This window comes from Zea mays, chromosome 9, assembly GCF_902167145.1.
Source record: "Zea mays cultivar B73 chromosome 9, Zm-B73-REFERENCE-NAM-5.0, whole genome shotgun sequence".
NCBI lineage: Eukaryota > Viridiplantae > Streptophyta > Magnoliopsida > Poales > Poaceae > Zea > Zea mays.
The window spans coordinates 109468325-109540413 of NC_050104.1; the positions used below are offsets into that span (position 1 = coordinate 109468325).

The 72089-nt window shown below is 46.6% G+C and overlaps 1 protein-coding gene across 1 annotated transcript; it reads right to left on the bottom strand.

Moving 5' to 3' along the window:
- Positions 1–32368: 32368 nt before the first annotated feature.
- On the bottom strand, positions 32369–33851 carry LOC103640162 (uncharacterized). The gene is made up of 5 exons (XM_035962839.1): positions 33753–33851; positions 33220–33282; positions 33087–33131; positions 32747–33001; positions 32369–32662 (listed from the first exon to the last, which is right to left on the bottom strand). Exons 1-5 carry the CDS (start codon positions 33849–33851, stop codon positions 32594–32596), a joined length of 531 nt encoding a protein of 176 aa, XP_035818732.1. The 3' UTR covers positions 32369–32593.
- Between the last annotated feature and the right edge of the window lie 38238 nt (positions 33852–72089).

Consider the following 72089-nt stretch of genomic DNA (forward strand, 5'->3'; position numbering starts at 1 on the left):
CTAGCTGCCTTGGGGCTATAAAAGGGACCCCTAGGCGCATGGAGGAGAACACCAAGCTTTCAAGAAACATTCTAAGACTCCTAGACTCCGACTCCACGCATTTGATTCTATGTGTTAGTGATTTGAGCTCCATTTGAGTTGCAAACTCCGTGTCTTGTGTTTCGAGCTCAAGTCGTGACTTGTGTGCGTGGTTGTGCTGCAGATTTGAGTCTTGCATGTGTTGCTCTCCCCAACCTTACTCTGTGCTTTCTTTGTGATCTCTATTGTAAGGGCGAGAGACTCCAAACTGTGGAGATTCCTCGCACACGGGAAAAGACTCTAAAGGAAAAGACCGTGGTATTCAAGTTGATCATCAGATCACTTGAAAGGGGTTGAGTGCAACACTTGTCCATTGGGATGCCACAACATGGAAGTAGGCAAGTGTTACTTGGCCGAACCACGAGATAAAAATCATGTGTCTCTTGTGTTGCTTTCTCTATGATTGTTGTGTTCACAAGAACTCGCTTCAAAGCTACTTAGTCGCACTAACTCTCTAATAAACTAAGTCTTGTGGCTATTTAGTGTTTGATTTTATAGGATCACCTATTCACCCCCCCCTTAGGTGCTCTCAATTGGTATCAGAGCCGTACTCTTTATCTAAGGGACTAACCGCCCGAAGAGATGGATCCTAAGGGTAAGGGGATGGTGATCAACGATAAGGAGAAGGAGTCCCTCTTCAACGAGCCAAGAGACGACAAGCCCACTAACTCAGGCTCGAGTCACAAGAAGAGGGACGGGAAGAAGAAGAGACACATCAAGAAGATCATCTACTATGACATTGATGCATCATCTTCTTCACCAAGGGACGACAACGACGACGATGACTCTTTGTCAAAGAAAAAGACGTTAATCAAAATTATTCTTTTGATTACTCTCGCATTCCCTATAATTCAAATGCGCATCTACTTTCAATTCCCCTTGGAAAACCTCCACACTTTTATGGAGAGGACTATTCATTTTGGAGTCATAAAATGCGTAGTCATTTATTCTCTCTCCATCCTAGCATATGGGAAATTGTAGAAAATGGGATGCATTTTGATAGCACTGATAATCTTGTGATCATTAATGAACAAATTCATAATAATGCCCAAGCCACTACTGTCTTGCTAGCTTCACTTTGCAGGGATGAATATAATAAAGTGAGTGGCTTAGACAACGCTAAGCAAATCTGGGACACCCTCAAGATATCTCATGAGGGAAACGACACCACTATGATCACAAAAGATGGAACTAGTTGAAGGCGAGCTGGGGAGGTTCGCGATGATCAGGGGAGAGGAGCCAACTCAGACCTACAACAGGCTCAAGACTCTAGTCAACAAGATCCGAAGCTATGGAACCACAAGATGGACGGATCATGATGTTGGCCGACTCATGCTAAGGTCATTCATTGTAATTGACCCCCCATCTTGTCAATCTTATTCGTGAAAACCCCAGGTACACAAAGATGACACCCGAGGAGATCCTTGGAAAATTAGTGAGCAGGCGCATGATGGTGAAGGAGGCGCGATACGTGGACGATGCGCTAAATGGTCCACTACCCATCTATGAGCCGCAGCCCGTTGCTCTCAAAGCAACGAGCAGCAGGGAGACACTACCGAGCAAAGTAGCACAAGTGGAGGCTATCGGGCTCAACGAGGACGAAATGACGCTCATCATCAACGCTTCAAAACCGCCTTGAAAGGACGCAAGGAATACCCCAACAAGAATAAAACAAGGGGAAAGCGCTCCTGCTTCAAATGCGGTAAGACTGGTCATTTCATAGCACAATGCCCCGATAATGATAATGACCAGGGACAAGAAAAGCACGGGAAGAGGGAGAAGAAAAAGAACTACAAGAAGGCAAAGGGCGAGGCACACCTTGGAAAGGAATGGGATTCTAACTGCTCCTCATCTGACTCTAACGATGAAGGATTGGCTGCCTCGGCCTTCAACAAGTCTTCGCTCTTCCCCAACGAACGCCACACTTGCCTCATGGCCAAGGAGAAGAAGGTATGTATTCGAGATTCCCCTAAGTACTCTTCTTCTAGTGATGAGGAATCCTCCGATGATGAAGTAGATTACTCTAGTTTATTTAAAGGTTTAGATAGAGCCAAAGTAGAGAAAATTAATGAATTAATTGATGCTCTAAATGAAAAAGATATACTGCTAGAAAAGCAAGAGGACATTTTGTATGAGGAACATGACAAATTTGTTAGTGTACAAAAATCCCTTGCTTTAGAAACTAAGAGAAATGAAATGATATCTTCTGAGTTATTTGCTTGCCATGAATCTATCTCTAGTTTAAAGAATTTAAATGATGAATTAAAAGCTAAGCTAGAGGAAGTTAGTAAAACAAGTTCATGTGTAGAGCATGTTAGTATTTGTAATAGATGTAAGGACTTTGATGTTGATGCCTGTGATGAACATCTTATTTCTATTACTAAATTAAACGATGAGGTGGCAAGTCTTAATGCTGAACTTAAGACTTGCAAAATTGATTTTGATAAATTAAAATTTGCTAGGGATGCCTACACTATTGGTAGACACCCCTCAATTAAGGATGGACTTGGTTTTCGAAAGGAAACCAAGAACTTAACAAGCCAAAGGATTCCCGTTCTCAACAAGGAGAAAGGGAAGGCCCCTATGGCGAGTAGTCCTCAAAGGAACCATGCCTTTATTTATGATAGGAAAATTGCTAGTCGTTCTCATTATAATAAGAGTTATGTTCATACTGCTTATAATGATTCACATGCTATGTTTGCCTCTAGCTCTACTTTTGTTCATGGTAGAAGTAGGCCTAGGAGAAATCATGTTGTGCCTCATGTGCCTAGGAAAATGTGCAATGAACCCACTACTGTTTTTCATGCTTGCAACACTTCTTTTGTACTTTCATGTAAGAATGAAAAAGTAGTTGCTAGGAAGTTGGGATCCAAATGCAAGAGAGACAAGACTTGTATTTGGGTTCCAAAAACGATTGTGACTAACCTTGCAGGACCCAACAAGAGTTGGGTACCTAAAACCCAAGCTTAAAATTGCCTTGCAGGTTTATGCATCCGGGGGCTCTAGCTGGATAATCGACAGTGGATGCACAAACCACATGATGGGGGAGAAGAAGATGTTCACCTCCTACGTCAAGAACAAGGATTCCCAGGATACGATCATCTTTGGAGATGGGAACCAAGGTCAAAGGCTTGGGCAAGATTGCCATCACTAACAAGCACTCAATATCGAATGTATTTCTAGTAGAGTCGCTTGGGTACAATCTTCTGTCTGTAAGTCAATTGTGTCTCATGGGTTACAATGTCTATTTACAAACGCTGATGTATCTATCTTTAGAAGGAGTGATGGTTCATTAGCTTTTAAGGGTGTATTAGACGGCAAACTCTACTTAGTCAATTTTTCGAAAGAGGAGATCAATCTAGATGCATGCTTAATAGCAAAGACTAATATGGGCTGGCTTTGGCATCACCGTCTAGCACATGTTGGGATGAAGAACCTTCATAAGCTTCTAAAGGGAGATCATGTGTTAGGACTAACCGATGTCTGTTTTGAGAAAGATAGACCCTATGCAGCATGTCAAGCAGGGAAACAGGTGGGAAGCACACATCATAGCAAGAGTGTGATGACAACATCAAGACCACTGGAGCTCCTTCACATGGATCTCTTCGGACCCATTGCCTATCTAAGCATCGGGGGAAGCAAGTATGGTCTTGTAATTGTTAATGATTTTTCCCGCTTCACTTGGGTGTTCTTTTTACAGGATAAGTCAGAAACCCAAGGGACCCTAAAACGCTTCTTAAGGAGAGCTCAAAATGAGTTTGAGCTTAAAGTGAAAAAGATATGGAGCGACAATGGGTCCGAGTTCAAAAATCTACAAGTTGAAGAGTTTCTTGAGGAGGAAGGCATCAAGCACGAGTTCTCCGCTCCCTACACACCACAACAAAATGGTGTGGTAGAGAGGAAGAACATGACGCTAATCGACATGGCGAGAACGATGCTTGGAGAGTTCAAGACGCCCGAGCGGTTTTGGTCAGAAGCTGTGAACACAGCCTGCCATGCCATAAACCGGCTCTATCTACACCGTCTCCTCAAGAAGACCTCCTACGAACTCCTTACCAGTAACAAACCCAATGTCTCTTACTTTCGTGTATTTGGGAGCAAATGCTACATTCTGGTGAAGAAAGGTAGACATTCCAAATTTGCTCCCAAGGCAGTAGAAGAGTTTTTACTAGGTTATGACTCAAATACAAAGGCGTATAGGGTCTTCAACAAATCATCAGGATTAGTTGAAGTCTCTAGCGACGTTGTATTTGATGAGACTAATGGCTCTCCAAGAGAGCAAGTTGATCTTGAGGACATAGATTAGGATGAAGTTCCGACGGTCGCAATGCGCACGATGGCGATAGGTGATGTGCGACCACAGGAACAACAAGAGCAAGATCAACCATCTTCCTCGACATTGGTGCATCCCCCAACTCAGGATGATGGACAGGTACCTCAAGAAGAAGGGCATGATCAAGGGGGAGCACAGGAAGATCAAGTGATGGAGGAAGAAGCACCACGGGCCCCTCCAACTCAAGTCTGAGCGTCGATCCAAAGACATCACCCCGTCGATCAAATTCTGGGTGACATCAGCAAGGGAGTAACTACTCGCTCACGCTTAGCTAATTTTTGTGAGCATTACTCGTTTGTCTCTTCTATTGAGCCTTTCAGGGTAGAAGAGGCCTTGCAGGATCCGGACTAGGTGTTGGCCATGCAGGAAGAGCTCAACAACTTCAAAAGGAATGAAGTCTGGAGCCTAGTGCCATGTCCAAAGCAAAATGTTGTGGGAACCAAGTGGGTGTTCCGCAACAAGCAAGATGAGCATGGGGTGGTGACAAGAAACAAGGCTCGACTTGTGGCAAAAGGTTATGCCCAAGTCGTAGGTTTGGATTTCAATGAGACTTTTGCTCCTGTGGCTCGGCTAGAGTCAATTTGAATTTTGCTAGCCTATGCCGCTCACCACTCTTTTAGGCTGTTTCAAATGGACGTGAAGAGCGCTTTCCTCAATGGGCCAATCAAGGAGGAGGTATACGTGGAACAACCCCCTGGCTTTGAGGATGACAAGTATCCTGACCACGTGTATAAGCTCTCTAAGGCGCTCTATGGACTTAAGCAAGCCCCAAGAGCATGGTATGAATGCCTTAGGCCTTGTTCGGTTATTCCCAATACACATGGATTGGATGGGATTGGAAAAAATTCTTAAGAAATTTGACTTGTTTGGGATTCAAACCCATCCAATCCCACTCAATCCACATGGATTGAGAGCTAACCGAACAAGCCCTTAGAGATTTCTTAATTGCTAATGCTTTCAAGGTTGGGAAAGCTGATCTAACTCTTTTTACCAAGACTTGTGATGGTGATCTCTTTGTGTGCCAAATTTATGTCGATGACATAATATTTGGTTCTACTAACCAAAAGTCTTGTGAGGAGTTTAGCAGGGTGATGATGCAAAATTCGAAATGTCGATGATGGGCGAGTTGACATAATTCCTTGGATTCCAAGTGAAGCAACTCAAGGACGACACTTTCATCTCCCAAATGAAGTACACTCAAGATCTTCTCAAGAGGTTTGGGATGAAGGACGCCAAGCCCGCGAAGACACAGATGGGAACTAACGGGCATGTTGACCTCAACAAAGGAGGTAAGTCCATTGATCAAAAGGCATACCGGTCAATGATAGGTTCATTACTTTATCTTTGTGCTAGTAGACCGGACATTATGCTTAGTGTATGCATGTGTGCTAGATATCAATCCGACCTCAAGGAATGTCACCTTGTGGCCGTTAAGCGAATTCTTCGATATTTAGTTGCTATGTCGTGCTTCGGGATCTGGTATCCAAAGGGGTCTACCTTTGACTTAATTGGATACACAGACTCCGATTATGCTGGGTGCAAGGTTGATAGGAAGAGTACATCAGGGACATGCCAACTTCTAGGAAGGTCCCTGGTGTCCTGGAGTTCCAAGAAACAGACATCTGTTGCCGTATCTACCGTTGAGGCCGAGTATGTTGCCGTAGGACAGTGTTGCGTGCAACTACTTTGGATGTTGCAAACCCTCCAGGACTTTGGCTACAATCTGAGCAAAGTCCCACTCCTATGTGACAATGAGAGTGCAATCCGCTTGGCGGATAATCCTGTTGAACACAACCGCACTAAGCACATAGACATCCAGCATCACTTCCTGAGGGACCACCAGCAAAAGGGAGATATCGATATTTATCATATTAGCACCGAGAACCAGCTAGCCGATATCTTCACCAAGTCGTTGGATGAGAAACTTTTTGCAGGTTGCGAAGTTAGCTAAATGTCTTAGATTCGCGTAACTTGGATTGATCTATAACATACATGTGTTCTATGCCTTTGATCATGTTACTTTGAGCATTTACATTATTTGTTGTATATTTATGGTGCTCAAGTTGTAAAAATCCTCCCCGGACCTCACAAGTCCATATGCAAATGGTGCACATATTTAGGGGGAGATGTGCTACAACTTGACCCTTTGAGACTAACATGTTTGTTTAAGTACACCTGATGTAGTCTCAACGGTACATTGAAAGGGAAACTGAACTTGGACGACACAAAGACTTCCACTACACTCCGGTATTAGTGTATTCAATTCCAAGCTCATACTTATGCTCTCACTGCCTTTTTGCTCTTAATTGACATTTTTGGTGAGGCAATGGGGTTAAAGGTGAGAGCACCTAGAGGGGGGGGGGTGAATAGGTGATCCTGTGAAAACTTAAACTTATAGCCACAAAAACTTGTTAAGTGTTAGCGCAATAATTGCCAAGTGGCTAGAGAGAAGTCACAACAAAACACAATACCACAAGAGATCAAACACAGAGATGACACAGTGGTTTATCCCGTGGTTCGGCCAAGACCAACGCTTGCCTACTCCACGTTGTGGCGTCCCAACGGACGAGGGTTGCAATCAACCCCTCTCAAGTGGTCCAAAGACCAACTTGAATACCACGGTGTTTTGCTTTGCCTTTCAATATCCCGTTTGCAAGGAATCTCCACAATTTGGAGCCTCTCGCCCTTACACTTAAGATTCACAAAGAAATGCGGAGTAAGGGAGAACTAGCAACACACACAAGACTAAAAAATCAGAGCAACAGCACGCACACAAGTCGCAACAAGAGCTCGCAACACAACTCAATGAGTTCACAACTCAACAAGAGCTCTAGATGCTATCACAATGAACCAAATGCGTGGAATCGATGTCTTGGTGCTTAGGGATGTTGCAGGAATGCTTGGTGTACTCCTTCATGCGCCTAGGGGTCCCTTTTATAGCCCCAAGGCAGCTAGGAGCCGTTGAGAACAAATCCAGAAGGCCATCCTTGCCTTCTGTCGTCGGGCGCACCGGACAGTCCGGTGCACACCGGACAGTGTCCGGTGCCCGATTCCTTTCCTTAAATGGCGAAGCCGACCGTTGCAGATCTGGGAGCCGTTGGCGCACCGGACAAGTCCGGTGCACACCGGACAGTCCGGTGCCCCCTTCCGACCGTTGGCTTGGCCACGTGTCGCGCGCAGAATCCGCGGCCGACCGTTGGCCCGGCCGACCGTTGGCTCACCGGACAGTCTGGTGCACACCGGACAGTCCGGTGAATTTTAGCCGTACGCCGTCAGCAAATTCCCGAGAGCGGCCTCTTCGGCCGAGGCAGCCTGGCGCACCGGACACTGTCCGGTGCACCACCGAACACTGTCCGGTGCACCACCGGACACTCCGGTGCTCCAGACCGAAGCAGCCTTCTGGCTGTACACAGCCAACTTTTTTCTTTTCTTTTTCTTCCTGTTTCCAATACTTAGACAAGTATATTAGTACACAAAACCAATGTACTAAGACTTAGAAACATACCTTTGCTCTTGATTTGCACTTTATTCATCCATGGCATAAATTCACATTTAAGCACTTGAGTTGGCACTCAATCACCAAAATACTTAGAAATGGCCCAAGGGCACATTTCCCTTTCAATCTCCCCCTTTTTGGTGATTTATGCCAACACAACATAAAGGAACTAGAACAAGTGCAAAATCACTTCAAATAAAACTTAAATTGATTTTGATTCAATTTTTGGCATATATGGATCATCCTTTGCCACCACTTGGTTTGTTTTTGCAAATCAACCACAAAATCCTATCTCTAAGTCAAATCCACTTGTAGAGACATAAAGAGAGGTTTTCCAAAGAAAATTGATTCATGATTCCGAAAAAACTCCCCCTTTTTTTCATAATCAACACTTCTCCCCACAAGAGGCCAACTTTTGACAAAAGAGACAATGCAAGAGTTTTGACAAACCAAAAGTTCTATCCTACTATTTTGAAAGTTTCTCAAGTGGTAGCTGATCCATTTATTGCTTTGGCCTTTATTTTCTCCCCCTTTGGCATCAAGCACCAAAACAGGATCAAACTTGGCCCTTTAACCCCATTGCCTCACCAAAATCTTCAATTAAGAGCAAATAGGCAATAAGAGTATAGAGATGAACTTGGAATAAGTTACCCTCTCATCGGAGTGCAGTGGAAGTCTTGCATGGTCCAAGTTCACCTTTTCCCTTTCAATCCTCCTTCGAGACTGAATCATCAACTCAAGCACATGGTTAGTCTCAAAGGGTCAAGTTGTAACACATCTCCCCCTAAACATGTGCATCACTTTGCAACGGACTTGTGAGGTCCAGGGAGTGTTTGTACAACTTGAGCACCATAATAAGCAACAAAATGCAGAAAGGAACATGATCAAAGGCATAAACACATGTATGCTACAATTCAATCCAAGTTCCGTGAATCTAAGACATTTAGCTCACTACGCAACCTACAAAAGGTCTTCTCATCTAGAGGCTTGGTAAAGATATCGGCTAGCTGGTTCTCGGTGCTAACATGAAACACTTCGATATCTCCCTTTTGCTGGTGGTCTCTCAAAAAGTGATGCCGGATGTCTATGTGCTTTGTGCGGCTGTGTTCAACAGGATTTTCCGCCATGCGGATAGCACTCTCATTATCACATAGGAGTGGGACTTTGCTCAAATTGTAGCCAAAGTCCCGGAGGGTTTGCCTCATCCAAAGTAGTTGCGCGCAACACTGTCCTGCGGCAACATACTCGGCCTCAGCGGTGGATAGGGCAACGGAGGTTTGTTTCTTAGAGTTCCACGACACCAGGGACCTTCCTAAGAATTGGCACGTCCCTGATGTACTCTTCCTATCGACCTTACATCCAGCATAGTCGGAATCTGAGTATCCAACTAAGTCAAAGGTAGACCCCTTTGGATACCAGAGCCCGAAGCAAGGCGTAGCAACCAAATATCTAAGAATTCGCTTCACCGCCACTAAGTGACACTCCTTAGGATCGGATTGAAATCTAGCACACATGCATACACTAAGCATAATATCCGGTCTACTAGCACATAAATAAAGTAAAGACCCTATCATTGACCGGTATGCTTTTTGATCAACGGACTTACCTCCTTTGTTGAGGTCGGTGTGTCCGTCAGTTCCCATGGGAGTCTTTGCGGGCTTGGCGTCCTTCATCCCAAACCGCTTTAGCAGATCTTGCGTGTACTTCGTTTGGGAGATGAAGGTGCCGTCCTTGAGTTGCTTCACTTGGAACCCAAGGAAGTAGTTCAACTCGCCCATCATCGACATCTCGAATTTCTGCGTCATAACCCTGCTAAACTCTTCACAAGACTTTTGGTTAGTAGAACCAAATATTATGTCATCGACATAAATTTGGCACACAAACAAATCACCATCACATGTCTTAGTGAAAAGAGTTGGATCGGCTTTCCCAACCTTGAAAGCATTAGCAAGTAAAAAGTCTCTAAGGCATTCATACCATGCTCTTGGGGCTTGCTTAAGTCCATAGAGCGCCTTAGAGAGCTTACACACGTGGTCGGGGTATCGTTCATCCTCGAAGCCAGGGGGTTGCTCCACGTACACCTCCTCCTTGATTGGCCCGTTAAGGAAAGCGCTCTTCACATCCATTTGGAACAACCTGAAAGAATGGTGAGCGGCATATGCTAGCAGAATACGAATTGATTCTAGCCTAGCCACAGGAGCAAATGTCTCCTCAAAGTCCAAACCTGCGACTTGGGCATAACCTTTTGCCACAAGTCGAGCCTTGTTCCTCGTCACCACCCCGTGCTCGTCCTGTTTGTTGCGGAACACCCACTTGGTTCCCACAACATTTTGCTTGGGACGAGGCACTAGTGTCCAAACTTCATTGCGCTTGAAGTTGTTGAGTTCCTCCTGCATGGCCAGTACCCAGTCCGGATCTAGCAAGGCCTCCTCTACCCTGAAAGGCTCAATAGAAGAGACAAAGGAGTAATGCTCACAAAAATTAACTAATCGAGATCGAGTAGTTACTCCCTTGCTAATATCACCCAGAATTTGGTCGACGGGATGATCCCTTTGAATCATCGCTCGAACTTGGGTTGGAGGTGCCGGTTGTGTTTCTTCCTCCATTACTTGATCATCTTGTGCTCCCCCTTGATCACACGCCTCCTTTTGATGAACCTGTTCATCGTCTTGAGTTGGGGGATGCACCGTTGTTGAGGAAGGAGATTGATCACGTTCATCTTATTCCAGTGGCCGCACTTCTCCAATCGCCATGGTTCGTATAGCGGCCGTCGGAACATCTTCTTCATCTACATCATCACAATCAACAACTTGCTCTCTTGGAGAGCCATTAGTCTCATCAAATACAACGTCGCTAGAGACTTCAACCAAACCCGATGATTTGTTGAAGACTCTATACGCCTTTGTATTTGAGTCATAACCTAACAAAAACCCTTTTACGGCTTTGGGAGCAAATTTAGAATTTCTACCCTTCTTCACTAGAATGTAGCACTTGCTCCCAAATACACGAAAGTACGATACATTGGGTTTGTTACCGGTTAGAAGCTCATATGACGTCTTCTTGAGGAGGCGATGAAGGTAGACCCTGTTGATGGCGTGGCAGGCCGTGTTCACGGCTTCCAACCAAAAATGTTCGGGGGTCTTGAATTCTCCAAGCATAGTCCTCGCCATGTCGATTAGCGTCCTGTTCTTCCTCTCTACCACACCATTTTGCTGTGGTGTGTAGGGAGCGGAGAACTCGTGCTTGATCCCTTCCTCCTCAAGGAACTCCTCCACTTGAAGGTTCTTGAATTCCGACCCGTTGTCGCTCCTTATCTTCTTCACCTTGAGCTCAAACTCATTTTGAGCTCTCCTGAGGAAGCGCTTGAGGGTCCCTTGGGTTTCAGACTTATCCTGCAAAAAGAACACCCAAGTGAAGCGGGAAAAGTCATCAACAATAACTAGACCATACTTACTTCCCCCTATGCTTAGATAGGCGACGGGTCCGAAGAGGTCCATATGCAGCATCTCCAGGGGTCTTGAAGTGGTCATCACATTCTTGCTGTGATGCGCTCCTCCCACCTGTTTACCTGCTTGACAAGCTGCACAAGGTCTATCTTTTTCGAATTGTACGTTAGTCAAACCTATCACGTGTTCTCCCTTTAGAAGCTTGTGAAGGTTCTTCATCCCTACATGTGCTAAGCGGCGATGCCACAGCCAGCCCATGCTAGTCTTAGCTATTAAGCATGCATCTAGACCGGCCTCCTCTTTTGCAAAATCAACTAAGTAGAGCTTGCCGTCTAATACACCCTTAAAAGCTAGTGAACCATCACTTCTTCTAAAGACAGACACATCTACATTTGTAAATAGACAGTTATATCCCATATGACATAATTGACTAACAGATAGCAAGTTATATCCAAGACTCTCCACTAGAAACACATTAGAGATAGAATGCTCATTGGAGATTGCAATTTTACCTAGCCCTTTTACCTTGCCTTGATTCCCGTCACCGAATATAATTGAATCTTGGGAATCCTTATTCTTGACGTAGGAGGTGAACATCTTCTTCTCCCCCGTCATATGGTTTGTGCATCCGCTATCGATAATCCAGCTTGAACCCCCGGATGCATAAACCTGCAAGGCAAATTTAGGCTTGGGACTTAGGTACCCAACTCTTGTTGGGTCCTACAAGGTTAGTGCAAATATCCTTAGGGACCCAAATGCAAGTTTTGTCTCCCTTGCATTTTGCCCCTAACTTCCTAGCAACTATCTTCCTATCCTTTCTACAAATAGCAAAGGAAGCATTTAGGGCATGATAAATTGTAGAAGGTCCATGAACTTTCTTATGAGCATTAACAACATTTCTCCTAGGCATATTGTGAATAACATTTCTTCTACCAACCTTTCTATCATGCACAACATGAGAACTAGAAGCAGTCATAGCATAAGAATCAAAAGCATCATAACTTCTAAAAGCATTTCTAGAATTTTTCCTATCATGATACAAAAAGGCATGATTCTTTTTAGCACTAGTAGCCATAGGGGCCTTCCCTTTCTCCTTGGCGGAGATGGAAGCCTTATGACTTGTCAAGTTCTTGGCTTCCCTTTTGTAGCCAAGTCCATCCTTAATTGAGGGATGTCTACCAATCCTATAGGCATCCCTTGCAAATTTTAATTTATCAAATTCGTTTTTGCTAGTCTTAAGTTGGGCATTAAGACTAGCCGCTTCATCATTCAAATTAGAAATTGAGACTAGGTGTTCACTACAAGCATCAATGTCAAAATCTTTACACCTAGTACAAATTACAACATGTTCTACACAAGAATTAGATTTATTTGCTACTTTTAGTTTAGCATTTAAATCATTGTTGACACCTTCTAAAGTAGAAATGGTTTTATGACAAGAAGATAATTCACTAGAAAGCACTTCATTTCTTTTAACTTCTAAAGCATAGGACTTTTGTGCCTCTACAAACTTATCATGTTCATCATACAACAAATCCTCTTGCTTTTCTAAAAGCCTATCCTTTTCATTTAAGGCATCAATCAATTCATTGATTTTATCTATCTTAGATCTATCTAAGCCTTTGAATAAGCATGAATAGTCTATGTCATCATCATCACTAGACTCATTATCACTAGAAGAAGCATAAGTTGAGTCTCGAGTACTCACCTTCTTCTCCCTTGCCATAAGGCATGTGTGACGCTCGTTGGGGAAGAGAGATGACTTGTTGAAGGCGGTGGCGGCGAGTCCTTCATTGTCGGAGTCGGAGGAGGAGCAATCCGAATCCCACTCCTTTCCTATATGTGCCTCGCCCTTGGCCTTCTTGTAATGCTTCTTCTTCTCCCTTTTGTTCCCCTTTTCCTGGTCACTTTCATTATCGGGACAGTTAGCAATGAAATGACCAATCTTACCACATTTGAAGCACGAGCGCTTCTCCTTTGTCTTGGTCTTGCTTGGCTGTCCCTTGCGACCTTTAAGCGCCGTCTTGAAGCGCTTAATGATGAGGGCCATCTCCTCATTATTGAGCCCGGCCGCCTCAACTTGCGCCACCTTGCTCGGTAGCGCCTCCTTGCTCCTCGTTGCCTTGAGAGCAAGGGGTTGCGGCTCGTTGATCGGACCATTCAAGGCGTCGTCCACGTATCTTGCCTCCTTGATCATCATTCGCCCGCTAACGAATTTTCCGAGTACCTCCTCGGGCGTCATCTTCGTGTACCTGGGATTCTCACGAATATTGTTCACGAGATGAGGATCAAGAACGGTAAATGACCTTAGCATTAGGCGGACGACGTCATGATCCGTCCATCGCGTGCTTCCGTAGCTCCTTATTTTGTTGATAAGGATCTTGAGCCGGTTGTATGTTTGCGTCGGCTCCTCACCCCTTATCATCGCGAATCGTCCGAGCTCGCCCTCCACCAACTCCATCTTGGTGAGTAATGTGACATCATTCCCCTCATGAGAGATCTTGAGGGTGTCCCAAATCTGCTTGGCATTGTCCAAGCCGCTCACCTTGTGATACTCGTCCCTGCACAAAGAGGCTAGCAACACAGTAGTAGCTTGTGCATTTTTATGGATCTGTTCATTAATAAACGAAGGACTATCCGAGCTATCAAACTTCATTCCACTTTCCACAATCTCCCAAATGCTTGGATGGAGAGAAAATAGGTGTGTACGCATTTTGTGACTCCAAAATCTGTAGTCCTCTCCATCAAAGTGAGGAGGCTTGCCAAGTGGAATGGGGAGCAAATGAGCATTTGAGCTGTGCGGAATGCGCGAATAATCAAAAGAAAAGTTTGAGTTAACCGTCTTTTGTTTGTCGTAGTCGTCGTCCTTGTGAGAAGAAGTAGACTCGTCGCTGTCGTAGTAGACGATCTCCTTGATACGTCTTGTCTTCTTCTTCTTCCCATCTTTACGTCTGTGGCCCGAGCCAGAGTCGTTGGATTTGTCATCTTTTGGCTCGTTGACGAAGGACTCCTTTTCCTTGTCGTTGATCACGATTCCCTTCCCCTTAGGATCCATCTCTTCGGGCGGTTAGTCCCTTTCTTGAAGAGAACGGCTCCGATACCAATTGAGAGCACCTAGAGGGGGGGGGTGAATAGGTGATCCTGTGAAAACTTAAACTTATAGCCACAAAAACTTGTTAAGTGTTAGCGCAATAATTGCCAAGTGGCTAGAGAGAAGTCACAACAAAACACAATACCACAAGAGATCAAACACAGAGATGACACAGTGGTTTATCCCGTGGTTCGGCCAAGACCAACGCTTGCCTACTCCACGTTGTGGCGTCCCAACGGACGAGGGTTGCAATCAACCCCTCTCAAGTGGTCCAAAGACCAACTTGAATACCACGGTGTTTTGCTTTGCCTTTCAATATCCCGTTTGCGAGGAATCTCCACAACTTGGAGCCTCTCGCCCTTACACTTAAGATTCACAAAGAAATACGGAGTAAGGGAGAACTAGCAACGCACACAAGACTCAAAAATCAGAGCAACAGCACGCACACAAGTCGCAACAAGAGCTCGCAACACAACTCAATGAGTTCACAACTCAACAAGAGCTCTAGATGCTATCATAATGAACCAAATGCATGGAATCGATGTCTTGGTGCTTAGGGATGTTGCAGGAATGCTTGGTGTACTCCTTCATGCGCCTAGGGGTCCCTTTTATAGCCCCAAGGCAGCTAGGAGCCGTTGAGAACAAATCCAGAAGGCCATCCTTGCCTTCTGTCGTCGGGCGCACCGGACAGTCCGGTGCACACCTTCCGACCGTTGGCTTGGCCACGTGTCGCGCGCAGAATCTGCGGCCGACCGTTGGCCCGGCCGACCGTTGGCTCACCGGACAGTCCGGTGCACACCGGACAGTCCGGTGCACACCGGACAGTCCGGTGAATTTTAGCCGTACACCGTCAGCAAATTCCCGAGAGCGGCCTCTTCGGCCGAGGCAGCCTGGCGCACCGGACACTGTCCGGTGCACCACCGGACAGTCCGGTGCTCCAGACCGAAGCAGCCTTCTGGCTGTACACAGCCAACTTTTTTCTTTTCTTTTTCTTCCTGTTTCCAATACTTAGACAAGTATATTAGCACACAAAACCAATGTACTAAGACTTAGAAACATACCTTTGCTCTTGATTTGCACTTTATTCATCCATGGCATAAATTCACATTTAAGCACTTGAGTTGGCACTCAATCACCAAAATACTTAGAAATGGCCCAAGGGCACATTTCCCTTTCAAAAGGGCCAAGAATGATCCTATTTTGGTGCTTAATGCCAAAGGGGGAGAAGTTAAGGCCAAAGCAAAATGGATCAGCCAACCACTTGTGAATTTTTGAAAATAATAGAGTAAGAATTTGTGATTTGCTCAAAATACTCTTATTGCAAAATTTGGTCTCTTGTGGGGGAGAATTTTGATTATGGGAAAAGGGGAGTTTTTGGCACTTGATTAATTTTACTCTTGGAATATCTCTCTATGTGCCCAAACAACCGTGTTTAACTTATAGAAAGGAAAATGAATTTGATTTGCAAAAACAAACCAAGTGGTGGCGAAGAATGATCCAAATATATCAAATCCTAGTAAAGAGAATTTGGTCTTTATTTGCATTGATGTTGCACTTCTTTTGTAGATTTTTGATGTGTTGGCATGAATCACCAAAAAGGGGGAGATTGAAAGGGAAATGTGCCCTTGGGCCATTTCTATAATGTTTTGGTGATTAAATGCCCAACAAAATTGACTAAGTTCTTATGGGCTAAACAAAGTGAGAGATACAAATCATATTACAAGGTATGTTTCTAGACTTTGTACATTGTTTTGAGTACTAGTGTGTTTGTCTAAGTACTAGAAACAGTGACAAAAGAAGGAGAAAAGGAAAGGGAAAGAGTTGGCTGTGTGCAGCAAACTCCAGCTCGGCCTGGCACACTGGACTGTCTAGTGGTGCACCAGACAGTGTCCGGTGCCCCAGGCTACCCGACGGTGAACCAGCTACTCTCGGGAATCTACGGAGTTGTACGACTATAAATCACCGGACTGTCCGATGAGTCATCCACGACGAACTCGCTGCTCTCGGGAAACGGAAAAGGCAACGTGGCTATAATTCACCGGACTGTCCGGTGGTGCACGGGACTGTCCGGTGAGCCAACAGTCGCCAGCACCAACGGTCGGCCGCGCAATCTACGGGCGACACGTGGACTGCTCCAATGGTCAGCTGGTGCACCGGACAGTGTTCGGTGCGCCAACGGGCCTGGAGGAGCAACAGTCAGATGCGCCTGATTTAGAAAGAGATCGTGCACCGGACATGAACAGTGGCTATCCGGTGGTGCACCGGACTGTCCAGTGCACCACTCAACAGAAGGCAGGAATTGCCTTCCAAGATTGTCTCCAACGGCTCCTAGCTGCCTTGGGGCTATAAAAGGGATCCCTAGGCGCATGGAGGAGAACACCAAGCTTTCAAGAAACATTCTAAGACTCCCAGACTCCGACTCCACACATTTGATTCTCCGTGTTAGTGATTTGAGCTCCATTTGAGTTTCGAGCTCAAGTCATGACTTGTGTGCGTGGTTGTGCTACGGATTTGAGTCTTGCGTGTGTTGCTCTCCCCAACCTTACTCTGTGCTTTCTTTGTGATCTCTATTGTAAGGGCGAGAGACTCCAAACTGTGGAGATTCCTCGCACACGGGAAAAGACTCTAAAGGAAAAGACCGTGGTATTCAAGTTGATCATCGGATCATTTGAAAGGGGTTGAGTGCAACCCTCGTCCATTGGGACGCCACAACGTGGAAGTAGGCAAGTGTTACTTGGCCGAACCACGGGATAAAAATAGCGTGTCTCTTGTGTTGCTTTCTCTGTGATTGTTGTGTTCATAAGAACTCGCTTCAAAGCTACTTAGTCGCACTAACTCTCTAATAAACCAAGTCTTGTGGCTATTTAGTGTTTGATTTTACAGGATCACCTATTCACCCCCCTTTAGGTGCTCTCACCTATGCACATAATCTATAGAAAATTCATTGAGCTCGGCAGCCCATTTTCCAATCCTCCGAGTAGCTTCTCTATTCCTCATTATGTCTTTTAGTGGTTGCAACGAAGGAACAATTATATTGTATGCTTAAAAGTAATGCCGAAGCTTCCTGGAGGCCATCAACACAGCATATAGCACCTTCTCCAGTTCTGTGTAATTTTTCTTTGAAAAGCTTAAAACTTCGAAGACAAAAATACTGGTGCTTGTTTTTTTGACCTGGCCATCTAGCTTCTCCTGTACAAGCGCCGCACTAGCTGTAGAGTGTGAAGCTGCCACGTATAAGAGCAATGGAGCCCCTGGCGAAGGTGGAGTTAGTGTTGTCAAATCGATCAAGTATTTCTTTAACTCTTCGAAAGCCTTTTGCTGAGCCGGACCCCACTGAAAAACTTCGGCTGACTTCAGTATTTCAAAGAATGGTAGATTTCTTTCTGCTGATCTGGATATGAATCTATTTAATGATGCCAGTCTTCCTGTCAGCCATTGGGCCCCCTTTTTTGTATTTGGCGGCTCCATCCGAAGGATAGCTTTGATCTTATTGGGGTTAGCTTTGATTCCCTTCGTTGATACCAGACAGCCAAGAAACTTGCCCTTCTTTACTCCAAAAACACACTTTTCTGGATTTAATTTCAAACCAGGTTGCCTGAAATTGGCAAATGTTTCTTGCAAGTCAGCAATGTGATTCTCTTGCTTCACGCTCTTTACTATGATATCATCAACATAAGTCAGCACATTCCTGCCTATTTGAGAATGAAGGACCTTGGCTGTCATTCTGCTGAAGCTTCCTCCAGCATTCTTGAGCCCCTTAGGCATCCGAAGGTAGCAATAAGTGCCACTAGGAGTTATGAAGCTGGTCTTCAGCTCATCTTCCTTCTTCATCCAAATTTGATGATAACCTGAGTAACAATCCAATAGACTCATGAGCTCCGAAGAAGCTGTTGCATCTACAAGGGAGTCTATTCTTGGCAATGGGAACTCGTCCTTTAGGCATGCCTTGTTGAGATCTATGAAATCAATACACATTCTCCATAACCGAAGGTAACTGACATTGTGATTTTGCCAAGTGCCACAATCTGCCGTCCTCCGAAGCCACAAAGAGGGTGTGTAGCATCATGAATCTTATCCTCTGGTTCTTGCATCTGCCTGAAAGCCTTTGAAAATATAATATCTGCTGCACTGCCTGTGTCAACCAGAACATTGTGGACCAGGAAACCCTTGATGACACAAGATATGACCATAGCATCATTGTGAGGATAGTCTTTTAGCTGAAGATCCTCCTGGGAGAAGGTGATTGGGATGTGGGACCACTTGGACCTGACGAAGGGTCCTTGCACCCCAACATGCTGTACTCTTCTCTGTGCTTCCTTCTTCTACTTCTTGTCAGCTGGCTCTAAACTTGAACCACCCGTGATTGGGAGCACCAGCTTCATAGTCGAAGGTGCCACGACTTGGTTGTTGAACGAAGCCATCAGCTCAATAGTGGAAGTGAGTTCACCGGAGGTGGGCGCCAATGTTGGGGACTTGTTCTCAAATGCTATGAATCAAGAACAAGGCAACACAAAACATTAATGGTCAAAGTCCTTCATCCTTCGAAGCATTATTTCCCTTAGGATATAATGATCTTCAGACGAAGGTTATGAAGGACATACCTTCATCATCACAGTGCATAATAATGGAAGTAGAAGCATATGAAACATGAGAAGTATCATGAATAATCATCCGATATCATATATATATATTTATTATAGTATTATCAATGAATATGAACAATATTGTATTACATTTATACCTTCGACTTGATAGAAGGCGAAAATTCAAGTGTGACGTGCGAGTGGATACAAGTCAGCGTGAACAGTTCGGAGTTACTGTTCATCTATTTATAGGCACGTGACGCAGCCCAGTCGAAATTACATTCATGCCCTCGATAAATAACTATAAACATGACATAAACTATCATGGACTGATCAGTCTTTTCCTCTTTAAGTCGGTGCAGCCCTTCGTCTCAAGGCATGTCACTATGCCGAAGCTCCCTGGATCGTAGCTTCGACCTGTACCTTCATGCTCTATCTGCTTATGTGCCAATTTGCCAAAGATGTTTTTGCTTAGAGGACCTTTGGCGATGAAGCAGGCCCCCAACACAACCCACTATCTCCTTTACTTTAGCTAGATCCACTGAGATTCCTCTTTTGGAGATGATATGCCTAATGAATGGTACTTCATCAAGCCAAAACTCACACTTGCTAAATTTGGCATAGAGCTGATTATCCCGTAGCTTTTGTAGCACCATCCGTAGATGTTCCTCACGATCACTATCATTCTTGGAATAAATGAGAATTCCGTCGATGAATACCACGACAAATCTATCAAGATACTCCATGAACACCTTGTTCATCAGATTCATGAAGTAGGCTGGTGCATTAGTTAAGCCAAACGACATGACTGTGAACTCATATAAACCATATCGGGTAGAGAAAGCCGTCTTGGGAATATCAGATGGCCTAATCTTCATTTGATGGTAGCCTGACCTAAGGTCAATCTTAGAGAATACCCTGACACCTCTCATCTGATCAAATAAATCTTCAATACGAGGTAGAGGGTACTTGTTCTTAATGTTGACATCAATGTAAAACATATCGATAGCGATGTCCGCTCCATCAACAGTGGCCTCGACACTGACTTGGTTGACCCTGGCAATGCTGAATCCCTTGCCAGAGGTTGGAGTCTGTTGCTTGTTCTGAGCTGGTGTGCTGGAAATCCCCATCGAACAAGCATTTGCATAGTGCCCAACCTGACTGCACTTGAAGCATGTGGGGCCTGTCCTCTATCCTGCAGGCCTCGTTGGGGTGCCAGTGGGGGTAGCCTGACGAGTGTGGGGTGTCTGTGGAGTCCCTTGTGAAGCATACTGAGATAGGCACGGTCCTACTCCAGGATGAGCTGGTGTACCCTGGGGTGGAGCATAGCGAGGGCGAATACTGTTGTTACCCTGGCCCTGGGTAATGGCCTACCGCTTCATCTCTCCCAGTTGAACACGCTTGTGTTCAATGGCTAAAGCTTTGTCAAGAAGCCTTTGAAATGATGGAAAAGTGTGAGCAACCAGTGCATACTGTAGTGGCCCATTGAGTCCCTCTATGAAGTGCTCTTACTTTCTCTCATCATCAGCCACTTCATCTGGATTATACCGTGATAGCTAAATAAATTTGTCATGGTACTCACTAACTGACATATTGCCCTGTTTTATTGACAGAAATTCCTTCTTTTTAATCTTCATCAGTCCAGCAGGAATGTGATAATTTCTGAACTGTGTGGTGAATTCTGCCCAGGTGATAGTATTAGCAGCATCATGGGCAGCAGTATAAGAATCCCACCAATCAGCAGCGGGTCCAGTAAGACGACCAGAAACATAAAACACCTTCTCCCGGTCCGAGCATTGAGCAATATTTAACATCTTCTCCACTGACTTTAACCAATCATCGACATGCAGAGGATCTAGAGAGTTGACGAATGTAGGAGGCTTGTGACTCATAAACTCCCGGTGCTTGTCCCGGGGTGGAACTGGTGTGGTGGTGGTGGCATTGGTGCTTGCTGCTGTCGCACCATTCTCTCTTGATGCATTTCCTCCCTCATCTCTTGCCTTTGCCATTTGTTGCAGCATCTGCATCTAGGCTGCAACCACTGGATCAGTCCCGGTCGGTGGAGGATTCATTTCTGCTTGCTGTTGTCTAAGCACCCTCCGGTTATGTGGATTGGCAAGTAGATCAATTCCGCCTTCCTTCCTGGTATTGACCATCTGGGTTAGAAATACATGGTAAGATAGAATTGTAGATTAGACGAGTACTTGCGAGGTAGAATCTTTTGGGGGTTTTATTAGCTAAGTATATTAGTGTGTCACCTACTCATACTAATTATCTTATGGTGGTACATGCTAGAATGCCCTGCTATACTATTTCAATCAATCAAAGCAGCAAATCAAACATTTACCATCATAACAAACATCCAATTACTTCAAGTAGAGGAAATATTTTTTTAATTTTGTCTTGGGTCTCCTATCTCTTTAGAGGGTCATAAATGTAGGATTCCAAAGTGTGAAATCCTCCTTGTCTTAGAATAGAAAAGGTAAGAGTAATCAGAGTAGAACAGTAGAAGGTGAGACATGATCAAGAAAAGTATAGAAAGAATCAGAGTAAGGTAAGTAGGTAAGGATTTTGTCTAGTTCTATCTAGGTCTCGTCCTACAGTCAACATTTTCTTTGATACCACTTCTGTCACACCCGAATTTAAAGGATAAAGCCAGGTGCATCTCATATGTGCGCCAAAGAAGAACATCACAGATAATGACAAAGTGTATAGAGGTAAATTTCACAAATATCATGAATGTCGTTATTACATAGCGTAAGTCTTACAAAAATAAATGATAATAATAAAGTGAACTAAGTATTATTCCTTGGCGCCACAAAGTTGACTGGGAGATGCCACCTAGATCAACTCATACTCTCATTATAGGGCGGCTCCTCCTGGACCACCTACTCTTCACCTGTGGGGGTTTATATATCGCAATGGTGAGCTCGCAAAAGATCATAGCTCAACAAGTTGTGGGGAATAATGTGCATCACCAAAGGTGCGAGCTCATGTGAAGTGTAAGGCTGATCAATAAATAAGGGTTAAAGCTGAACATTAATTTTATAAGTTGGTCAAATTTTATTAGCAGTTACTAAATGTAAGTATATACCAAACCATAGTAATAATAGATCAAAATTGATAGTAAACCACAATGCGATGCAAATGAAAATTTGAATTTAATTCCATAAATTAAGCATGTGAGGGTCCGAGCTGATCATGACCGTGAGCGTGGCTGATATACCAGGTTTACACTCTGCAGAGGTTGCACATATTTACCCACAAATCATGTTACCCATCTGCCAAGGGATCACGACTTCCCATACACCTCTACCAAGGAAGCGAGACAGAGTAACACTATGAGGCCTTTACAAAGTTCCACTAGCTTCAGAAAACCCACTACATTTTCTAGGAAGCTCCAATGCAGGATCACTCGCCTAACCGCCATCGCAGCAAAAATCAACCCAAGGACCTCCCCTGCACTGACCACTCCCCTACCGCCCTTGCCCCTTTCGGGTAAAGTAGTCCTACACTAGCTTGGTACAGAATAACTCAAGTGAATAAATTTAATCTAAGTTTCATGGCTAAACATAGGTACTAGGTGATAAACAATATTAATATAAAATTAATGCCACTGGAATGGATTAAAAAAGATTTAAAATGAATTTTCTATGAATTAATTGAGTTTCTAGATTTATTTATGTACTAAAAAGTAATTTCTATAATTAATTATCTATTTTCTCTGCTCTCTGGACTGCGCGCCAATTACCAAAGAGCCAGGGGTTAAACTTGCAAAATTCCAGCAAACTCAGACTACTCACGTGGTGGACTGCGGGTTCTATTTCAAGAAAACCTAGGGTTTCTTATGCTAATGTGCCTGAGCGAAAGGGTATCGCGATCTCTCGGCCGCCTGATCAGAAACGAACGCGCCAGATTAAACTTAGGCTTAAACGAATCGGTATACAACCCTGATCCTCAGATCAGAGATCAACGACGCAGATTTAATCTATGAAGGGCTACGAGTGGCTCTAATCTCGGGCGTCGGCCGAGGATCCAACGGCAGCCGTGCACCCCCCTATTCTGCCACCCAGGCACGGAGAAGCAAAGGCCCGCGGCGGCGCTAGGACCTCCCACGACGGGGCTCCACCGGCGCGCAGCCAATGCGGTGCCCCATGGCCCAGCCGGCCATACGAGAAGCCTTACACCATCCTAGGAGCAAGGTGGAACTTTACTGAGAATCCTTACCTACAATGGTGGCACAGAAATCACGGACCACGACAAGCGCGACGCTGGAGGCAGGGCGCCCGCACCGGCGAGCGATTCTTCCCCGATATGGTTTAAATCTGATTCAATAAGACTCCGCCTGGATTCCCCACACGACGGAGATGCCTCCCTGCTGCTTCCTCGACCGCCTGACGCCGTAGCCCGGGGTACTCTTACGGCGGCACGGAGACGGTCCAATGGAGGTGGTCGCGACTTCGTCCTTCTTCCTCATGGTAACGGTGGCGATCAGGATTAAGGGAAAGACAAGGAGGGAAGGAAGAACCCGTGACCCACCCCTTTATAGTCCGACGATGTCAGTTGGGGGTAGCTGCGCTCGAGCTGGCGGTGGAATCGGCAAGCATTTGCTTGGGGAAGATCTATAGGACTCGCTAACATATCGGGTCCACAGACCAGCGTGACCACGCGAGCAGATGACAATAGGGGTCCACGCGCCAGCGCCGGTCGCGAGTGCAAGGGAGCACGACATGAGGGACTGATAACTGGATCGTGCGGTCGGCGCCAGGAAACCCAGGGAGTTGGGTCGCGCGTGCAGAGAGAAAAAACAATGGGCCGAGGGACCAAGGATTTGGCCCAAGGCGTGGTTTACTGTTTTTCTTTTCTTCTCTTTTCTTTTCTTGTTTCTCTTTTCCTTTTCTTTTCTTTCCTTCCTTTTCATTTTTGAATTCTTAAATTTGGATCCAAATTTGATTATGAATTTTGGACTTAAATTAAATGCACAAATCCAAGATGTTGACATGAAAAGACACATTTATTTATATATTTTTCTTCACATTGTAGATAGGGTTTTCCTTTCTTACTTCTCTTTCTTTTATACATTATTTCCAAATTCTATAATTTAAATTAGGTTTAATCCCTAATTCTCATTATTGATGTATCCTTGTTAATATTATTATTTTCATCAAATGCACAAACAATTAAACTCAAACATGATGCACATTTTATTGAAGAATTATTCATTTTAAATATGCTTCCTAATAGTTCTCATGGATGAGAAGACATTACACATAAAGTTTTATTCCTCTCTTCATTTTCCAAAGATGGATATTACATAGGCAAACTAGTTAGTCCATATGGTTTGTGATGGACGTCAAACACCAAAATCGATCATAGGAAATGTTGAGGCCTTTTCCCTTTCAATCTCCCCCTTTTTGCTGATTGATGCGAACACAAATCAAAACAAATACAAAGTGTAGAAATGTTACTAGTTTGCAATTTGTCAAATGTGCATAAGTTGCTTTGAAATGAAAGCAGTTTTAAACCTATATGGTTGCTTTGATCTAGTTTAACATTTTGGACCACGTTTGCACCACTTAGCTTGTTTTTGCAAATCTTTTGGAAAATTCTTTTTCAAATTCTTTTGCAAATAGCCAATGGTATAGGAATATGATTTCAAAAAGCATTTCCCCTGTTTCAAATGCTTTTCTTTTGGCTAAATAAAAGCTCCCCTGAAGAAGTTCTCCCCTTAGCTGTTAAGATGGTTTTGCAATTTGAATAATCTCTCCCCCTTTTTGAAAAAGTTTTTAGAAAATAGGGTGGTGGTGTGGTCCTTTTTCTTTGGGCCTATTACTCTCTCCCCTTGGCATTAAGCGCCAAAAACAAAGAGAATTAGAGGCCTAGTACTCTCTCCCCCTTTTGAAAAGGATATGAATGAAAGTTCATGAGTAGGGCAAAGGATAAATGATAATGATAGAGTTGTAGTGGAAGCCTTGCCTTTGCCGAATACTCCATTTTCCTTTCAATCTAAGACTAATAATAAAGATACTCATGGAAGCACATTAGTCTTATCGGTGGCACAAGAAGAATAAGAAATATGCATTTGTACCAAATGAAAGAGACATGGTCAAAGGTATATAAATGAGCAATGTGTACAAGATTTCAATCAAAGTTCCGAGAATCGAGGATATTGAGCTCATTCCTAAGCTTGCTAAAAGTCTTTTCATCTAGGGGCTTGGTGAAGATATCGGCTAACTGGTAGTGGGTGCTAACATAAGCAATTTTGATATCCCCTTTTGTTGGTGATCTCTCAAAAAGTGATACCGGATGTCTATGTGCTTAGTGCGGTTGTGTTCAACAGTATTATCCGCCATGTGGATTGCACTCTAATTATCACATAGGAGAGGGACTTTGCTCAACTTGTATCCATAGTCCCTAAGGGTTTGCCTCATCCAGAATAATTGTGCACAACAATGTCCTACAACAATATACTTGGCTTCGGCGGTGGATACAACTACTGAGTTTTGTTTCTTTGAAGCCCAAGACGCCAGGGATCTTTCCAGAAACTGATAAGTCCCTGATGTGCTCTTCCTATCAATTTTACATCCGGTATAATTGGCATCGGAATACCTAATTAGATCAAAGGTAGATCCCATGGGGTACCATAGCCCAAACTTAGGAGTATAAATTAAATATCTCATGATTCTTTTCACAGCCCTAAGGTGAACTTCCTTAGGATTTGCTTGGAACCTTGCACACATGCATACGGAAAGCATAATATCCGGTCATGAAGCACATAAATAGAATAAAGAACCTATCATCGACCGACATACCTTTTGATCTACAGATTTACCTCTTGTGTCAAGGTCGAGATGCCCATTTATTCCCATGGGAGTCTTGATGGGTTTGGCATTCTTCATTCCAAACTTCTTGAGTATATCTTGAATGTACTTAGTTTGGCAGATGAAGGTGCCCTCTTGGAGTTGTTTGATTTGAAATCCAAGGAAGTACTTCAACTCCACCATCATAGACATCTCGAATTTCTGTATCTTAATCCTACTAAACTCTTCACAAGATGACTTGTTAGTAGACCCAAAGATAATATCATCAACATAAATTTGGCATATAAACAAGTCTTTAGAAATTGTTTTACTGAAGAGAGTAGGGTCAACTTTTCTGACTTTAAATCCATTAGTGAGAAGAAAGTCTCTTAGGCATTCATACCATGTTCTTGGGGCTTGTTTGAGCCCATAAAGCGCCTTCGAGAGCTTATAAACATGTGAAGGATACTCACTATCTTCAAAGTCGGGAGGTTGCTCAACATACACCTCTTCCTTGATAGGGCCATTGAGGAAGGCACTTTTCACGTCCATTTGATATAACTTAAAGCCATGATAAGTAGCATAGGCAAGTAATATACGAATTGACTCAAGCCTAGCTACGAGTGCATAGGTTTCATCGAAATCCAAACCTTCGACTTATGAATATCCTTTGGCAACAAGTCGGACTTTATTCCTAGTCACCACATCATGCTTATCTTGTTTGTTGTGGAATACTCACTTGGTACCTACAACATTTTGGTTAGGACATGGAACTAAATGTCATACCTCATTCCTCGTGAAGTTGTTGAGCTCCTCTTGCATTGCCACCACCCAGTCTAGATCTCTACATTTGCCTTTAAGAATCTGCATTTATATCGATGACTTCAATTGCAACCTTTACTATTCTTAGTTTAGAATATAGGATTAGAACTTAGGTTGCATAACTTCTTTTGTGGTAGAGATATCAACACTTAGATGAAACCTAGTTTGGTTATTATTGTTTAGCTATTTGCATAGCTTTTAATTTGTATAGTATAATTATTTGTGGCCTAGATTAGCGAGAAAAATAGAAGTTCTAATTTACCCCCTCTTAGGCATTCATAGTCCTTTCACATAGTATGAAGAAAAACTTATAAACACATATATAGCTTTGAGTTATTTATGACTTCTATGTAGATAAAAAATCATATGAGAAAGAAAAAAGCCTTTAAAATATATTGTTAGGACTAGCAACTTGGTTCAAAATTGTTATATATATATATATTTTTAATAAAACATATATTCTACTAAATGAATATACATATAAATGTAATCTATAACTTCTTGTGAATAGATAAAAATTATTGGAGCAAGAAAAAACCATTTTAAAATTAGTTTTCTTATTCATTCCCCACTTCGTGGCGTATCAACCCAAATACGGTTCATCTAGTAATGCCATTGCTGCCTATCATGCTTAACTTTGAGTAGTTATGGTCCACCATACCAACTTAAACTATTTTTCTGAGTCGTGTCATGCTTTGAGTTGTTTTATATCATGTTCATGTTTAATTGTGTTTGAATGCATTAGATCTAATAGTTAGCTGGCTAAAAAACTGTTAGAAAAATTAGCTGACTAACTATTAGGTGTGTTAAACTAGCTAATGAAATAATAGTTAGTTGAGGATAAACTATTAACCGGGTTGTTTGGATGTCTCTAGCTAATTTTAGCAGCTAACTATTAGCCCTAAACATGCATAGTTACTAGAGATCTATTTTTTGGACGCTCCACCCCGAAAAGGCAAGAACCATCCATCTGCTACTCGTGTCAGCAGTTGCTAGTTAGGTCCAGAAGCAAAGCCGCACACGTTCGCCATAGCTTCAATCCCCTTCCTTCCAAATGAATGCTAAGAGGCACGCCCACGATCACGTAACATACACCCACACCCTCCAGATCTGAGTCCTGGAAGACCTGGAATTCCAACAAGGGTATATAAAGTTAAACATGTACTAGTATATATATAGTATATGTATATGGAGCCCTGGGCTCTATTTAGATACAGGAAGCCCAGCCAAATCTGATCGGACCGCACGTGGACTGACATCCGACCAAACCTTGAATATTCATATCCCATATATAATATTGTAACCAGCCGTCATTAGCTCTAGCTTCCTCTCCCGATTGCGGTTTCCATAACCGCCTACACCACTGCAAAACCCAATCTTCTCCGCCGACTTCGCCACTCTCCGCCGACTCCGCCATCCCCGACAACTCCGCACCTCTCCGCCGTTTGTCGTCGCTCTAGTCGTACTCCACAGTAGAGCGGCGCCACCGGGTTGTCCCCAACCCGCAGTCGCCGCTCGTCGCTGCTGCAACAGTCGACGGGACCGCAAAAAACCCAATTTCTCCCCCGACGCGACTGCTATCCCATTCTCTGTCGTTCGCCGTCGTTCCACACTTTCGCGGTAGAAGAGTGGTGCCACCCGGGTTATCCCCAACCCTCCATCCACGAGCGTCACTACTGCAACCGTCTGACGGTAGCCGCTTCCTCGTTCTCCCCGAACCATCGAATCATATTTTATGGAGTCGTCTTCGACCAACCTCGTCGAGGTTCTCCCCCAACCCTAGTGAGCCGCATTATTCGGGATCGTCTTCGGCCGTGAACAAAAGCATCATACACTAAAAAGGTAAAACAAACACCTGATCTACCCATGTGCTGTATTTTTTTTCCAGATATGTGTATGTTTATAAAACGACATTTGGTTCATACTGCATTTACGGATTCTGGACATTTGCAACTACATATGCAGTTGCAGCAAGGATTTTACGCAAATTACTATAGATTGTTATGCATTTCAGTTATAAGTTTTTTATGTGTGGATGATGTTGCAGCGTTAAAGGAGGAGACAATTAGTTGATTTTGACAGAGTATATGACTTATTCACAATTTCATATATGTTTAGTGATCTTTTACATTTACCATTCCATTAGGTTATTGCTAATACATTACCGTTTACAGCAAGGTTTTTATACAAACACATTCAGATTTTTATGCATATCGGTTACAAGTTTATTGGCGCATGGTAGTGGTAGCAATAAAACATGATAGAATGTGTGCATGATGCATTGGTTTTATGCCCTTGGTTCCTATCTGACATGTTAAACGAGGTTTATTACCCACTATTACAAGTATTATGCAAAAATTCTATAGGTGTTTATGCATGTTATTGAAAACATTTAGGTTAATTTAAGAATGCACGAACTGAATGGATTCAATCATACCACACAATCAATTCATTTGCATATCCAACAAATTTATGTTTATTGTTCTGTGTATTATGCATACAGATTCTGATAAAAAACATAAAGCACGTGGACCATCCCCCAAATAATCCCAAGCGCATAACAATTCAGTCAAGCCAAGAGTGCTTTAGCGTTGACATTCCGCGCGTGAGGCCTATCACAGGATAGTCCAATCCAAGTCAACTTCAAGGAAATCCTTCAAATGTTGAGAGACCAATTTTCCTCAATGAAACAGTAGAGCTGGATTTTGATGACGATGACTTTATGCCAGCTGTTAAGAAGCGTAATGTTACTAGAAGCCATACAAGAGTTCTCAGAAAGGTCGTGACAAAGAGGACAAAAGTGGAGGATCTCCCCCAACAGGTTAGTTATGGATTTAGTTTGTTATTCTTATGTACTTTAATATTATTTTGCCCACCAATTATAAATACAGCTAATATAACAATTCATAATTATTTTACGTAATCAGGTGTAGTATGGAATATATATGATTACCACTTACGATTACAGCGTTGGTTGCAACTACTTTTGATTTTCATAAATTGTTGCGACTGGATGTAGTGTTGAATATTTTTTTCAACAAGATATGTCTTGTGAAATGTTATTTTGTTTTATGCATACTCATCCATCAATATCATATGCTTAAGCTTCTGATTAGAAATTTTGGTTATAACACAATTGTTTTTGTTTCTATATTTTATACCAGAGGCTCAATGTCAGGTGCAACCCACAAGATGTAATTGCAAGCATTCACATATTAATGACAGACAACGTCAGGCCATAATGCGGAAAGGGTTCTCGAACATTCTTGATATGCCAGTAGATGAAAGGACAATAAGTTGTAGTATTATTGACTTCCCTAAAAAGTCAAAAGGATTTAGATTTTTACTACCTAGGAAAACATGATAAGTTTGTAAAAAACAAGATATGTAGTATTCTTAGAGAACGAGATGATGAAGGGGAGCATGATACCCAAGAAATAAACCATGAGAAAAATAGGGTATATGCCCTAATTCTGATGATTCAAGAACCATATTTCTCGATGCCTGCTGGGATCACCACCAGTTTTCTCCAAATGTTAATGAAAGTCCTATTATGAATGTTGAATCATGAAGCATGACAATTAATGAACAAGTCACATCAGCCTATGTGGTGTATTAGCCTATGATGTTAGTTAAATAGGAACCTTTAGAACTAGAGCATGAAGTTGTGCTTGATGATCAACCATTAGAACAACCTCAGAACCCTCAAAATGATGAGAATTATGTACTTTGAAGGTGTCAAAGAGTGAGAAGATCTGCAATCTCTAACTATTATGAAGTATATGCTAGTGAAGATACAATATATTGTGAGATATATGTTAGTGAGGATAATGACTGTGAAGGAGATCCCACTACTTATGAAGAAGCCATGAGAAGTTCAAACTCATATGTCGATGTTTTGACTCGAGGGTCCTAACCAACGAGTGAATTTGTGCTACGTGTCCCGGTCCAGATGGGTGATCCAAGAAGCCACAAAATTTATCCTGATTCAGGCAATAGAAGGCCCTACTTCCAGCAAGGGGGATGAGACTTATATTATCTTGCACCTAGGTGCTCGTAGTAGGGGGTACAAGCTGGTCGAGAGAAGGAGTGGATCCTAAGTCTTTGTGAGCGATTGAGTGTAAATCCCAAAACTTATATAAGGGAAAAATAATAAAATAAATAAATAAAGAAATAAAATAGTAAATTCAGATATCACAAATTACACCTAAGCTTTGAATTTTGAGGACTAAATTTCGAAACCAAGAATTAATTTAGAAAAGAAGTAATAGAAAGGTTTTCTGTCCAACTAAATGATTATTCATTTCATTAAATAATATACTATAGGCATTTATTTAAATGAATATTAAATTTAGATGACTCAAATCTAGACTAGACTTTTTAAAATTTAGCACATAAAATTGAAATTCAGAAAATAAATAATAGAAATACTCCATTGATTTGTTCTCCTCATAAATTATACATACTCTTAAAACAATCAAGAAAACCCTTAAATAAAAGTGTACAATACCTTCTGTCAAAATAAATAGATAATAGATATTTATTTTTGAAGTAACTTTTAATTCTTACCCCATATTTAAAATGCTATTTTCCTAAAAAAGAAACAATATGAGTGTATTTCATATTTCAAACATATATCGAACAAATAAAGTAAATAAATAAATATATAATTATTGCATCATAATTGAGTGTTGAATGAGCATTATGTTTGAGTTTTGAACCTTCTGAATCAGAATTAAGAAAGAACAGAAATTAGAAAAAAAAATAAAGGAAAGAAATTAGCAAAACAGATTCTGGCCCACTTCTTCTTTCACTGGTCAAACGGCCCAACAACAATCGCATCCCGCGCCAGTCCACTTCCCCCACCGACCCTGCTTTCATCTCACCAAAATGTGGGCCTGCCGGGTCAGCTACCGTGGCCAGCATCCACTACTAGAAAACCCCCCTTGTAGCTATGCTTTTTTGGACGATAGGCACGCTTTAATTCGTCTCTATATGAATGTACGCACGCTTTCCAAAAACGTGTTAGAAGCGTCTTCGTATGGACCGTATCAGACTTTGTAGAAACGATTATCTTAAGCATATATATTAGATGAATAGACGTTTCATAGACACGTTAGATGCATGTTTAGACACATTGATATGCTTTTATAGATGCGCATATAACATGTGTCTATTATTGTTGTTACGTCATATAGTATCGTTTCATTATGTGTGAAAAAATATAGATACGATATTATAGATACATTCATAATTCATGTGTATTACTATAGTCACGTTTTATAGTGATGCTTTATTGCGCATTAAGGAGTATAGAGACGATATAGTAGGTGACACGAATGATGACATGGCAGGTGATGTGGATAGGTGACATGGCAGGTGATGTGGAAAAATGATGTGGCAGGTGATGTGGAAAGGTGACGTGTCAGCTGAACTGGCGAGTGACACATTTTATAGTAATGTCAAAACGTGTGTTAACAAAAGTAGAAACAATACTATAACCACATTTGTATTGTGTGCCTACGCATATCAATACGTTATATAGTAACGTCAAAGTGTGTATTAAGACCTGTAGAAACGATTTTGTACATACATCTATATTTGTTTGTAATAATATAGACACGTTATACTGTAACACTTTATTACGTGCCAAAAAAGATGTTTTCATTTATATATTTATATATATAAATGTGCATCGAGATGAATGTTAAAAAAATCAAATTATAAACCCTCAATAATATTGCTTTTGGCCTTGGCAAAATATCAAGAAGCTAACTAACTCGATAGCAAACATGTTCAGTAACTGCCAATTGTGTTCACAAAGAAGCAAAGCCAAAGTGGCAATATCATACAAATATCACTTAAAAATTTTAGTAACTACTAGAATCTAATTGATTCACTTTGCAATTATACTAGGCTTCCCATCTAGCTTTGTCCACGCCATCTAGCTTTGTCCACGTGCTGCAGGTACCAACTTGTTGTGGGTACAAGATGAGCTTCTAGCTTGCTTCACCTATGAAGCATGTGTTAGATCAGTAACTCAATTTGAAGTTGTTATGGGGACACATGCACTATTTCAAATAAAAAAGAAACTTACATGTGTAATTGGCCAAGGAATAACATAGCCAATAGCATCAATTAGTGTACGAATCTGATTAGATGGTCTAGGTACCTCCTCATCTATAATATTGCCAAGTTCAACATTTTCAAGGCCTTCAACAAGAACCCCACAATATTCTGGTCCAAGCTTTGCTCCTAATATTTCTCTTTGGCTATCTGTAGTCACTAACTTCCCTTTGGCCACAACTCTGCCTTTGTTTATCAGTGAAATAAGGTAGACTTGCTTTTGTCTCTACAAATTACAAAACATGAACATATGATCTTTTGGTAAAACAACGTCATAATTGGAAAGAAATAAGGCAAATAAAACCACATACTGATTCTGATATGCCCATGCTGGCAGCTTGAACCCTTCGAGTTCTCTATAATAAACATCAAAACATAGCATCACTTAATCAAATTATGCTTTATATTTTAATTGAAACAATAATACAATTAGCTTAGACATACCATGTTGTGCAATATAGGATCACTTAGCAAATCTGTGACTACATTGCCATCAAGTTGTGCCTCCTACAGGCATAGTTTCACTCAATTATTATAGAAAAATAAAATTATAAATATTAGATTTTAACAGGGAATGTAGACGAACATGAACCAATTACTAAACCCTAGAGTTGCAAAAGAAAGCTAATTAATTAGGCAACTAAACTAAAAGGGAGTTTTTAATGCTTTTCACTTAAGTTTATATAGGCTAAATGAGATAGATTAACAACTGAATGAAAGCAGAGTACATGCTACTTCAGTACTTCTTCTTAAAAAACTACACAGAATCAAAGAGCAATAAATCAATAGGTGAAAAGAAACTTTGCAAATTTATCTCACATGAAAATCCTTTATATCTCTTCTATTATGCAAGAACAATCTATATCCAACTACAAGTATTCAAATTTGCAAAATAACAACTTTGAAGCAGGTAACAAAATACAAAAAAAATACAAGATACATGTGCATTGGTAATTGAGTAGGCCTTTCTAACATACCTTTGAAGGTGTTTGCTCATGTGGTGTAGATGTATGGACTTGAGTTCGTCCAAGACTTCTATGGACAGATTGTTGTTGCTGCTGCTCGACATGAACCATGTTCTACAAGCCATTAGCAAGAGCTTGAATATTATTATATAGTAGCTAATGATATTTAATAATTGAAATAACGAAGTATACATGCACTTCATTTGTTCGAGAGATCACGTCAGCATTTGAATCTTCTTGGATGCTACTCGTATCTTTGGCAGCATAATTTTCAGATTTGTCATCTTCAGTGCATTTGTCACACCCGATTTTGAAGGTAAACCGAATGCGAACCATGTACGTGCCAGGATCAGCAATTCACGTACACAGCAGTTACATATCATGGACATCATCACACATTGCTCAAATAGTATTAAAAGGGAAATAATAGTCGATTACATCATACGTCTGAGACGTCCATATAGTCCTTACAATAAATCAAAGTGCGAAAACGAAACGTAGATAACCGCGGCCTTCACAGGCAGCCGACTGGGGGTTGCCGCTAACCCACGCCTAGAACTCGTCGTAGTCTTGGAACTCCTGGAAGTCTCCTTCCACAGCTTCATCTTCGCCTGAGCAGTGGTTGCAATGCTGACAACTTGGGGATGGGGGGGGGGTTGGTGTGTAGAGCAAGGGTGAGTACACATCAACATACTCAGCAAGTATCCTGTTTGGCTGTAGTGGACTAGCTTTATGTGGGGATAAGTCAAGCAGTTGCTTTTAGTTGGTCAGATTATTATTTACTAATAGAAAGCCAGGTTTTAGCATTAACCCAAGTTATTAGCCCGATGTACCCTTTCCAAACGGAAAGAATACCACTTACCAGCACCATAGTCATAACCAAAACCATCAGTCTCATTGCCACCTGTAAACCAAAGTATCTCTGATCAAGTACCACTAATCACTGGAGCTCCCTTGGCCGCTCATAACCGCGAGCACGGCTGATATTTCAGTTTTCAAACACTCTGCAGAGGTTGTGCACTTTACCCACAAGCCGTGATTCCCTTTCTGCCCGGAGATCATGACTCTCCATTGATCACTACCAAGGTGACCCAGCAGGGCATCACTACGTAGCCTTTACAAAGATTCCTCGGGGCTGTAGCCACCCGTTAGGTTTCCTAAATGCACCGCACTCCTCCCCAAGGGGCGAACCCAAACTTGGCAGAGCGAGCCGCATACACCGAGCCCCATTGACGGCACGACGGCTAAGTGATCTACACCCCGGATCCTCTAATTATTCAGCTAAGGGCACCCCATTCCACCCTCATGGTTGCACTGTTTTCCTGGGCGGTCATCCATAGAACAGGTCCTTACAGAGAGGCACTCGAGAAACCGCTCGAGCCCCCTTAAAGACCACAAGTATAACATCATAATAAGAGAGGGGAAAACAGCGTATCATAGATAATCTCATCATGTTCATTGATTTGAGTTAAGCAATAGCATAAAGCTAAACAATAATAATCCAACCCAAATAGGTAAACAAGGACATGGATAACAAAAGCTAGGCAATCCTTAGGTATACATGTGTAAAGCGGGAGGTGAATTAAAGAATGAATAGGACAAAGATAGGTCAAGGGACACTTGCCTCCACCAACCGACTGCTGCTCAGGGGCTTCTCCTGCGAGTTCCTCGGGCTCTTCAACCGGATCGTTCTCTATGCGATTGCAAGCATACATACATCCATCCATTCAAATTAGGAGACAAACAGTACACCATACAAGAGAACAAATAAAGTAAATATGCATAGAATATCACATACGATAATGAATTTACCTTGGTTAGAAAGAAACGAGGGAAGGTCTCGCAGGGGTTAAGGCTTATGCTCGAGGTGCACTACAGGTAAACGAATAACTAGACGTCACGTGCTCTAGTTCCAATTGGTTCTAACAAAAGAATTAGCTACATGCACTAATGTAAATGTGACCACTTTTAGTAGATTAACATTGAATGAGTTAGACGATTAGCTATACAAATTAACTAACGTAACCAATTTCCATATTGAGACTCGTATCTTATTAATATGAACAACGGGATTAGCGCGCATAGGGTACGGGGGGGGGGGGTAGACGGGGCGTCTGGGGGTAGACGGGGACACGACGGGTCGTGGCAAGGCACGCGCACTACGCGAGCGCGCGCGCGAGGCCGCACGCACACGCCACGAACTAGCCGTGCGCACGTCGGGGCCGTGCGCTAGCCGAGCACAAAGCCGCGCGCCATAGGCACGCTGGGCCGAGATCGAGGCCACGCCGGGGCCGTCACGACGCGAGCAAGGCACGGCGGGGCGAGCGGGCAAGCACGCCGGGGCAAGCGAGCACGGGCGAGCGAGGACGCGGCCGGGGCAAGCGAGCACGGGCGAGCGAGGACGCGGCCGGGCGAGGCCGGGCGGCCGAGCCGGGGCGCGGGAAGGGCGGCCGAGCCGGGGCACGGGGCGGCCGAGCTCGCCGGGAGGCGGGCGGGCCGGGCACGGAGGCAGCGCGGCCGGGGACGGCGGACGGGGCCGGCGAGCACCGGGGCGGGCGCGGCCGGGGCTGGCGAGCCGAGGCCGCGGGCGGCGCGGGTGGGGCTAGCGGGCCGAGGCCGGGGATGGGGCGGCCGGGCGCGGGGCGAGGCCGGGATCGGGGGCTCGCCGGAGCGGCCGAGGCGAGGGCGGGGCGGCCGAGCCGGGGGCGGCCGAGCTCGCCTGGGCCGGGCGAGCGCGCCCATGGCGCGGGGGAGGGCGCCGACGGGAGGGAAGGAGGAGGGTGAGGGAGTAGAGGAGGGAGGAGGGGGGGGGGAAAGAAGCCTCACCGGAGGGGGAGGACGGCGTGGCGGCGGCGCCAGGGAGGGGCGGCGGCGGCGCTAGGGCAGGGAGAGGGCGGCGGCGGTTAGGGTTAGGGAGAGGGAGAGAGAGAGAGGGGATGACGGGCGGGGCCCGCGGGGAGGGGATTTTTGGAAAAAAGAAAAAAAGGGGAGGGGGCGGTTGGGCCGGCTGGGCCCAAAGGGGGGGGGAAGGGGGCGGGCGCGGGGTGGGCCGGCCGAAACGGCCCATGGCGGGGGGAGGGGGCGGCTGGGCCGCCGCGGGGCCCACGCGGGAAGGGGGAAGGGGGGGGGGGGGCTGGGCCAAAAGAGAGAAGGGGGGAGAGAGAAAAAGAAAAGGCTTTTCTTTTTCTAATTTTCCATATTCTCTATATGCCTAATTCTCCAATCACTCAACCACAAACACAAGAGTGCATAATCCGGCATGATGCAACAACCAAAAATAGTTGTAGGTTTTGCTTACACAAGATGTCGAGCTAATTCTCGCTATAACTTTTGGAAAAGATCAAGGCTTAGCGAGAAGAAAAAGGAAAAAGGAAAGAGTAACGCCTGAATTTGGTGAGAGAAAAGAAGAAAAAATTCTACCCCCAAATTCAGGGCGTTACAAACCTATCCCCCTTAAAAGAATCTCGCCCTCGAGATTCAGGGTTGGCTAGCAAAGAGCTCAGGGTATTTAGCCATCAGATCATCTTCACGCTCCCAGGTTGCTTCTTCCTCTGTATGGTGATTCCATCTAACTTTGCACATTCTGTTGGTCTTCCTTCGGGTGACTCCGTCTGCAACCTCAAGGATTTGCATTGGCTTCTCAACGTAGGTCAAGTCCTCCTAGACTTCGAGACCTTCCACTGGCAACTGCTCTTCTGGCACACGCAAGCACTTCTTCAACTGAGACACATGAAAGACATCATGCACAGCGGACAAATTCTCTGGCAGACTGAGCTGATAGGCCACTTCTCCACGCCTTGAGAGAATTTGGTACGGACCAATGTAGCGGGGTGGTAGCTTGCCTTTGACTCCGAACCTTCTAACTCCTCTGATCGGTGACACTTTCAGATAGACAAAGTCTCCGACTTCGAAACTCAGCTCTCTTCTTCTTGTGTCTGCATAGCTTCGCTGCCTCGATTGCGCTATCTTCAGATTCTCTCGGACCATCTTGATGTTCTCTTCAGCTTCAAGTAGAATGTCTGGCCCAAACACTTGCTTCTCTCCAGGCTGATCCCATTGCAACGGAGTTCTACAACTCCTCCCATAGAGCGCCTGAAATGGTGACATCTTCAAACTGGCCTGGTAACTGTTGTTATAGGAAAACTCTGCATAAGGCAATCTCTTATCCCATCTGGACTGATCTTGCAACGCACAGGCTCTCAACATGTCTTCAAGAATTTGATTGGTCCTTTCGGTCTGACCATCTGTCTGCGGGTGATAAGCTGAACTAAAATTCAGATGCGTGCCCAAGGCTTCATGCAACTGCTGCCAGAAATGAGAGGTGAATTGCGTTCCTCTGTCTGACACTATCTTCTTTGGCACACCATGAAGACAAACGATCCAAGACATGTACAACTCTGCCAATACTGCACTGCTGTAGTTGGTCTTGACAGGTATGAAGTGGGCTGACTTGGTCAAGCGGTCCACTACTTCCCAAATAGAATCGTAGCTGGCTCGAGTGCGAGGCAATCCGACTATGAAATCCATACCGATTTCATCCCATTTCCACTGAGGGATCTGCAATGGTTGCAACAATCCAGCTGGTCTCTGGTGCTCTGCCTTAATTCTTCGACAACTATCGCACATAGCCACATGCTCTGCGATTTCCCTCTTCATTCCGTACCACCAAAATTTCTTCTTCAGATCCTGATACATCTTCTCACTGCCAGGGTGAATCGAATAGGCTGTCTCATGAACTTCCTTGAGAATCAACTCCCGAATGGATTGGACATTGGGAACACACAAGCGGTCTTTGAACCATATCACACCTTCTGCATCTTCCTGAAAATCTTTGCCTCTGCCGTCTAGAATCCGTCGCCGGATCTCACTGATCTTCTCATCATTCTTCTGTGCTTCTTTGATTTCCCGCTCCAAGGTAGGTTCCAACTCAACTGTGACTCCTCGTGAATTGTTCAGAAATTCGAGACTCAACTTGTCGAACTCTTTGGCCAACTCGTAAGGCATTGGACGAGCGACCATCAGATTGACTTGACTCTTCCTGCTCAAAGCATCTGCCACTACGTTTGCTTTGCCTGGATGGTAGTGGATCTCCAACTCATAGTCTTTGATCAGCTCTAACCATCTTCGCTGCCTCATGTTCAACTCTGATTGAGTGAATATGTACTTCAGACTCTTGTGGTCTGTGTAAACATCACATTTCTGTCCATACAGGTAGTGCCTCCATGTCTTTAGTGCGTGAACCACTGCTGCCAACTCTAGATCATGGATTGGGTAATTCTTCTCATGAACCTTCAACTGTCGGGACGAGTAAGCCACAACTCTTCCCTCTTGCATCAACACACATCCCAAACCTGTGTAACAAGCATCCCAATACACCGAGAAGGGCTTGTGCACATCAGGCAAGACTAGGACAGGCGCTGTTGTCAACTTCTCTTTCAGCGCTTCAAAGGCCTCTTGACATTTCTGGGTCCACTTGAACTCAACCTTGTTGCCTAGCAACGCTGTCATTGGTTTCGCAATCTTCGAAAACCCTTCAATGAATCGCCGATAATATCCGGCCATTCCAATGAAACTCTTGATTCCTCGAGTATCTGTTGGCGCTTTCCAGTTCAGAATGTCTGCCACTTTCTTCGGATCCACAGCCAATCCTTCTTTGTTGATTATGTGACCCAAGAACAGGACTTCACTGATCCAAAATTCACATTTGCTCAACTTTGCATACAACTGGTGCTCTAGCAATCTCTGCAATACCATCTTCAAATGATCTGCGTGCTCTTCTTCGCTTTGAGAATAAATCAGAATGTCATCAATGAATACCACCACAAACTTATCGAGATAGTCCATGAATACACTATTCATCAAGTTCATGAAGAACGCTGGTGCATTGGTCAAACCAAAAGACATCACAGTGAACTCATACAAACCATACTTGGTAATGAATGCCGTCTTCGGAATGTCCGAAGGTCGGATCCTGAGCTGATGATAACCTGACCTCAGACCAATCTTGGAGAACACACTAGCTCCTCTCAACTGGTCGAACAGATCTTCTATTCTGGGCAAGGGGTACTTGTTCTTGATCGTGACTTCATTCAAAGCTCGATAATCGATACACATCCTTTTGGTGCCATCTTTCTTTTCCACAAACAAGACAGGAGCGGCCGAAGGCGAGGTGCTTGGCCGAATGTAACCTTTCTCTGATAGCTCATCAATCTGCTTCTTAAGCTCAACCAACTCTGGTCCAGATATTCTGTAAGCTCTCTTAAAGATAGGGGAGGTTCCAGGAAGAAGCTCTATGGCAAACTCAACTTTCCGCTCTGGTGGCATACCCGGTAAGTCCTTTGGAAACACATCTGGGAATTCGGACACAACCTTGATACTCTCGATTGGGTCTGCTTCACTGCTATCAACGGCCATCTGATAACAACTTCCTTTCTTTGGCTCAGGCGGGACTAACTCGGTCACCACTTCCTCTCCTAGTGGAGACACCAACTTGATTGTCCTCTTATCACAACTGATAACTGCCTGATACTTATCTAGCCAATTCATCCCTAGGATGACATCTATTCCCTGAGTACCCATTACTATAAGGTTGGCGGGAAACGCTATCCCCCTTATTTCCACACTTACATTCAAACAAATGCTATCAGCTCGAATTCTACCACCGACTGAGTCAATTTGAATGGGGGTTGACATGGTAGTAATTGGAAGATTATGTGCTTCTACCCATGATGCAGTAATGAAAGAATGCGTTGCTCCAGTATCAAATAACACTTCTGCAATATGAGAGTCGACTGGGAACATACCTACTATCATGACAGGGGTCTCCTGAACTGCTTCAGCCTCCAAGTGGTTCAGTCTCCCATGATTGTAGCGCGGCTGAGAGCGATTGCCTGCTCCAGGCTGAGGCACATTCTGCTTTGCAGGGGCATTGGGGCCTAACTGCTGCTGGGCTGCCTTCTTCGGACATTGCATCACCCAGTGGCCTTGCTCTCCACAGTGGAAACATGCTCTGTTTCCAACCTGAGCTGGTGCTGCCTGACTGTTCTGCTGGGTTGCTGGGGCAGGAAGACGAGGTGCCTGCTGATTCTGCCTCTGAAATTGACCTCCTGACTGATTGTTCTGACGGTTCTGGTACTGATGCTGAGGATACTGCCTCTGGAACTGCTGATGCTGCTAAGGTGGACGCTGGTTCTGCCTGAACTGCTGAGGTTGATTGCCTGAGAAACGAGGACGATTGCTACTTCCAGGCTGGGGTCCACTGATCTTACGCTTACGATCCTCCATCTCCTTACGCTTCCTCTCCATCATGATTGCTCTGTCAATCAGGTGCTGGAATGTCGGGAAGGTATGATTCATCAGCTGATAGTGCAGAGGGTCAACCAAGCCTCTCAGGAAACGGTACTGTCGCTTAGCGTCGGTGTTGACATCTTCAGGAGCATAGCGAGACAACTGCAGAAACCTGTCCCGGTACTCACTGACAGACAATGGCCCTTGCTTGAGAGCCAGGAACTCCTCCTTCTTCACTGTCATCAGACCTACCGAAACATGGTACTGACGAAAGCTTCCTCTGAACTCTTCCCAGGTGATGGTGTCGGGGTGGGCATGGGTGGCGAGGTAAGACTCCCACCATGACTGAGCTGCTCCTCTCAACAGACGGGGACCATACAAGACTTTCTCCCTATCATCACACTGAGCAGTATGCAACTCCCGCTCCACAGTGCGTAGCCAGTCTTCAGCATCCATGGGGTCAGAAGAATGAGCAAACGTTGGTGGATGACCTCTCATGAATTCAGCACGCTTGTCTCTGGGCATCTGAGGCTGAGGTGGGGCCTGCTGCTGCTGCTGAATGGCGGCCAAAGTCTGACCGATGGCTTGGACTGCCTGAGTCTGCATCAGAAACATCTGCTCGATGGACATCGGGGGCGGGGGCGGCAGGTGCTGTTGTTGGGGCACCTCCTCCTGCTGAGCGGCTTGCTCCTGTTGAGCATGCCTTCCTCCTCTGCGCCTGTTCTCTGACATCTGCAGAATGCAACCACACATCAGAACTGATCTTGCAAATCTTGCAGCATAAGAAAAGAGTATAGAATTCTTCAACAGCACTGAACAGATGAGCATCTTCACTGATCTCCAACACAGACCACACAGCTTCTTAGATAAAGAGGAAAGTGGAATAAAAGGTTTCCCAACTATATAGCTAACTCCATTAACATATAACAGGTAAACCAAAATACAGGGGATACCCACACTCTGGTGACAGTCATTACAAAGATCCAAACCAAACATAGTTCATCATGACAAACATAAATGCACAGGATATAGCAAACTACCCTGTCTAACTAAGACTAACTAAGAGCGAGACTAACACTAAGACTGTAGCTTCTATGTATGTATTTTGTATTAATTACAAGATCCAACTCTAGCGATCTATGGTTCTAGATTTATCTTGGTCTTGCAGTCGGGATTGCCATAAGACTGGTATCCACGCCGAGGTGAGCGGTACGGGTGCTGAGTCCCGACGGGAGCGGGGGAACCATCATCTAGGTGACGACGTTCCGCGCGCTCAGCCCGCAGCATGGCGATCTCAGCACGAGCCCTACTCAGCTCGTCTAATGCATGGTCCAGCTCCGTGTTTAGCACGGCGGCTAGGTTGACTGTGCTGCTCAACCTAGGATTGCCCTCACCGACAGGTGAGACAATCACGCCTCCTGTGCTGCCAGATGGACGGCGGGGGTAATACTTCAGATTGAGACCGTCAGCTACCCCACCGAGAACCGAGCAGTAGTGCGAAAGCGCACGCCGTGTAGCATCTTGCATGGCCGCCTCAGCTGAGTCCCGCTCAGAGATAGAATAGTGCTCTGAGCAGGCCTCCGCACCCTGGAGACTGTTCTCCGGACGGCGCACCAAGCAGGTCGCCTCCCAGCGGTCCGGGTAGACCCCGCGACTATGCTGGTAGACCACACATCGATACTCGATGGACCAAGTACGCCGGTTAAGTGCCTGACGTAGCAGGGTGTCGAGCGCATCGTGGAAGTGACACCCGCGAGCAGCGTCACGAGTGATGGGTCGAGCAACCCATCCCTCCGGCTCCTAGTCAGCAGAGAGGTCGGTGTCGTGGCTCGAGCTGTCGTCGCCACCTCCGTCATCTGGGTCTCCTCCAGCAGCTACTCCAGAAGCTGGGGCACCCAGTGGTGGTGCAGGGGGCGCCTCCAGGGGAAGCACAGGGGAGCAGCTCCTCACAAACTCTATCTCCTGGTGGAGTGAGAAAGAAGAGCCCTGCTGCTCCTGTCGTCGACGTTCCTGCTCCTCATGCAGGCGGTGGTGCAGTCTCTCCAAGTGGCTGGACTGTCCGGCCACGGGACGGCGAAGCGGACGCTCAGCAAGGCGGGAGGGTAAGAAGGGGATGACGGACTTTTGTGCAGTGTGTCTAAGACGAGCCATCTACAAAAGACACCGCAAGCAAAAGAGTGAGAACAGAATCAATATGACCAGCAAGTAATGAACCATAAATAAATGAAGGATTAGAATAAAACACAATTTTCAGCAAGGTATAATATATAGTAGAACATAGGTTTGGTCGATATGACCAACTTTTGAAGGGATATCAAAGTCAAGGCAGGGACAGAGGTCTATAGTCCTTAGAACGACCATTCGATTCTAGGTTAGCGGTCCTACAGTCAGCACGGCTTTGATACCACTTATGTCACACCCGGTTTTGAAGGTAAACCGAATGCGAACCATGTACGTGCCAGGATCAGCAATTCACGTACACAGCAGTTACATATCATGGACATCATCACACAGTGCTCAAATAGTATTAAAAGGGAAATACTAGTCGATTACATCATACGTCTGAGACGTCCATATAGTCTTTACAATAAATCAAAGTGCGAAAACGAAACGTAGATAACCGCGGCCTTCACAGGCAGCCGACTGGGGGTTGCCGCTAACCCACGCCTAGAACTCGTCATAGTCTTGGAACTCCTGGAAGTCTCCTTCCACAGCTTCATCTTCGCCTGAGCAGTGGTTGCAATGCTGACAACCTAGGGATGGGGGGGGGTTTGGTGTGTAGAGCAAGGGTGAGTACACATAAACATACTCAGCAAGTATCCTGTTTGGCTGTAGTGGACTAGCTTTATGTGGGGATAAGTCAAGCAGTTGCTTTTAGTTGGTCAGATTATTATTTACTAATAGAAAGCCAGGTTTTAGCATTAACCCAAGTTATTAGCCCGATGTACCCTTTCCAAACGGGAAGAATACCACTTACCAGCACCATAGTCATAACCAGAACCATCAATCTCATTGCCACCCGTAAACCAAAGTATCTCTGATCAAGTACCACTAATCACTGGAGCTCCCTGGGCCGCTCATAACCGCGAGCACGGCTGATATATCAGTTTTCAAACACTCTGCAGAGGTTGTGCACTTTACCCACAAGCCGTGATTCCCTTTCTGCCCGGAGATCATGACTCTCCATTGATCACTACCAAGGTGACCCAGCAGGGCATCACTACGTAGCCTTTACAAAGATTCCCCGGGGCTGTAGCCACCCGTTAGGTTTCCTAAATGCACCACACTCCTCCCCAAAGGGCAAACCCAAACTTGGCAGAGCGAGCCGCATACACCGAGCCCCATTGACGGCACGACGGCTAAGTGATCTACACCCCGGATCCTCTAATTATTCAGCTAAGGGCACCCCATTCTACCCTCATGGTTGCACTGTTTTCCCGGGCGGTCATCCATAGAACAGGTCCTTACGGAGAGGCACTCGAGAAACCGCTCGAGCCCCCTTGAAGACCACAAGTATAACATCATAATAAGAGAGGGGAAAACAGCGTATCATAGATAATCTAATCATGTTCATTGATTAGAGTTAAGCAATAGCATAAAGCTAAACAATAATAATCCAACCCAAATAGGTAAACAAGGACATGGATAACAAAAGCTAGGCAATCCTTAGGTATACATGTGTAAAGCGGGAGGTGAATTAAAGAATGAATAGGACAAAGATAGGTCAAGGGACACTTGCCTCCACCAACCGACTGCTGCTCAGGGGCTTCTCCTGCGAGTTCCTCGGGCTCTTCAACCGGATCGTTCTCTATACGATTGCAAGCATACATACATCCATCCATTCAAATTAGGAGACAAACAGTACACCATACAAGAGAACAAATAAAGTAAATATGCATAGAATATCACATACGATAATGAATTTACCTTGGTTAGAAACAAACGAGGGAAGGTCTCGCAGGGGTTAAGGCTTATGCTCGAGGTGCACTACGGGTAAATGAATAACTAGACGTCACGTGCTCTAGTTCCAATTGGTTCTAACAAAAGAATTAGCTACATGCACTAATGTAAACTTGACCACTTTTAGTAGATTAACATTGAATGAGTTAGACGATTAGCTATACAAATTAACTAACGTAACCAATTTCCAAATTGAGACTCATATCTTATTAATATGAACAACGGGACTAGCGCGCATAGGGTATGGGGGGGGGGGTAGACGGGGCGTCTGGGGGTAGACGGGGACACGACGGGTCGTGCCAAGGCACGCGCACTACGCGTGCGCGCGCGAGGCCACACGCACACGCCACGAACTAGCCGTGCGCACGTCGGGGCCGTGCGCTAGCCGAGCTCAAAGCCGCGCGCCATAGGCACGCTGGGCCGAGCTCGAGGCCACGCCAGGGCCGTCACGACGTGAGCAAGGCACGGCGGGGCAAGCGAGCACGGGCGAGCGAGGACGCGGCCGGGCAAGGCCGGGTGTGGGGGCGGGCGACCGAGCCGGGGCACGGGACGGGCGGCCGAGCCGGGGCACGGGGCGGCCGAGCTCGCCGGGAGGCGGCCGGGCCGGGCACAGAGGCGGCGCGGCCGGGGGCGGGGGCGGCGCGACCAGGGACGGGGCCGGCGAGCACCGGGGCGGGCGCGGGCGGGGCTGGCGGGCCGAGGCCGGGGACAGCGAGGCCGGGGGCGGGGGCGGGGGCGGGGCGGCCGGGCGCGGGCGAGGTCGGGGTCGGGGGCTCGGCGGAGCGGCTGAGGCGAGGGCGGGGTGGCCGAGCTCGCCGGGGGCGGCCGGGGCCGGGGCCAAGCTCGCCGGGGGCGGCCGAGCTCGCCGGGGCCAGGCGAGCGCGCCCATGGCGCGGGGGAGGGCGCCGACGGGAGCGAAGGAGGAGGGAGGGGGAGGAGAGGAGGGAGGAGGGGGGGAAGAAGCCTCACCGGAGGGGGAGGACGGCGCGGCGGCGGCGCCGGGGAGGGGCGGCGGCAGCGCTAGAGCAGGGAGAGGGCGGCGGCGGTTAGGGTTAGGGAGAGGGAGAGAGAGGGGATGACGGGCGGGGCCCGCGGGGAGGGGATTTTGGGAAAAAAGAAAAAAAGGGGAGGGGGCGGGCGCGGGGTGGGCCGGCCGGAACGGCCCACGGCGGGGGGAGGGGGCGGCTGGGCCGCCGCGGGGCCCACGCGGGAAGGGGGAAGGGGGGGGGGCGGCTGGGCCAAAAGAGAGAAGGGGGGGAGAGAGAAAAAGAAAAGGCTTTTCTTTTTCTAATTTTCCATATTCTCTATATGCCTAATTCTCCAATTCACTCAACCACAAACACAAGAGTGCATAATCCAGCATGATGCAACAACCAAAAATAGTTGTAGGTTTTGCTTACACAAGATGTCGAGCTAATTCTCGCTATAACTTTTGGAAAAGATCAAGGCTTAGCAAGAAGAAAAAGGAAAAAGGAAAGAGTAACGCCTGAATTTGGTGAGAGAAAAGAAGAAAAAATTCTACCCCCAAATTCAGGGCGTTACAACATTGGTCATAACTATCACCACCCTGAAATATTTGAACCAACATACTGTTGAAAATATGCTCTTATTCTAGAGAGGGAGGGGGCCATGGTTGAATGCAAGCTTACTTCATTTTGTAAAGCTTCTCTCATCTCTGGGGTTAAATCTTCTGGATACTTTTTTGACATAAAAGTAAGCCAATGCTTCATGAGACCACTCATGGATTCCATTTTATTGTCAATTTCATTTACTTTCTCTTGGTACATTCTTTCTTCCTCCGTTTGAATAACAAACGGTAAACCTTGAAAAGCTTGTACTTGACTCCAGTACTTATCATCATAGTACCCACGTGCTTTGAAATCCTTGGCAACAATATCATTGAACACTTCATTGTAATCTTTAGATGAAAGACGATTACCATCGTTGTTCCCTCGCCTTTTTTTAAATTCCCCATAAGATGCAGCCTATTGAAACAAGTATATAGGAAGGTTAAGGAACTATAAGCTGATTTTTAGATCAAGCATAAATCATTTATACCAGAAAATGTACGTACCATCAGTGTCTCTGCCTTTTCTGTTGTGTATCTACCATTCTTCTTTTTATGAGCTGCCTCCCATAGTTCTATCCTATGAACCTTTCGTTTAGTTCTAGTTTCCTGCATAATTGAGTTATTTGGCTATCATTTCAATCCTCAGATAGATGATAGTGAAATTTAACAAATATGGATGAATATTTATCACCATCTCTTTTTTTAATCTAGCAAGGCTTTTCCTCCCATATGTGTGTGCAGTCTTCTGTTCTTTTGCACAACGAGAGTTTGTGGAACATAATTTCTGTAAAGACAGGCAATGATTAAGCAATAATGTAACATTCCTTGATTAAAAATTGATATAAACGTGTTGAGTAAAACAAGATGAGTTCGGATACAGTCATGTGAATTTTTCCCGGAAAATACACACTGGTGATAAACTAGATGATGATCCTTTTGTATTTTCATCACAAATTCAGCAAGTCTTTTATGTCCAAAACCCAAAAGCTGAACCATGGAACACTGTGGTGAGAGTTAGCCCAAGAGATAATTTTGACATGGGTGTATAACTCGATGAAGAAAGTTAGACAAGGCTTAGGTTTTCTGGTCATCTAATGCTATAGAAGAATATTGTGGGTTTTTTTACTTGCACTGAATCAGAATGAACTAATATGTGTTACTTTAGATAGGAGGTGCCAACTTGTTGGGTTAATGTTGTTTAGTGTACAAATTTTCCTATTTGATTAAATACTACAATCCATGAGACTTGTAACATGGCTTATTTAATTATTCTTAGCTTTGATGTTTTCTGGTTATGAGTGTGCCCAAATCAGGCGCTTTTTCTATTTATTATTATCGAGTGAGTGACCATACTTTTTCCCATTTCAAGTGAGCATGACCATATTTTTTTTTCTGATTTATTATTATTATTATTATTATTATTATTATTATTATTATTATGCCTTTATTAGACCTATACAACATACACTAGCTAAACACAATTAATGTTAACATTGTTTTAGGCTCCTATAATATATGCCACGTTAGCTCTAGTGGAAGATATACCACACAACAACTATGGTGACTAATATACCTCGGTAGGTTACATGTTTTAAATTTTACACCAAAAACATCTCTACATGGTTAAGGATAAATTGCTAATACACATTAAAATGTGTCTTCAAGTAGTAACGGTTAAAAGCGTATCTAATTTCATATCAACTAGAGATATTTCGTTATCACATAAAAAACATCTCTATGTGGCTAAGAACGGTTATTTGATGCGCTTTATGACGTATCTTCATGTTAGTCACGTATTGAAAGCATGTCTAACTATGTCATTTTTATACGTTTTTAATTGCATATCAAAAAGCGTCTTAAGGTTTCTATAGACGATTTTAATACGTGTTTTGCAACGTGTCTATAGGTTACTGACGATTGAAAGCGTGTCTATATTCGTGTCATTCTAATACGATTTTAATAGCGTGTTAAAAATTGTGTTTAGGTATCTCTTCACGTTGAAAGTGTGTCAAATACCGTAACATTTTGATGCGTTCTTAAAATTGTTTCAAATAACGTCTTTATGTACCGCCGTAGAGACGTTTTTGTGTGCGCTACAACTAAAACGTACATACAAGGGGGGTTTTCTAGTAGTGATCACCTCTCAGCCGCGCCCGCGCCGACAGCATGGCCCCACATGACAGCTTCTCTCCCTCACCAGGCGCGTCCATGTTGATGCCCGTCTCACTGTCGCGTGGGCCCCACATGCAGTCCCTCCCGCATCGCACTCGCTCGCTCCCATTCCGTTGTGACCGGCGCGTTGACCCTTTTTGTTAGCTCAATCTTCCTAACAACCACCCGATTACCATGGTTGCTGGGGTCGGCGCGGACTTGACCTCCAACTGAACCACGCGAGCCTTGGTCCTCATGCATCCCTCGGCCTATAAGTGCGCGCATCGTCTCCCTAGGACCCGCTCGCGTGGCGCGCACGCTGAGGACAAGGTCTCGCCGAGAACCACACTGTGAGCCACTGTAGCATCCCAAAAATTCAAATCTTGAAGTTTTCTCAAACTCCCTCTAAATTCAAAATGAATTTCAAATTTCATTTCAAAATGTTTGTTTGCAAGTTAATATCAACAAATAAATTATAGTGGTCTATATTCTCTCCAAAATCCTCCTCAAAATATTCTACAAATATTTCCCCAGTGATCACCCTCAAACTCTTTCCAGAAATACTGCCTAGATACTTCCCGAGTAATCCCCTTCAAGTTCTTTCCAGAAATATTGCCCAAATATTCCACCAATATATCTCCAAGTATTTTCTTCCTGAGAAATACCTTCTGAATCATTTTTGAAGTCCCCACAAATATTTTCTTCATAACTTTCCTCATGCCCATACGTATACGTATGCCTCCAGTGTCATACGGTGAGCTCTACAAGCTAATCTCACTTATACAAGACAAATACATGCTAATCTCCCACTAATCCTCTCATCCTCCCACTAATTCTCTCATCCCTCCCCCTAATCCCCCCACCATGGCTATAAATTGAGGGGCAAGGGCCTCCTCTCATCCCACCCCAAGCCATTTCATGGCAACTCTCTCCCCCCCCCACACACTCCATGTTCCACACAAGCACACACTAGCACAAGGATCGTTCGATCGTTCTTCGATCGTTTGTCCCCTGTTCTTAGTTTGTTCGTTCGTTCGTCTGATCGTTCGATCGTTCGTCCGATCGTTCATGGTTTGTTCGTCCGTTCGTCTGATCGTTCGATCGTTCGTCCGTTCGTTCGTCCAAATAATCTTTTTCCTACCGTTATGTTGCCGAAATTCCGATCATTCGTTCGTTCGATCATTCGATCGTTCATCGTTCGTTCATAGTTCCTATTCATCGTTCATCGTTCGTTCATAGTCCCTATTCATCGTTCTTTCAGATAATCTTTGTCCTGCCGTTATGCTGCCGAAATTCCGATCGTTCGTTCGTTCGTCCGATCACTCGATCGTTCGTCCGTTTGTTCATCCAAATAATCTTTGTCCTGTCGTTATGCTGCCGAAATTCCGATCGTTCGTTCGTTCGATCATTCGATCGTTCATCGTTCGATCATTCGATCGTTCATCGTTCGTTCATAGTTCCTATTCATCGTTCATCGTTCATTCATGGTCCCTATTCATCGTTCTTCCAGATAATCTTTGTCCTGCCGTTATGCTGCCGAAATTCCGATCGTTCGTTCGTCCGATCATTCGATCGTTCGTCCGTTCGTTCATAGTTCCTATTCATCGTTCATCGTTCGTTCATAGTTCATATTCATCGTTCATCGTTCGTTCATACGACTATTCACCATCACTATTCACTGTTACTATTCATCATTACTATTCACTGACACTATTCACCATCGTTACTATTCAGTGTTACTATTCATCATCGTTACTACTCATCGATGATATCTAGTAACTTTTTCGTCGTCACTATTCATCGTTACTATTCATCGATTAGCCGATCACCCCAAATTTCAACAACTCATACATCATGCTGTCCAGTCCACCTAAGACCAGCTAGACCCATATTCCAGTCATACGAACTCCGGTGACTGTGATTTTTCTTCCAGTGGGAACTTCCCATCTGGTCACCCATCCCAGGTTTCTCCAAGTTGAGCATGCTTAACTTTGAGATTCCTTCGAACCACGCTCCCAAACTCAGATTCCAATAATTCTCGTTTCTAAATTCTTATCAAACTATTCCCTATCCAACCATGTCATCCCTTAAGCATGCTCCATATTCCAGAAAACTCCCAAAATACTCTTGTCCCATATTCTGCCTATAACTCTCCTGTTCATACTAAGTCAGACGATTCATTCGTCACTATTCTCACCAACAGTGAACTTCACTGTGCTACACCACATACACCCAGCTATAAATACACCCAGCTACCCTCTCCCTCTCCACACACACTCAACACCCTCAGCCAAGGCAAACACCCCATCCACTCAGTTACTCTGCTCTGCCGGCTACACGCATAGTGTCGCTTCGCCTCCAGTCCACCCTCCTAGTAAGCACCTCCGCTCCACCACCAGTAATATAACAACACCACATGACACAGATTCTACTCAAGACTCTACCCATCCATATATCGCTTTTCTGACCACTATACTAAATATTTGTTGGTATACTTGCTGGTTTGTATGTTTGCTTGTTCATGTTGCATAGTCATCGGAGCGTTCGTGCCATCTCGTGGAGGCCAGATCTGCAAGTCTACGCCAGGCGGTGGAGCCAAAAGCCAGTTCCACGAGCTCTCCTTTCCCCTTCGCTGAATAAGCACGGCAAGCTCACTGGATCCCTTTGATGCATAAATTACCTATGTTTTTCAACCACAACCCTCAGCCTGTTATTTTATGCATGATATGATTTTGAGACAAGTTATTATGGCCACTCAAGCCGCTTGCCGCAGTCAATCCTTAATATATTTGTTACAAATGGTTTGAGAAAAGGTGTGAGTTTTCAAAAGAAAATTCTTTTCAAAATGTGTGTGATGAAGGGTTTTCACCCTTATCACCTTTGAGTAGGGATGATCAGGGACTCCCTGGTTTAGGGGAGGGCCTAAGGTGATGGCTCAGCTGGTTTAGGCGTGAGCAGAAGGATTGTCCCCTCGTATAAGGACCGGTTTGTCATCTTTCACTACCTATACTCATGATAAGTACAACCACTCGAGACTGTGTGGGCAGTCACTCAATCTGAACTCGTACGGTCCAACCCTAGGGTTATGAAGGCTGGGGAGCACCGGGAGGATAAGGAGGGGGAAAGTTTTGTCCGGTTTGGACATGGTGGTGGCCTGACTCCTTCCGGATAACTGTTAAGGTTAGGACGTGCGGGGAAAGAAAGAGATTCGGATTCAGGTCTCATTGATCATGAGATTGCAGAGCCGGACTAGTGGGTAAAGTGTACACCTCTGCGCAGAGTTTGAAAACCTATTCGAATAGTCTGTGTCCACAGGAATGGACGAGTCTGGTATGGTATGGCAATTAATGTTTTGTTTTCCAAAAAAGAAGAGATGGTTTTGAGAAAAGTGGTTTTTAAAAGGTTCGGCGGTTGAGCCGTGAGCTATGGTGGACGGGAAGTCCGGTAGCTGTTTTTGAAAATGAAAACCAGTGGGAAACTGCTGAGATACCTGGATGGTTTAGTCCAGGGGATTTTGTTCTAATATTGAAAAACTTCCTGCCCCTTTTGGAGAGGATGCGCTTTGCAAAAATACAAAATGTTTTTTCAAAACAACCCTGCATAAAATATTGTTGTTTCTGCAAAATATCCTGAGCTCCATATATTCCATGCATTATATCTGATTTCCCCATTCCGCGGGTGAAGGTGGGCTGCTGAGTACGTTTGTACTCACCCTTGCTTATTTGTTGTTTTTCAGAAAAAGGAGATCGGGTAAGAGTTATGACTGTTCCCAACCTTGCCTGTGGCTGTTGGACCGCTGATTTGCTTCACTGCGTATATCGGGCTGCTTCAGCCCCACTCTGATGATATGTCCCGAGTTGTGGACCAACTCTTAAAGTTGTTCGCCACCTTTATAGGTTTGTCTCGTTTAAGCAGATCTGGAATCATCTGATGTATAAATGTGTTTACTAGCCTCATGGGACTAGTAATTGTATCACATTTGAGTCCCAGAGGATTGGGACGCTTCAGCCGCCATTACCAAGTCGCCAAAAAGGAGTGCTCCGCTGTCGCAATATCGTGACCACCCCATCGATTTGCGCCCATTGGTTGACCTTTGATGTCCGCCGAGTGTCTGGGTGGGCGCTCAGGTAACCCATGGCACGCGAGGGACCATGGCGTGAAGATGATTTCTTGCTGATGGGTTGGCCATGTCGTGGATGCATGTCGCGGCGTGGGCAGCACTACTAACGCTACCATAACCGGTATGATGCATTCCATTATGTTCTTCATACCCTCCGCGTTGTTCGGCATAGCTCCGTATCCTAGATGGGGCACCTGGGTGCCGGAGCACTACACACCGGTGATCTCCGCCGCCGTGGAGCTCTCTACTCTGGACCGCTCAGGTGACTGGAGAAAGAAGAAAGGAATCTAGCTATTGACTCTGTGGTGAGCGGCTAGGATTATATCACTCGCATACCCGTTCACCTAATTGATCTGGGTCATTGATTTTAGATCAAGCGGGCCGCGTGACATACCTAATCGACCACGCCATCATATAATCCGAGCCACTCTGTTGTGATCGAACGGCTGCAAATTGCCCATACCCTTTGGGCCTCACGATTTTACATAAGAGACCCTCCGCTCTTTATAAATTAACCCGATGTCTAGCCCTAGTCAAAGCTAATTGCGTATTGGTCCTGTTTTTCACACGATTGACCCTGGATTCTTGGAAAATTGTGTCCCCAGTCTAGAATTAGTAGGAATATTCATAATTTAAATCAGAAAATGATTCTCTTTGTATAAAAATAATAACTAATTCATTTTACATCCAATTCGATTCATTCAAATTGTGTTATCCTCATAGAAATATTTACTACATAGTAGCAACATTAGTTATACTATATCATGTACTTCTATAATTAAGTAACTAATAGGATTAATCTATGTTTATTGGAATTAGCTTTTCTAATGTTAATATAGTATTTTGAGCTTGTGATTATAATTTGACTAGAAGATGATCTTTAATCAAGTAATGCCTTAGATTAAAGTTGGGTTAATCATTATAGAATATTCTCTCATATGGTGTATATTAATCAATTTATAATATAGTTTAATAATTGAATCACATAGATCTTCCATAAATCACAACTCCTTAACCGTAACTCCGATCTTAGTAGTTCTTGAACCCACAATCTCGTAGCGACGCATAGATCATTATTATATAGTTTGTTCTTATGTTTGGTGTGATGTTAATTTTGCCTACACCATGTTTGTTTGTATTGCTACGACTAGCAGCAAGGTTACGAGTCACTTAAAGAGCAAGTTGGTACCTGGAATCTCATGGCCCAAGCAAGTTGTGCCCTTGATCACTTTTATTTACCCAATAATGTTCTTTATAATCATTTACCATGCATAGGCTTAATTTTGATGGGACCCAATAGGTCACCCTAGTTTGGTTATCTTTACACCTTGTTTACCCCTGAACTATTTGGGTAGTTTTTGCTATTGCTCTATGAAAGTCATCTAGAGGGGGGGTGAATAGGGCGAATCTGAAATTTATAAACTTAAGCACAACTACAAGCCGAGTTAGCGTTAGAAATATGAACGAGTCCGAGAGAGAGGGTGAAAAACAAATCGCAAGCAACTAAAGAGTGAGACACAAGGATTTGTTTTACCGAGGTTCGGTTCTTGCGAACCTACTCCCCGTTGAGGTGGTCACAAAGACCGGGTCTCTTTCAACCCTTTCCCTCTCTCAAACGGTCACTTAGACCGAGTGAGCTTCTCTTCTCAATCAACCGGAACACAAAGTTCCCGCAAGGACCACCACACAATTGGTGTCTCTTGCCTCGATTACAAATGAGTTTGATCACAAGAAGAATGAGAAAGAAGAAGCAATCCAAGCGCAAGAGCTCAAATGAACGCAAGTGTCGCTCTCTCTAGTCACTATTTGATTTGGAGTGATTTCGAACTTGGGAGAGGATTTGATCTCTTTGGTTGTGTCTAGAATTGAATGCTATAGCTCTTGTAATGTATTGGAAGGTGGAAAACTTGGATTCTATTGAATGTGGGGTGGTTGGGGTATTTATAGCCCCAACCACCAAAAGTGGCCGTTGGGAGGCTGTCTGTCGCATGGTGCACCGGACACTGTCTGGTGCGCCAGCCACGTCAGCCGGCCGTTAGGTTCTGACCGTTGGAGCTCTGATTGGTGGGGCCTCTGGGCTGTCCGGTGGTGCACCGGATAGGTCTTGTAGACTGTCCGGTGCGCCAACTGCGCGTGCTCTGACTCTGGCGCGCACTGTAGCGCATTGAATGCGGTTGCAGTCGACCGTTGGCGTGAAGTAGCCGTTGATCCGTTGGCACACCGGACAGTCCGGTGAATTATAGCGGAGCGGCCTCCCATTTTCCCGAAGGTAGTGAGTTCAGCGTCGAGTTCCCTGGTGCACCGGACACTGTCCGGTGGCACACCGGACAGTCCGGTGCGCCAGACCAGGGTGCCTTTTGGTATCTCTTTAGCTCTCTTTATTTGAACCCATCTTTGGTCTTTTTATTGGCTTGTTGTGAACCTTTGGCACCTGTAAAACTTATAGACTAGAGCAAACTAGTTAGTCCAATTATTTGTGTTGGGCAATTCAACCACCAAAATCAATTTAGGAAAAGGTGTAAGCCTATTTCCCTTTCAATCTCCCCCTTTTTAGTGATTGATGCCAACACAAACCAAAGCAAATATCGAAATGCATAATTGAACTAGTTTGCATAATTGTAAGTGCAAAGGTTGCTTGGAATGAAGCCAGTATATTCTCATAAGATGTGCATGGATTGTTTCTTTATTTTTAACATTTTGGACCACGCTTGCACCACATGTTTTGTTTTTGCAAATTCTTTTGTAAATCCTTTTCAAAGTCCTTTTGCAAATAGTCAAAGGTAAATGAATAAGATTTTGAGAAGCATTTTCAAGATTTGAAATTTTCTCCCCCTGTTTCAAATGCTTTTCCTTTGACTAAAACAAAAATCCCCCTTAATGAAATCCTCCTCTTAGTGTTCAAGAGGGTTTTAAAAATTTTGAAGATACTAGTACTTTCTCCCCCTTTTGAACACAATAGGATATCAATTTGAAAATCTTTATTTTAAAATTAGGTGGTGGTGCGGTCCTTTTGCTTTGGGCTAATACTTTCTCCCCCTTTGGCATGAATCGCCAAAAATGGATACTTGAGTGAAATATAAGCCCTTTTATAACTACTTTCTCCCCCTTTGGCAAACAAAATATGAGTGAAGATTATACCAAAGTTGGGGAGCAGCGTGGAGTGATGGCGAATGATGAGTGAGTCAATGGAGTGGAGTGGAAGCCTTTGTCTTCGCCGAAGACTCTGTTTCCCTTTCAATCTATGACTTGGTTTGAAATACACTTGAAAACACATTAGTCATAGCATATAAAAGAGATATGATCAAAGGTATATTAATGAGCTATGTGTGCAAAACATCAAAAGAAATTCCGAGAATCAAGAATATTTAGCTCATGCCTAAGTTTGTTAAATGTTTGTTCATCTAGTGGATTGGTAAAAATATCGGCTAATTGTTCCTTAGTGTTAATATATGCAATCTCGATATCCCCCTTTTGTTGGTGATCCCTTAGAAAATGATACCGAATGGCTATGTGTTTAGTGCGGCTATGCTCAATGGGATTATCCGCCATGCGGATTGCACTCTCATTATCACATAGAAGAGGAACTTTGGTTAATTTGTAACCATAGTCCCTAAGGGTTTGCCTCATCCAAAGCAATTGTGCGCAACAATGGCCTGCGGCAATATACTCGGCCTCGGCGATACAAAGAGCCACGGAATTTTGCTTCTTTGAAGCCCAAGACACCAGAGACCTTCCCAAGAACTGGCAAGTCCCCGATGTGCTCTTTCTATTAATCTTACACCCCGCCCAATCGGCATCCGAATAACCAATTAAATCAAATGTGGATCCCCGAGGGTACCAAAGCCCAAACTTAGGAGTATAAACTAAATATCTCAAGATTCGTTTTACGACCGTAAGGTGAGCTTCCTTAGGGTCGGCTTGGAATCTTGTACACATGCATACGGAAAGCATAATGTCCGGTCGAGATGCACATAAATAGAGTAGAGAGCCTATCATCGACCGGTATACCTTTTGATCTACGGATTTACCTCCCGTGTCGAGGTCGAGATGCCCATTGGTTCCCATGGGTGTCTTGATGGGCTTGGCATCCTTCATCCCAAACTTGTTTAGAATGTCTTGAATATACTTTGTTTAGCTAATGAAGGTGCCCTCTTGGAGTTGCTTCACTTGAAATCCTAAGAAGTACTTTAACTCCCCCATCATAGACATCTCGAATTTTTGTGTCATGATCCTACTAAACTCTTCACATGTAGATTCGTTCGTAGACCCAAAAATGATATCATCAACATAAATTTGGCATAGAAACAAATCATTTTCAAGTGTTTTGGTAAAGAGTGTAGGATCGGCTTTGCCGACTTTGAAGCCATTAGTGATAAGAAAATCTCTTAGGCATTCATACCATGCTCTTGGGGCTTGCTTGAGCCCATAAAGCGCCTTAGAGTTTATACACGTGATTAGGGTACTCACTATCTTCAAAGCCGGGAGGTTGCTCAACATAGACCTCCTCCTTGATTGGTCCATTGAGGAAGGCACTTTTCACGTCCATTTGGTAAAGCTTAAAGCCATGGTAAGTAGCATAGGCAAGTAAAATGCGAATTGACTCAAGCCTAGCTACGGGTGCATAGGTTTCACCGAAATCCAAACCTTCGACTTGTGAATATCCTTTGGCCACAAGTCGGGCTTTGTTCCTTGTCACCATACCATCCTCATCTTGCTTGTTGCGGAAACCCCACTTGGTTCCTACAACATTTTGGTTAGGACGTGGAACTAAATGCCATACCTCATTCCTAGTGAAGTTGTTGAGCTCCTCTTGCATCGCCACCACCCAATCCGAATCTTGAAGTGCTTCCTCTACCTTGTGTGGCTCAATAGAGGAAACAAAAGAGTAATGTTCACAGAAATGAGCAACACGAGATCGAGTAGTTACCCTTTTGAATATCGCCGAGAATGGTGTTCACGGGGTGATCTCGTTGAATTGCTTGGTGGACTCTTGGGTGTGGCGGTCTTTGAACTTGTTCATCCTCCTTATCTTGATCATGGGCATCTCCCCCTTCATCATTGCTCTCCTCTTGAGGTGGCTCAATTTCTTGATCTTCCCCTTCATCATCTTGAGCCTCATCCTCATTTTGAGTTGGTGGAGATGCTTGCATGGAGGAAGATGGTTGATCTTGTGCATTTGGAGACTCTTCGGATTCCTTAGGACACACATCCCCAATGGACATGTTCCTTAGCGCGATGCACGGAACCCCTTTATCATCTAGTTCATCAAGATCAACTTGCTCTACTTGAGAGCCATTAGTCTCATCAAACACAATGTCACAAGAAACTTCAACTAGTCCAGTGGACTTGTTAAAGACTCTATATGCCCTTGTGTTTGAATCATATCCTAGTAAAAAGCCTTCTACAGCCTTAGGAGCAAATTTGAATTTTCTACCTCTTTTAACAAGAATAAAGCATTTGCTACCAAAGACTCTAAAATATGAAACATTGGGCTTTTTACCGGTTAGGAGTTCGTATGATGTCTTCTTGAGGATTCAGTGTAGATATAACTGGTTGATGGCGTAGCAAGCGGTGTTGACCGCCTCCGCCCAAAACCGATCCGAAGTCTTGTATTCATCAAGCATGGTCCTTGCCATGTCCAAAAGAGTTCGATTCTTCCTTTCCACTACACCATTTTGTTGTGGTGTGTAGGGAGAAGAGAACTCATGCTTGATGCCCTCCTCCTCAAGGAAACCTTCAATTTGAGAGTTTTTGAACTCCGTCCCATTGTCACTTCTTGTCTTCTTGATCCTTAAGCCGAACTCATTTTGAGCCCGTCTCAAGAATCCCTTTAAGGTCTCTTGGGTATGAGATTTTTCCTGCAAAAAGAACACCCAAGTGAAGCGAGAATAGTCATCCACAATAACTAGACAGTACTTACTCCCACCGATGCTTATGTAAGCTATCGGGCCGAATAGGTCCATGTGGAGGAGTTCGAGTGGCCTGTCAGTCGTCATGATGTTCTTATGTGGATGATGAACACCAACTTGCTTTCCTGCCTGACATGCGCTACAAATCCTGTCTTTCTCAAAAATAACATTTGTTAGTCCCAAAATGTGTTCTCCCTTTAGAAGCTTGTGAAGATTCTTCATTCCAACATGTGCTAGTCGGCGATGCCAGAGCCAGCCCATGTTAGTCTTAGCAATTAAGCAAGTGTCGAGTTCAGCTCTATCAAAATCTACTAAGTATAGCTGACCCTCTAACACTCCCTTAAATGCTACTGAATCGTCACTTCTTCTAAAGACAGTAACACCAATATCTGTAAAAAGACAGTTGTAACCCATTTTACATAATTGAGAAACAGAAAGCAAATTGTAATCTAAAGAATCTACAAGAAAAACATTGGAAATGGAATGGTCAGGAGATATAGCAATTTTACCCAATCCTTTGACCAAACCTTGTGTTGGCACTTGCTCTCAGTGGCAAGGAAGCCAACAAGGGTGAACGGTGGTGACAACAGGGTTACGCGCACGGGGGCAATAGCTCTGTTGATCTAGCCTCTCACGGGCGCTGTGCGGGGGTATTTATAGGTATCTGAGTGCCCAGCGCCTCGTGTTAAGGACGCATGTGCCCTCAGACACCTAGTTTATCCCCAGAATATTCCCATAAAGCGGGGTTACAAGCCGTAATTACAAGAATGCCTTTACAAACTAGGCCCGTAACACAAAGGCGGCCACGCGGGGCCCGTTACAATGGGCCAGATCACACGTGGGCCTCAGAGCAAGACGAGGCCGTGCTACGGGGAGACGTCACCGCAGGCCTTCGTCTTGTGCTGAATGAAGCGAAGGGTGTCCCTGCCCGTTTTGTCTTCGTCAAACCAGCGACTACAGCGAGAGACGACGAGCGAAGGGTGGCGTCTTTGCCTTCGCCCCAACATTTGCCCTCCGAGGGACCAGTTCGACAAAGTCACCTGGTGCCGAAGACATCGCTAGATGGCGGAGACGCTGCCCTCGCTCGAAGTGGTTCCGCGGGGGTTTCTGATGTGACCGTTGATGGACGGCGTACTGTTGGATTGCGGGTTTCCCAAAGCGTCGCGCCCTGTCGGATTGCGGGTTTCCCGAAGAGCCGCGCCCTGCCTATAAAAGGGGGCGGGGGCCGGCGCTGTTTGAACTTTGCCTTCCGCGCTCCGTGAAAACCCTAGCCTCCCGCCGCCTTGCTGCTCTTCTTCTTCCGCTGCTCCTTTTGCTCGCCGGAGTGCTGGCTCGAGTGAAGCAAACCGCCCGCCGCCGCCGACGGTACGTAGCAATGCCGTCCTCTTCTTCTTCCTCCGACACCACGCCGCCGGCCGCCGCCTCGTCTGAGGAGACGTTGAGTAGCGTGATGGTGGAGGAGTTGCGCGCCGGCGACTCCGTTGATTTTGGTGTGTCACGGATGACGTCAGCCCGCGTTGAGGATATGCAGCGGTTGGGCTACTTTGGCGGCGGAGTTGCTCGTGCTCCGGGGACGGAGGAAGTCCCCGAGCCGGAGGGTGAGTTGGTCGTTTTCGAGGCATTCTTCGCCGCCGGTCTCCGCTTGCCTGCGCACCGGTTTGTCGGCGAAGTCCTGCGTAGATTCAATGTTCAGATACATCAGCTGACACCGAATGCCATGGTGGCGCTGGCGAAGTATGTCTGGGCGACGACTTCGTACGGCGGGCAGCCGTCTGTTGAAGTTTTTGCGAAGAATTATTGTTTGCATTGGCAGAAGAGGATGGTTGGGGACGGAGTTGCCCAGTTCGGGTCATGCACATTCACGCCGAAGACCGGCAAGACCACAATGCCAGTAGTGGAGTTGGTTCCGTGCGCCCGCAACAAGTGGGGCAATTGGAATGAATTTTGGTTTTACGTTGCGGAGGGTACTGTCGAAGGCCATAAAGGTCTCCCTGTGTCTGAGATGTGCTCTCATTATTATTCTGCGTATCCGCCTTTTGAAGTGGCAGAAGAGGATGCAGACGAAGGGGCCCTCCGATGCGCCGCCGGTCAGAGCAGTGGGCGTGATTTAGTTGAGGAGTTTGTGGCATACGGGGTCTGGCCCTTGGCGCACGGCTGGGCGCTGGGCGAAGTGTGCCCTCGCCAGATGCCTTTTCACGGTGGAAGGGTGGTGCGAAGTCCTGCCTTCGCACTGAACTTGCGGAATCGTGACCCGGCCGCCTTTGTGCGTGATGCGGAGGACTTGGCGGTGCGGCTCGTGGGACGTTACGTGCCGAGGACTGAAGGCCAGCGCAGCTTTGATATCCGCGGGTCAAATGAGCGCTTGAACAGGGTCTTCGAATTAAATCAATTGCCGTACGACGGCTATCCTGGTCAAGACGAAGCGGACCGCCGTGGGAAGAAACCGGCGGTGGAGACTGGAGGCGACCCTGCGCTGGCGGCCGCCCCCCTCCTCAAAAAAGAGAAAATTAGGTACTGCGATGGGGGGACTTGGGGTGTCTGATAGTTTTGCTAGAGAGTTAATGAGGACGTGTGCGGCCCCGGGGGAAAGGATGTCTTCGCCCGAGCTCCGGGAGTCTTCGGCTCGGATGCTGAGGGTTACCGGGGGTTGCTGGCCGAAAAATGTTCCTATCCCCTGCGCGGCTGAGGAGGACTGTTTTACATCTCGTATGGTTCATCGGTGGAGAGTTTTTCCTTACGGGCGAAATATCGGTGCTGTTGTGTGGACAGTGATGGACAAGGATCGCCAAGGGGCAGCGCAAAAACGCCAGGCGACTGTCAGGATTCACGAGGCTCGGCCGAAAAGGCCGCGGGGAACTGCGAAGGCCGTGGCCTCCGGCGGAGGTAAGCCACCGCTGGCGGCGAAGGCGGGCGCCTCTGCACCTAGCAAGGCGCCGGAGGCAACGGCGGGCGCCGGAGGCTCCAAGTCGGCGAAGGTGGTGCCCCCGGCCAGCGGAATGGCGGAGGCTTCGAAGGCGGCCCGAGCGCTGCCGCTGGCGGGCAAACGTGTTGCCGACTTCGGCACCGACATTACTGTGGACGACTATCTTGGTGGTAAGTCGCTGGCCTATTATTGGTATTTATGTATATATATATATATATATATATATATATATATATGTATTTTTTTTTAATTCGAAGATGCGTTGCAGGGTCGGACGAGGGCCAGCTTGCTATGGTTGCGCCTGGCGCGGAGATCGCGACGGCGGCCATAGTACCGAAGGCGAGGGGCGAGGCCCTTGACGCCGGAGGCGAGGTGTCGGCCCTCGCCGTGGTCAGGGACGAGGCGGGCGCGGCGACCCGCCGGCTGAAGAGAGTGACGGAGGCACTGAGTCAGGCGACGGAGGCGCTGAGTCAGGTCCGTTGAGCCATACTCTCTTCCCCACCTCTTTTGGGGCAACGGCCTTACGTGCTGTGTCGCGGCTCTGCAGGTGGCTGACTTCGCCAGCCGCACTGCGTCGGGGGCCCTCACGGCGGCTGTGTCTGCCGAAGTCGAGAGACTTCGGACACAACATGCTGACGCTGTTCGTGAGAAGTCGGCCTCCGACAGCAAGTGCCGTAAGCTGACGGACAGGGTGGCCGCCCTGGAGAAGGAGAAGGCTGACCTCCGGCGCCAACTGGCGGCGGAGAGGAGGGAAGCTAACGAGGCTATCGCCAAGGGGCAGGCTGCGCAGGCGGAGGCCAAGCTGGCGCGGGCGGAGGGCAATCTTGCCAAGGAGCTCGCCGAACATCTGCAAGAGCGGCTCACCGCCCTGGAGAGCCGCGCTAAGGAGGCCGAGGCCGCAATGCATGCGGAGGCCGAACGGACGCGCACGCAGCTTATGGATACATATCGTGAGCTGGGTGCGCGGACCGGTGACTTCGAAGTGCCGGACCGAGAGCCCGGCCTTCGCTGTCTGCAGTGGGCGCAGGAGGAGCTGCTGGAACTTCCAGCCGTCGTGGGGGGGGGTTGATGTCGTACGCCTCCCTGGTCACCTGCGAGGGGGCGATGAACGCGCTCTCCCGCGAAGGGTGCCGGCACTTCGAGGCCTTCGACCAGGCGGATGAAGATTTTGATCGAGATATCTATAAGGTCGAAGACCCCGTAGTGAAGGAATCCGCCGGGGCCCTCTACGACCGGATGTGGGGTCTGTACGGTCGTGAGGTGGTCAGGGAGCGGGCTGAGGCTGCGAGGGCTCAGGTAACGTCGTTTGTTTGTTGTTTGCTGTATGCGGGCTGTGCGTGTGTTCGCTGAATTTTTGTGTGTGTTGTCTTAGGCGGAGCGTGGCGAGCGGGTGGACGACTTCGGGGCACTGAACATCGCGCTGCCTGACCCGGAGCCGACCCCTGCGGAGGCCGCGACTGGAGTCGCCCTGGAGACAACCCCGGGGCCTGCGGAAGACGCGCCGAGCGTGCCCACCTCTGCTGTGGCCGGCGAAGACCTGCCCCCAAAGGTGGCCGAAGGCGCGCCTGGCGCCCCCGCAGCTGCTGCGCCGAGTATTGAAGATTCCGCGGCGGTGGTGGCGGAAACGGCGGCGGAGGAGACAGCGGAGGCTCCCGCAGCGGCAGGGCCTTCACAGGTGGCGTAGTGGGTGTTTAGGGTTGGGGACTTTTTGGATGTTGTACTGAATTTTGGTTGCTGCGCAGGTTCAAGATTTTGGGCCTACGCACGCAACCGCTACTACTGGGTTTTTGGCGGCTTCGACCGCGGAAGATGGAAATGAATATGGTGGGTCTGTATCTGAGTTTTTTGATTTTACTGATTCTGGGAGCTCGGTTGAGTGGACTGAGGAGTCGTCGGAGGAGGACTTGGATTATTTTGCGGCCTTGGACGTGGCTGCGGTGGAGGCTTCGCCACACACCGCGGACGCGCCAGACGTGCTGGGTCCTAGCACCGGGCGCCGACGACGAAGGGCGGTTGCAAAGCGTAGGGTTAGTGCGGAGGAAGGGGCTCGGCTTCGCGTGAGTAGGGGTGGTCGGCAGGAACTGTTGTCTCTGCCGGACGCCACGAGCACAGGGGAAGGGGAACTGCGAAGTCTTTTTGCGGGTGAGGGGCTTAGGATAATGTTATTTAATTATAGGGAGATGTGGATTATTCCTAAGATGGAGCCGATGTAGAGTGCGGTGCCCTCGCTTGTATATGTGTAAAAGGTTGTAAGATGAAGTTGTGTGCCCTCGCGTGCCTGTGCCTGCGAGGGCGCTGTGTGCTTTGTGTGGCATGGTTGGCTATGTTGTGCTGGTGTGATTATAGTCGGTCTTTAGCGTGGATGGTTTGATGCTGTCGCTCCTGCTTTTGTTGTACTTAGTTTGACTGCTCCCTTAGGCGGCTTCTGCGCGGAGTCTTTGCGAGAGACATCGGAATTTTTTCGCACTTGATGTGTTTAGTCCGGCTGAACCCTTAGGCGACTTCTGCGCGGATAGTCTTCGCGATAGACATCGGAATTTTTTCGCACTTGTTGTGCTAAGTCCGGCTGCACCCTTAGGCGACTTCTGCGCGGATAGCCTTCGCGATAGACATCGGAATTTTTTCGCACTTGTTGTGCTAAGTCCGGCTGCACCCTTAGGCGACTTCTGCGCGGATAGTCTTCGCGATAGACATCGGAATTTTTTCGCACTTGTTGTGCTAAGTCCGGCTGCACCCTTAGGCGACTTCTGCGCGGATAGCCTTCGCGATAGACATCGGAATTTTTTCGCACTTGTTGTGCTAAGTCCGGCTGCACCCTTAGGCGACTTCTGCGCGGATAGCCTTCGCGATAGACATCGGAATTTTTTCGCACTTGTTGTGCTAAGTCCGGCTGCACCCTTAGGCGACTTCTGCGCGAACTTGTCGCACGCGAGGGTGGCTAGCGCTTAGCCTCGCGGTGACTTCAAATTTGTCGAATGCCGAAGACCGTTGTCGCGGTCTTTTTTCGACACATGTTTTTGCGGGGGATTTTTTTTCACATATATTACATGGCTCCGCCTCGTTAAAAACCTCACCCCCCGGGAGGAAAAGAGTGCGGGCCGGTACAAGATTGTTTGCGGCGAATTACAAGGGCGAAATCAGCCCTAAATGGGTCAAACAAAAAATTTGCGGAGGTTGTCGATGTTCCAGGAGTGCTCCAGGTCCTCGCCGTTTGGCGTTGTGAGCCTGTAAGCGCTGGGGGAAGCTTTTGACTTGACTATGAAGGGGCCCTCCCACCTGGGCTCCAACTTGCCCTTGGACTCCGTCCGAGCTGTCCGGATGAGTACGAGATCCCCCTCGCTGAACTCCCTCGGGATGACTGCGCGGTCGCGCCATGCTTTGGTTTGGGCTTGATATTTGTTTAGGGCCTGTAGGGCGAAGACCCGGTCTCCGTCGATGAGATCTTTTGAAGTTGGCTCATCCACGTCGGGGACGGCTGACGGAACTGTACGCGGGGACCCATGCTTTATTTCTTGCGGGGTCATTGCCTCCGATCCGTATAGAAGGCGGAAAGGAGTGAACCCGGTCGCCCTGCACTCAGTTGTGTTCAGCGCCCAGACTGCCTCCGGTAATAAATCGGTCCATCTGCCTTTTCTTTCATCGAGGAGCATCTTTTTGACAGCTGTGAATATTTTCCCATTGGCGCGCTCCACGACCCCGTTGGACTGCGGATGATAGACTGAAGCGAAGGCAAGCTTGGTGCCGATGGAGAAACAAAAATCCTTGAAATCTTGGCTGTCGAACTGCTTTCCGTTGTCAACTGTTAGCTCGGACGGTACTCCGAAGCGGCAAACGATGTTCTGCCAGAAGAATTTTTGGGCAGTCTTTGATGTGATTGTGGAAACAGCCCTCGCTTCAATCCATTTGGTGAAGTATTCGACGGCTACGAAGGCGAACTTAAGGTTCCCCTGAGCGGTGGGCAGGGGCCCGATGATGTCCAGGCCCCAGCGCTGGAGAGGCCATGTATGGGCGATCAGCTTTGTATATTGCGAGGGGTTGCCTGACCGAGGGGAGAACTTCTGGCAGGCTTCGCAGGACCTCGTGACCCGATTTGCGGCGCATATCATTGCGGGCCAGTAAAACCCTTGTCGGATCACCTTGGCAGCCAGGGCCCTTGGCCCTGCGTGCGAGCCGCACGTGCCACTGTGGACTTCGCGTAGGATCTGCATGCCTTCGGTTTCGGTGACGCATTTGAGCATTGGCTGACTGACCCCTTTCTTGTATAGTTGGCCCTCGATCAGAGCGAAGTCCCGGCTTCGATGTCTGAGGCGCTTTGCCTCACTGACGTCGGCTGGATGATAGTACCCCTGTAGGAACAGGGTTATTGGTGCCCTCCAGTCTTCGGTCATGATTAGGTTGACTATACGGTGGCCTTCGCTATCATTAGTTATCTGGAGCCCTTCGGGGCTCCGGACGGCTGGAGTGCCGATGGTGTGGAAAAACACGTCGGAGGGCAGGGGCTCGCCCCTGGCGGCGGCCTTGGCTAAGGCATCGGCCTCCTCGTTCTTGGCCCTATCCACATGCTGCAGGGTGAATCCCTTGAATTGTCTTTCGAGACTTCGGATAGCCGCGAGGTATTGCATGAGGGCGGGGTCTTTTGCTGCATAGTCTTTCTCGACTTGTCCGGCAACTATCTTGGAGTCTGTCTTGATGATACATGTGGTGACTCCGAGGGCCCTTAGCTTGCGGAGGCCGAGGATAACCGCTTCATACTCTGCTATATTGTTTGTACATTTGTCGGATTCCAGAGCGAAGTTGAGGCGTGCTGCATATCTGTGTTTGACTCCGGCAGGTGAGGTGACGACTGCAGCGACGCCTGCCCCCGCATGGCACCATGCACCGTCGCAATGGATGGTCCAGATCTTCTCTGTGGACGGGTCCGGCTGTGTTGCTGGCCCAGTCCAGTCGACGACGAAGTCTGCCAGGACTTGCGACTTGATGGCTGTCCTGGGCTCGAAGCTGATGTGGTAGCCGGAGAGTTCGGCTGCCCACTTGGCAATCCTCACCGATGCCTCCGGGTTTCTGAATAGTTCGCCGAGCCCTCTGTCAGAGGTGACTCGGACCTTGAATGCTTCAAAGTAATGGCGCAGTTTGCGCGAGGACATGACAACTGCGTAGGCGATCTTCTCCAGCTCTGTCATGTTGCATTTGGACGGTGTCAGGACTTCGGAGACATAGTAAACAGGGCACTGTCTGACTGCGCCTTCGACTGACTGCTCCTGCACTAGTGCCGCGCTGACCGCGTGCGGCGAAGCCGCGACATAGAGCAATAGGGGGAGCGAGGAGTCGGGGCTGGTGAGGATGGCCAGCTCCGACAGGTACTGTTTGAGTGAGGCGAAGGCCGCTGCTTGCTCCGGTCCCCAGGCGAAGTCTTTCGCGCCGCGGAGTGTTTTGAGGAAGGGGAGACTTCGCTCGGCGGACCTGGAGATGAATCTGTTGAGAGCGGCCAGTCTGCCTGTCAGACGCTGGACGTCCCTGACGGACTGCGGAGGCGACATGTCGACGATGGCCTGGATCTTGGTTGGGTTGGCCTCGATGCCGCGGTGTGACACCAGGTAACCCAATATCTTGCCCTGGCGAACACCGAAGACGCACTTTTCCGGGTTCAGGCGGAGTCGTGCATCTCGCATGTTCGCGAATGTCTCGGCGAGGTCGGCGAGGTGGTCCTCCTTATTCTTGCTGGCGACGACGATGTCGTCCACATATGTAAATATATTTCTGCCGACCTGGCCCTCGAGTACTGTTTTGGTGAGTCTGGAGAAGGTGGACCCCGCATTCTTGAGTCCCTCCGGCATCCTGATGAAGCAATAAGTGCCGAAGGGTGTTATAAAGCTGGTGCTAGCCTTGTCTTCCTCCTTCATGTATATCTGGTGATAGCCGGAGAAGCAGTCGAGGAGTGACATGACCTCGCACCCGGCCGCGCTATCGACTATCTTGTCGATCCGCGGCAACGGGAAGTTGTCCTTCGGGCAGGCCTTATTGAGACTGGTGAAGTCTATGCACATTCGCCATTTCCCGCTTTTTTTCTGCACCATTACGACATTGGAGAGCCACGTGGGGTAAGCCACTGGCTCGATGAATTTAGCTTCTAGGAGGCGGTGCACTTCCGCCTTGGCGGCCTCTGTCTTTTCGTCGGACATTTTGCGGAGCCTTTGCTTTTTTGGCCGCACCGAAGGGTCAATTCCCAAGCTGTGCTCAATTATGGATCGGCTGACTCCGACCAGGTCTAGGGCGGACCAGGCGAAGACATCTTTATTTTTGGCCAGGCAGCAGAGAAGCCTTTTTCTTCATGTGACGTAAGGTCTTCGCTGATAGTGACTGTCTGCTTGGGCGTGGCCTGATCAAGGGGAACAGTCCTGGTTCCATCTTGGCTCTGCAACTGTGCCTTCTCGTGCTGCTTGTCGGCTGGGCTGGCGGGCGCGGGGACCTCGCGCTGGGCCGTGAGACAGTGTACGTTCCTCTGACCAGGCACGAAGTCCCGCTCTATGTTGCGCGCCGTCTGCTGGTTGCCGTAGATCGTGATAGCGCCTAGCGGACCTGGTATCTTCATACATAGGTACAGTCCGTGGATGGCGGCTTCGAACTTATTGATTGAGCCCCGGCCCATGATGGCGTTGTACGGATATACCATGTCGACAATGTCGAAGGTTACTTGCTCACTTCGGGCATTGGGTGCTACACCGAAGGAGAGGGGAAGCTCTATTTTGCCAACGGGGAAGGTGCCTTTGCCGCCGAAGCCATACAACGGATTGTCCGAAGGCTTGAGCAGGCTGTGGCTTATACCCATGCGGTCGAAGGCGTGGAGGAAGATGATGTCCGCCTGACTGCCGTTGTCGACTAGGACTTTGTGCAAGTCCCAGCCTGCCACGCTGCAATTGATGACCATAGCGTCGATGTGGGGGGCGCTGCGCAGGTCGACGTCTCGTGCATCGAAGGTTAGCGGTATATGGGACCACTTCGTCTGCACGACTGGGCCGGTGACCGCGACATGGTTGATGCTGCGGTAGTGGTCCCGCTTCTGCCGCTTGGTGTCGAAGTCAGTGCTGGACCCCCCTGTTATCATGTGAATGACTCCGCGATATGGTTGATCGGCGAAGTCTTCCTGTTTTGGGGCGTGGGGGATGTTTTGGTGTTGCTGGTGTGGTGGTGGGGGTGGAGGAGGTACGATTTGTACTTCCTGATGGTGTTGGTAAGCGTGGTGCGGTGGATGCGGAGCGGGAGCGTGGATATATGGTGGAGGGGGTGGCTGGTAATTATGCGCGACAATTCTGGGATTGTCGGCTGGCTGCGCCCGCGCCATTCTGTCTCTGGTGGCCTTCGTTTCGGGGCAGTCTTTCGTTTGGTGGGCACAGTCTTCGCCGTGGAAAAGGTTGTAGAACCGGCGCGGCGGCTGCGCGCGCCCTCGGCCCCTGCCACGAGTTCCGTTCCCGCGGCCTTGGGGGGGATATTCCTGGCGACGAGGGGGGTCAGCAGCAGGCTGCTGGTTTGCGATGTTGTGCACTTGCTGCTGACTGCGGCCATCTCGACCGGAGTCTGGTTGCGGAGTCCTCGTCCATGTGCGGCTGGACTGCGGGGCATCCTTGGGCTTCCGCTGTGACTCAACTTTGCGCTGGTGGAGCTCTTCGGATTTGGCATATTTTTCAAAGAGCTGATATAGCTCCTGAAGGTTCTTGGGTGGATCTCTTATACAGTGGCTGTAGAGGACGCCGGCCCGAAGGCCACTGATGGCGTAGTGGATAGCGATCTGATCATCGACGGAGGGCAGCTGTGACTTGAGCGTTAAGAATTTGCGGTAATACTCCCGCAGAGTCTCCTTTTCCAGCTGTTTGCAAAGCGAGAGCTCGGCCAAAGCGTCGGTGTCTGGGCAGTACCCTTGGAAGTTGAGAAGGAACTTGTCCCTGAGACTTCTCCACGAATCAATGGACAGCGGAGGCAATCTAGTGAACCAGGTGAGTGCTGGGCCCTCTAGGGCGATGATGAAAGACTTCGCCATTGTGGCGTCGTCCCCTCCGGCGGATGCAACGGCGACTTGATAACTCATTATGTATTGCGCCGGATCGGTGCTGCCGTTGTACTTGGGATATGCCCCTGCTCGGAAGTTAGCTGGCCACGGCGTCACTTGCAGGTGTGGCGCCAGGGGACTTCGCTCATCGAGGTAGTTGACCCCTTGGAATGGTGCGCCGTGCTGGAAGGCGTAATCATGTTGGGGGAAACGCGGGTTCTCCGGCTGCGGCCGGTGTTGCAGGGGTGGGCCATGCTGCAGGCCGAGGTGGCCTTCGCGCGTGTCCTCCGGTTGCGCGCGCTGCTGGAGGGGTGGCTCTTGCTGTAGACCGAGGTGGCCTTCGCGTTGCATCAGCGCGATCTCGCGCTCGAGGTCTTGGGCCTTCTGCTCCTCGTCGCGTATCATCTGCCGCACCTTGGCTAGTGCGGACACACGTTGGCGCTTGGCTTCCAGTATCTCTTTCTGCCTCTGGAGATTGCGGTTCTTGAGGCGCAGGGCGCGCAGCTGTAACTGTTCTTCTGTTGAGACGCCGAGGACCTCGCCGTCCTCGGTGAGATCCGCGCCCTCCACTGGGGCGAAGCCTGGGGGCGGCTGCGATTGTCCTTCGGCCCCGCAGGTGCGGAAGGTGTCGTCTTCGCAGGTGCGGGGAATGTTGTCTTCAGTGGGCTCTTGGTGGGTGGATTGGGTGAGGGCGAGGGCCTTGCCCTTTCTTGCGGCCAGCAGTGCTGCCTTCGCAGCCTCGTCAGCCTTCGGGTTAGCTCTCTTGGGTGCCATCGCGGGTGGTCTTGTCGTAGCACGAACGGTGGGCGCCAAATGTTGGCACTTGCTCTCAGTGGCAAGGAAACCAACAAGGGTGAACGGTGGTGACAACAGGGTTACGCGCACGGGGGCAATAGCTCTGTTGATCTAGCCTCTCACGGGCACTGTGCGGGGGTATTTATAGGTATCTGAGTGCCCAGCGCCTCGTGTTAAGGACGCATGTGCCCTCAGACACCTAGTTTATCCCCAGAATATTCCCATAAAGCGGGGTTACAAGCCGTAATTACAAGAATGCCTTTACAAACTAGGCCCGTAACACAAAGGCGGCCACGCGGGGCCCGTTACAATGGGCCAGATCACACGTGGGCCTCAGAGCAGGACGAGGCCGTGCTACGGGGAGACGTCACCGCAGGCCTTCGTCTTGTGCTGAATGAAGCGAAGGGTGTCCCTGCCCGTTTTGTCTTTGTCAAACCAGCGACTGCAGCGAGAGACGACGAGCGAAGGGTGGCGTCTTTGCCTTCGCCCCAACACCTTGATTTCCATCCCCAAATGTGATAGCTAGTTGGGGATCTTGGTTTTTCACGTAAGAGGAGAACATCTTCTTCTCCCCTGTCATGTGGTTTGTGCATCCGCTGTCGATGATCCAACTTGAGCCCCCGGATGCATAAACCTACAAAACAAATTTAGTTCTTGATTTTAGGTACCCAAACTGTTTTGGGTCCTTTGACATTAGATACAAGAACTTTGGGTACCCAAACACAAGTCTTTGACCCCTTGTGTTTGCCCCCAACATATTTGGCAACTACCTTGCCGGATTTGTTAGTTAAAACATAAGATGCATCAAAAGTCTTAAATGAAATGTTAGAATCATTTGATGCAATAGGAGTTTTCTTCTTAGGCAATTTAGCACGGGTTGATTGCCTAGAGCTAGATGTCTCACCCTTATAAATAAAAGCATGATTAGGGCCAGAGTGAGACTTCCTAGAGTGAATTTTCCTAATTTTGTGCTCGGGATAACCGGCAGGGTACAAAATGTAACCCTCGTTATCCTGAGGCATGGGAGCCTTGCCCTTAACAAAGTTAGACAATCTCTTAGGAGGGGCATTAAGTTTGACATTGTCTCCCTTTTGGAAGCCAATGCCATCCTTGATGCCAGGGCGTCTCCCACTATAGAGCATGCTTCTAGCAAATTTAAAATTTTCATTTTCTAAGTCATGCTCATTAATTTTAGCATTAAGTTGAGCTATGTGATCATTTTGTTTCTTAATTAAAGCTAGGTGATCATGGATAGCATCAACATTAATGTCTCTACATCTAGTGCAAATAGTGACATGCTCAATGGTAGATGTAGAGGGTTTGCAAGATTTTAGTTCAACAATATTAGCATGTAGAATGTCATTTTCACTTCTAGGATTGGAAATGGAAGCATTGCAAACATCTAAGTCTTTAGCCTTAGCAATCAATTTTTCATTTTCAATTCTAAGGCTAGCAAGAGATTCATTCAACTTGTTAAACCTAGCAATTAAACTAGCATTATCATCTTTAAGACTAACAAGAGAATCATCACAAATATTTGAACTATCAACCTTAGCAATCAATTTAGAATTTTCATTTCTAAGGTTGGCAATA

Excerpts from the sequence above, each read along its gene's own strand:
- LOC103640162 (XM_035962839.1), bottom strand. The coding sequence starts at position 33,851 with ATGGTTCATGTCGAGCAGCAGCAACAACAATCTGTCCATAGAAGTCTT. Across the intron at positions 33,132-33,219 it reads ATCCTATATTGCACAACATG|AGAACTCGAAGGGTTCAAGC; the intron begins GTATGTCTAAGC and ends TGTTTATTATAG. Across the intron at positions 32,663-32,746 it reads TTCCTTGGCCAATTACACAT|GTGAAGCAAGCTAGAAGCTC; the intron begins GTAAGTTTCTTT and ends CATGCTTCATAG.